Source organism: Leopardus geoffroyi, chromosome C3 (assembly GCF_018350155.1).
Source record: "Leopardus geoffroyi isolate Oge1 chromosome C3, O.geoffroyi_Oge1_pat1.0, whole genome shotgun sequence".
In the NCBI taxonomy this organism is placed as follows: Eukaryota; Metazoa; Chordata; class Mammalia; order Carnivora; family Felidae; genus Leopardus; species Leopardus geoffroyi.
In genome coordinates this window covers 41,134,238-41,196,997 of record NC_059338.1, presented here as the reverse complement: position 1 = coordinate 41,196,997, position 62,760 = coordinate 41,134,238, and the positions used below count along the sequence as shown (strand labels likewise).

General features: G+C 39.0%; 1 long non-coding RNA gene across 1 annotated transcript; it reads right to left on the bottom strand.

The window, feature by feature from the left end:
- Positions 1-2,635: 2,635 nt before the first annotated feature.
- Positions 2,636-39,228, bottom strand: LOC123586464. The gene is made up of 2 exons (XR_006706807.1): positions 39,122-39,228; positions 2,636-3,182 (listed from the first exon to the last, which is right to left on the bottom strand). It is a non-coding gene; the product is annotated as an uncharacterized LOC123586464 (long non-coding RNA).
- Between the last annotated feature and the right edge of the window lie 23,532 nt (positions 39,229-62,760).

Sequence of the window (62,760 nt, the reverse complement as noted above, 5' to 3'; positions counted from 1 at the left end):
AAATTTCTTTAAGCTCACAAAAATATCTATCCACCCATGATTGTATATCACTTGTAATCTTTTTTTTATTAAAAAATTTTTTTGTTTACATTTATTTGTTTTTGAGAGACAGAGAGACAGCGTGAGCAGGGGAGGGGCAGATTGAGAGAGGGAGACACAGATTCAGAAGCAGGCTCCAGGCTCTGAACTGTCATCACAGAGCCCGATGTGGGGCTCGAACCCACAAACTGTGAGATCATGACCTGAGCTGAAGTTGGACCTCAACCGACTGAGCCACCCAGGTGCCCCTGCAATCTTTTTTTTTTTAAATTAAAAATGTTTTTCTTTTAATGTTTGAATGTTTAAATGTTTAATGAGCTGTCAGCACAGAGCCTAATGTTAGGCTCGAACCGTGATGTCAGCCATGAGATCATGACCTGAGCTGAAGTTGGAGGCTTAACTGACTGAGCCACCCAGGCGCCCCAATATCACTTGCAATGTTAATCACAATCATATTTTGTATTTTTCCTTGGACACCCATTCTTTTACACCATAGTTTAATGACCAGTTCAAGTAACCATAGTCCAAATATGAGGATGACCAAGAACTCTTTAATATGGTACCATGGCCAGTTGCCAGATGACCAAAAGTTAAGCTTCTTGAACCACCTAGTTTAACTTCTTTGACAATTAGGTTTCCAAAAAGATAGGTTTTATAAAGCTCCCAGGGCTGTGAGCCTGCATAACCTCGTACTGTAACATCAGAATTCGAGGCTGTCAAAATTTTAGGGATGCAAGTTTTTGTTCTCTTTTCAATTCTTGCAAAGTTATTTTCACTTCAGTAGCCTCGTCTTCCAAATGTGCCTTTATGTGTTTTAAGTTTTCTAATGTACGATTTACATTTGTTAGATTAATTTGAATATTTTCAACGTGAACTATGTGTCTGTTTACTTTAATCTTTTTTTCTATTGACCTTGAATAACATCTTTTTCCTCGTATTGTCGGATTAATTCCCTGTTGTGGTTTTACACATTCCATCCTACTGTATTTTTACTGTATTTTTCTCTCGATTCCGGTAGGTTAGGGTGAGGTTTGCCTTAGAGCATGCTATCCTGGTCCAGTTTTCCATATTATACATAACTGGTTGAGGAGGCATCAAGGCTATCATCATAGGTATGTGTACTATAGGTATATCCAGAGGTCTAGCGGTAATAAAGATTGGTTCCATTCCAACAACATATCCTTAGGAACGTGTTTTCCATCTGTCAGAAGGGGGCTTTCTGTGGCCTGTAGGCTCCACCCTCTCTTTTGACATTGGGAACCGCAAAAGTGCGGCACCTAATGTCCTGTTTCCTTCTTTAAGTGCCAGTATTCTAGTTTCACAGTTGCTGCAGGAATCACAGCCATTAGGGTCTGCTAATGTGGCATCTACTCTTACTTCTGCTTGGGTCGTCTGTTATCTCAGATGACCAGTATTGCCCTGAGATGGTAGCTGTCCTGAGATAATTCCATATATCAACCAGTCTTAACTGCAACGATTGACAGTGCACAGTTGGAGAAACATCTCTATTTTTACAAAAAATTTTAATCTTTATTTTTGAGAGAGGGAGACAGAGTATGAGCGAGGGAGGGGCAGAGGGAGACACAGAATCCAAAGCAGGTTCCAGGCTCTGAGCTGTCAGCAAAGAGCCCGGTGCGGAGCTCGAACTCACAAACCGTGAGATCATGACCTGAGCCGAGGTTGGCAGCTTAACCACCTAAGCCACCCAGGTGCCTTCAGGAATGTCTCCAATGGCATTTTTAGATGTCATTATGTTTAGTGTTTTATCCAACTTACTTTTGTCAAATTTCCATTGCTCTATTTACTTCCGTGTGAAATATGTTTAGTAATAAATTGCTAATTTTATCCATCTGTGTATACAATAATGTATCTGGAGCTGCCATTGCTTGTGTGTTAAATTAAGATTGTTTTGTTTCAAAACTTCTAAAATTTAATGTGATTCGATTGATTTAGAATTGAGAAAAAGTGACTGCCATTGTTCTTCCAAGGAAACCTCTTACCAGTCCAACAAGGAACTGTAAGGATTTCCTTACTTTTAGTGAATCTGTTTTTGGCATAGGTTGTAAATTGAGCAGAATTTGGGGATCTGTATCTGGCTTGAAAGTCCTGTATGTCAAATTTCAAGACATAGGCTACTATTGTGGGTTACAATGACTGGGAGAGGTTATTAACATAGTTGCCCATATTCTTGGGGTAGAAATCTGTGGTGTGAGATAGAAGCCTGATGTATATACCATGATAGATAATATGTACTATGCTAAGTTTCCTGTGTGTCTTCTATACACATGACAAGGTGTCCCTGTTTTTAAAGTCTGGACATAGTGTCTGTGGATCTGTTGTTATTTTTCTTATAGGTGAATATGGATTAAACAGTAAGTTGGGAGTATAGTAATGAACAGGTTTTTTTTTTTTTTTTTTTGCTGATTTCTATTTAAAGAAATAATTGCCCATTTTGCATATTCATCGGATGCCCTTTTGTCAGAAAATGCTAGCACACAAAGTGAATCAGGAATTAAACTGAGGTTATTTTCACAGAGACCCTGCCATGTGTCCGATGCTGTGCTCAATTCAGTAAGATAAAGGAAAAGTACAAAAGTCAGTACCTAGTCTTGGTGTATGTGCTGGGTTGTAATACCAAAATCCAGTTAGCAGTTCGGGCCAATCTTCATCCTCCAAGTCAGTCTCTAGAAAGGAGTGTTGTTCATGATCCTTGTTGATTCTTGTGGAGATTGAAATGGAGGTTTCTACCGCTTCATCAGCTTCCCAAAGTATTTGGCTGAAGGTTTCCTGTGAGTAGATGGTGCTGATAATGAAGGGTGGTATGGAGAGGTGGGGCTTGGTGATGCCTGGGATGTGGGTGATGCTGGTGAGTCCTCGTTTTGCGGTAAGGTGACCAGGATGGTGGTGATCTGTGAAGGAAGTAGAGGATGTCACAGACAGTGCACTTATTATCTGGACCAGAAGGTGGTGTTGCACTTTGGAACAGTGGTGCAGTGCTATTGCTGGCGGAAGAGTATCCATAGCAGCGATAAGTATGGTAACTTATAGTGAGCAGTAGGCAGCACTATGGCCAGCAGGCAGTACACGGCACTGACCCGCTTCGTGGGTCTTGATGGGGTTAAAGATACACAGCAGATTTTTGCCTGCAAGATAAAGATAATGTTGTCTGAGATTTTAAAAATAATTATCTACTTAGCTTACATTCTTTACTTAAATGTTTATTTACTTTTGAGAGAGAGAGCGCGGGAAGACAGAGGATCCAAAGCGGTCTCTGCACTGACAGCAGAGAGCTGATGTGGGGCTTGAACTCACGAACCATGAGATCATAACTCCAGGCTGAAGTCAGATGTGTAACCGACTGAGCCACCCGGGCACCCCAATGTCCTATAAATGTTTAATTCTTTCTTGTTGTTCTTGGTACTCAAGAAAATCTGTTGTTACTGTGGCCGTTACTGCCAGTATTCCCCTAAGCATGACCGCTCTGCACCAAGCCAGGCTAGGTTAAAGATGAGGCATGTTGATGGTGTTGTTCTTCATGTCTGAAATTTTTATAGAGGAATCAAATTATTTTATTTAATTTGATATAATATGGTGTTTCCTTCACCCACCCAATAGGTGTATCAGTGGCAGGTGCTGTAATTTCCCCAATATTATATACTATACTGATGAATATATGTATTCATATGTTAGTGAATTTCTCAATTTGACCACTAGATGGAAGCATTCTCTCAAAAATTGTTCAGCACTTCTCAGTGGGTTTTTTTAAATTTAATTAAACAAATTTTTTTTTTTAAATGTTTATTTTTGAGAGACAGAGCGTGAGTGAGGCAGGACAGAAAGAGAGGGAGACACAGAATCTGAAGCAGGCTCCGGGCTGTCAGCACAGAGCCTGACTTGGGGCTTGAACTTGTGAACCGTGATATGACCTGAGCCAAAGTCAGATGCTTAACTAACTGGGCCTCCCAGGTGCCCCCAGTGGGTCTTTTAATGCAAATATAGTTCTATTTTACTTTTCTTCAAAAATTTTTAAAAAAATGTTTCTTTATTTTTGAGAGACAGAGAGAGACAGAGCACAAATGGGGAAGGAGCATAGAGAGAGGGAGACGCAGAATCTGAAGCAGGTTCCAGGCTCTGAGATGTCAGCACGGAGCCAGATATGGGGCTTGAACTCACGGACCGCGAGATCATGACCTGAGCCAAAGTCGGTGCTTAACCGACGGAGCCACCCAGGCGCCCCAAATATAGTTCTATTTTTCTAATGAGATAGCTTCAGGACATGTTTTGCACTTAGGAACACATGTGTAATATGTAATTGTATTATAGTAATGTAACACGTATTTTTGAAAAAGTGATTTAGGCATTCTTTTGTTTTCTGGCACAAAACAATTTAAATATAGACAGGAATAAACTGGAGTTATGAGAAAGATATAAGGAAAACCTAGAACTGAATGGTCTACCTACCACACTAGAGTCACCTTTTAATTTCTAATATTTTCTCAACCATGCCTTTATACATGTTGTCCTGGGCCTGGAATGTCTTCAAAATCTCTCCTTTCACCGTGAGCTTTTTTTAAAAAATGTTTTTAATGTTTATTATTTTGAGAGAGAGAGAGGGAGTGGGGGAGGGTCAGAGAGAGAGGGAGAGAGAGAATCCCAAGCGGACTCCTTGTTGTCAGCATGGAGACCATTGCGGGGTTTGAACTCAAGAACCGGGAGATCATGAACTGAGCCGAAATCAAGAGTTGGTTGCTCAATGAACTGAGCCACCCACGTGCCCCTCACTGTGAACTTCTGAGCACTGGAACTAGGGTGTGAATCTGGCTGAGGTACCTGTTATGTGCTGGAATCCAATGATTGTTTGCTGAACGAATGCCGACCTTACCTAGCCGTGTGTAAACTTTGCTATCCATCGTACGAGACATTATTTGGCCAAAAATCCAGCAAATCAAATGGTCTTCTTACCTTCTCCTCCATACATTTCCAATACTAGCCATGCCTTTACATACAAGAATTTAGTGACAGAGTTTGAAACTCCCAGAGTTTCTTACATTTTTTTTGTGAACGTGGAAAACCTCTTTAGTTTAAAGTCACTGTATTAATTTTATGGCCATGATGTAATACAAAAATATGTATCTTATTGTGGACTTTGTTGAACCTATTTTATAATAAATAACTAATGTTATGAATAAAACCAAATACTGGTTGTTAAAGAATTTGAAGGGGGTCTGTACAATGTATAGAAAATATACCCCTTGCAATACTACTAGGAACCTTTTAGGAAATTAATGTTGTTACCCCTTCCCGAGGATACAGGCTTCTTTTAGCCACTCAAAAAAGGAAACTAATCCAAACTATTATGTTAGGTCCTGTGAGAAGAGAGCTATGTTGATCACATTTGTGTATTGCACTTGGATTTTTTGGAGGTTTATCTAATATCAGAATGACTATAAAATTATATTTAAAGCTCTTATAACTACAGATTCTGTTTTACTGTTTATAATACAGAGAATGTAGTGGAGAGTCTTCCCTAGGGCCCTAAGTGAGAGGATATCAGTAAGGATTTGATGATTAAGTATTTTCAGACCTAAAAATCCTAATTTTTTTTTTTTTTTTTTAGTGTTTGTTTTTGAGAGTGAGATACTGAGTGCGAGCGGGAGAGGGGCAGAAGGAGAAGGAGACACAGAATCTGAAGCAGGCTCCAGGTTCTGAGCTGTCAGCACAGAGCCCGACGCCGGGCTCAAACCCACAAACCATGAGACCATGACCTGAGCTGAAGTTGGACGCTTAACTGACTGAGCTAGCCAGTGCCCCCAAACCCTAAGTTTGAATGAATAATTTAAGTAGACATTTTAGCTTAAGTTAAATTATAAAGTTAGACTTTTTGTTGCAACGGTAACAAGAAAACTCAGAAACAAACCAACTAACGTTTATAGTATTTCACCGTCTGTAGAAAGCGCTTTTATGTACTGTATTTCGTTTGACTGACAACAGTCTGCAAAGACAGGCAAGGTGAATATAATTTATTTAGAAAAAAAGGAACTAGAAACTCATGGATTTAAGTAATTTGATTGATGTTATACAGTTAATAGCGTGACAGCCTTTCGCCTGCAGCCCTGGTCTCCTGACCTCTAACCCCACATGTTTTCATAATCATCCAGAAGCTGAGGGGTTTAGTCCCGTTTCTGTCCCTGAAGTGCTGTATAAATGTTAGCACCTAAATATTTTGAGTTTCATTTTCCTTGTTTGGAGCATGAATGTTAATATCTGTCTCTTCTATGTGAGAAGGTCACTGTGAAGTACATCAAAGCTGTTAAGTCTTGTGTGAGGTATTACTGTGATCTCTTGGAAATGTATGTGTGTAATAGAATTGATCCTATAGACCTGTGAAGCCAGGAGCATTAATTGTTGGGAGAGGGGATGTCTTTTAGGTTATACAGGGCTCAGCTCAGATTACAGATTGTTAAAACATGGGACCTGAAGTCAGATAAAAATAAATTTTAATACTGCTCAGCCATTTACCAGTAGTGTGACATTTGGCCAGATATTAATGATAACGTTAGTTGTTATATATGTCTATTTTAGGGGAATCTTTAGACAATGAACAGATTTTAACAATTTACTTAAATTTGCAGTGTAGAGGAGAAACATTAAGAGCTATAACTGAATTTTAACTTAAAAAAAAATCTCTGGACAAAAGTTTGTATGAAATTTGCTACGGTAGCCACACTGTGGCACTCCTTACTTACGTAAGACTTTTCATTTCAAATTTTCTCAGTAAATTGTGCTTTATAAAATGCAATACCGTACTATTTGTAGGGAACTCATTGTGTTTTCTTACATGTTCTTCAGCATATTAGTAACTTACTACAGAGTTTCATAAATAGCAATGTAGTAATCCCAAATAATTAAAAGTAAAAAAAAAACCATTGAAATCTCAAATTCAGAAAACACTGTAGCTTCTTGCTTTTGATGGTGTGATAGTGTGTGTGTGTGTTTGCGTGCGTGGGTATGTGCACAAGGCGACCTAGGGATGAAAGTGCAAAATAGCAGAGTTCAGCAAACCACTTAAATAATACTCGTTACGAGGCATAGCACATCAACCAGCTACCTTTGTTTCCAGAGGTGCATTGCCCTCATAGCTATAACTTGAGCCGTTGACTGTATGATTTACCAGGAACAGAAACAAAATGCTAGCCTTCACTGAGAAGAGATGAACCCACGCAACCAATAATACTAACCGAGGGCCTCATTATAGTCAAGTGAATGGAATCTGTGAAATCTGGACGGGACCCACAAGTTGCCATCAATGAGATCTTGCTTAGAAGTAGTTCAAAAATTTTTTTTTCCCATGAGAGACTCTGAATGAATTTCTTGAAACAGGAATAGGCACTGCACAGGATGACACATGGGCTTGCTAGAGGGTAAAGCATCTAGAAGACTGACTTTCTTAGGAAGTCCAGCCTGGAGACACCCGAGGGGGGTAGAGGAGGTGAAACAGCTCACTGTGTCCCACTTTGTGCGTAAGGAAAGGATGGGGGAAGACCACCTGCATTTTTCTGCTGAAATCTGGAAGACTCACACTCTCAACACACATTTTTATTGAGCATCTAGCTTTTCAAACACAGACGGTCGAGCATGGGGCATCAAAACCACTTGCTTGCAGTTTAATTTCCAGGAACACACACACTAGTGTGAGAATAGACATGGGCACAGATGAACAGAATGTAAACCCGTCTGAGGAAAGTTTCTTGATAGACCGTAATAAATACCTGATAATTGTGAAGCTATTTTATCAGATGTTCTAGCATATGTTATGAATTTAAAAAATCATATTATTATCCTTAGCCACATGCTAGGGGTCATGATAAATTCTTTATACAGATAATCCTAATTCTGACAGAACTTCTGAAGGGTAGATGTTTTTATCCCTATTTTACAAGTTAAAAAGTAAGATTGATTGATTTGTCACCAATGGAGGTCTGATTCTAGAATTCCTGCTTTGGAACTACAGTTCCAGCATTGTGACTCCAACTTCAGGGATATTTTCAGTACCCAAAGGGAGAAAGGATCACTGAATAAAATAGATTACTTTGCTTCCAGTGGTAGGAGAAAGGGACACAGCTAGTGCAGGCACATTAGGATGAAAGGAGTGGTCTGGGCAATGGCACGATGAACAATACAGTTCGTGAGACTTTCTTCTAACCATTACATTTATCTATCTATCTATCTATCTATCTATCTATCTATCTATCTATCTATAATATTAGAGAGACAGTGTGAGTCAGGGAGAAGGGCAGAGGCAGAGAGAGAGAGAAATCCCAAGTAGGCTCCACGCTCATTGTGGAGCCCAATGCTGGGCTTGATCCCACAACCCTGAGATCATGACCTGAGCCAAAATCAAGTTGGATGCTCAACCGACTGAGCCATCCAGGCGCTCCTCTAATCATTAGTATTAATTAATTAAAAAAACACTAACACTGACCCAGGTCTCCTATGTTGGGCTACCCCCAACAATTCATTCATTCCCTAAGGATTTTATTTGTTGTAATATGTTGTTAATGACTCTGTACTTGGTGAGAGCAGTGGAGTCTACACAACATGACAACAAAGCCAGTAGAGCTTTAGTGAGGCAAGAAGCCAATATATGACGGGTGACACAACGTCAACAGAAATGACTCACCCCAAAAGATGCTTCTCCAATAGTTTCTGTCATATTCTAAATAACACTTAATGGCTTAAAGCCTTCACATGACCAGGCTACTTTTTAAACCTCATTTCTTAGCATTTTGCCCCTTGAATGTTCTGCTCCAGCCACATAATCTGGAAGTCTATTAAGTTTTCTCCTCCACGTCATGCCTTTCTGTCTGTCTAGTGTATTTCTTATTCAGACACCTGTTTGGCCAGGGTCTCCACTCTCTTCAGGTGACATTCATCAGTGAGGGTGACCACCCCGTGTAAAGTAACAACCATACACTACCTGCCCCTTTAGGCTACTATATTTTTCTCCAGAAAACTTACCACCATCTAACATAATGCACTACATATCTGTGTATTTGTGTGATTGTTGCGATGTCCAGAGATGCCAGAGAATTTCCTTGCCTTGTTCACTTTTGTAACTTCAGTGCTCAGAATAATAAATACTTGTTGATGGAATGATACTGTGATTATTTTGCTAATAGTGTGGACAGGTTTTTTTTTCTTTTCTTTTTTTTTAACATTTCCGTTAGAGGACCATGGTGTATTAGGCTAAACATGCAAGTTTTGAGCACTTAATATATATATTTTATTCATAATACATAATATATGTTATATATTACGAATATATATATTCATACATACTAGACACAGTAGTAGGTGATGGCACAACAGCAGTGATCAAGATTATGTCCCTTCAAGGACTTGAGGCAAATAAACAGGTACCACAGTACAGAGTAATAAGAGGATTCGTTTCCAAGGTGCTCTAGGTGAGCATAAGATGGGCACCTAGCCCAGGTCCAAGAAATCAGAATATGTAGCCAAGAAGAATGGCGTCAAAGCTGAGCTATGAAGGACAAGTAGAAGTTAGCCAAGCAAAGAGGAGAGGGAAAGATACTGCAAACCTGTATAAAGGCAAGTCGTTCCAAACTGAAATCACATTCTTCTAAATATCATATTCTTCTAAAAATTATTTTTTGTTTTTACTACTAACCAAGGATCTTGAATTGAAAAATATCTTAACAGATACATTTGATGTATTTGAGTGGTATGTCTTCTCAATTTTCCATTGCTTAAGGAGTCATTTCCTGACCTAGGAAGAGAGTAAAATTTTACGGACAACAGACCGGGATTTGGAATCCTGTTTACTTAACAGTTGAGTGTTTGAGCCAAGGGTTCGAAGTCTGAATTTCCAATTGTAAAGCAAGTATGCCATCACCCACCTCATTAAGTGGCTGTGAGCATTCATTTATTCAAATTAAAGGTCCCATTGGATGCCAGGAACAATTTTAGAACTAAGTTCCAGCTGCAGAGATGGGTAAGAACCCTGCCCACTCGGAATTCTACTCAATTTGAGTACATATGTGGGGTGGGGGAAGAAGCAGACTTATTACAAATAAATTCAAACAAAAGCAAGTGACACAGTAGCACGAAGACAAGCATGAGATAGAGAAGTGGGATGAGGATTATTTTGGATAATGTGTATTTTCTCAGAGGAAATAGAATTTCAACCAGGCACCTGAGGAGTAGAAGGAGCCAGTTATGGGGTGCCTGGGTGGCTCAGTTGGTTTGATTTCAGCTCAGGTCATGATCTCGCAGTCCGTGAGTTCGAGCCCCATGTCGGGTCTGTGCTGCTCGGAGCCTGGAGCCTGCTTCTGCTTCTTGTCTCCCTCTCTGTCTGCCTCTCCCCTGCTTGCATGCTGTCTCTTTCTCATTCTCAAACATAAGTAAACATTAAAAAAAATTAAAAAACAAAAGAAGCCAGTTGTGGGAATTTGTGGGGGATAAAATTCTATGCAGGGCGAATAACTGCTATCAAGGCCTGGAGCTGACATGAGTTCAACATGTTTGAGGCCCAGAATATAAGGTGTATATTAGCTGGAGCAGATGGATGCAGGATGCAACTCAGATTCTAGGATCAGATATCAGACCATGAAGACAGATGCAGGTTAAATGAAGACCCCCTCACCCGATTTATTGAGGTGTAATTGACAAATAAAATGTAAATATATTTAAAATGTGCAATACTATGATTTAATAAATGTAAACATTGAAATGTTACCTATCACCTCACAATTACCTTTTTTCCCCCTTTTTTTGGTGAGTGTACTTAGGATCTATTCTTTTATTTCTTTTATAAATTTTTTTTTAATGTTTATTCATTTTTGAGAGACAGAGACAGAGCATGAGCGGGGGAGGGGCAGAGAGAGAGGGAGACGCAGAAGCCGAAGCAGGCTCCAGGCTCTGAGCTGTCAGCACAGAGCCCGATGCGGGGCTCGAACTCACGAACTGTGAGATCATGACCTGAGCCGAAGTCGGGCACTCAACCGACTGAGCCACCCAGGTGCCCCAGGATCTATTCTTTTAGAAAATTTTAAATACTTAATGCAGTATTTTTTTAGTGTTAAGATTATGTTCATATTATTTATTAAAAATTTTTTTTAATGTTTATTTATTATTGAGAGACAGAGAGAGACAGAGCATGAGCAGGTGAGGGGCAGAGAGAGAAGGAGACACAGAATCCGAAGCAGACTCTAGGCTCCGAGCCGTCAGCACAGAGGCCGACACGGGGCTCAAAGTTACAAACTTCAAGATCATGACGTGAGCCGAAGTCAGACGCTTAACCAGCTGAGCCACCCAGGCACCCCTATTATTTATTTTTTTAAAAAGATTATTTATTTTGAGAGAGAGCGGGGAAGGAGCAGAGAGAGAGAGAGGGGAGAGAAAGAATCCCAAGCAGGCTTTCTTCGTGCTGTCAGCACAGAGCCCCACGTAGCGTTTGATCTCATGAACTGTGAGATCATGACTGGAGTTGAAGTCAAGATTCAGATACTTAACTGACTGAGCCACCCAAGTGCCCCTTAATGCAGTATTTTTAACTATAGTGACCGCACTGCACATTAGATCCTCATAATATTCTTAAGAATTAATATTCTTAATTATAGTGTCAATTCTACTAAATATGTAATTGATATTTCTGGCAACTCACTTTTCATAGGTGTTAGGAACACATTTTCTCTTTGATTATCTGACACTGACCATTGAGAAGGCCGCTGGATTTGTTAGGCATAATTATTCCAGGTGCTGAGAAAGATTGTCACGCTAATTACAGTAACTCAACTCTAATATGCCATCATCTGTAAGATGTGCTAGTATTTCTGTTGCATTAGAAAAGAAGAGCAGTGCAAGTAAATGCTTTTAAAAAACAGAATTTTATGGGGTGCCTGAGTGGCTCCGTAAGGTAAGCTTCCGACTCTCGATCTTGACTTGGGTCTTGATCTGAGGGTCGTGAGTTTGAGCCCCACAGTTGGGCTTTGCGCTGGGTGTGGAGCCTACTTAAAATTATTTCACATTGATGAAAGAAGTCTTCTAATTTAATTAATGTAGATTTTTATTATGTATCATTGTTGTACTTGCTTAAGGAGAAAGGTGTAAGTGAATTAGGGCATTCCTGAAACATCTTCACATTGGAGTCCATTTTTACCAATGTTTTTGGTCTCAGTCACTGAGATCTGTATTTCTCATGCAGTATATAATTCCATGAAGACTTTGGTGACACACACACTTTTTTAAAAAAAATATTTGTTTATTTTGGTGGGGGGCAGAGGGTCTGAAGCAAGCTCTGTGCTGACAGCAGAGATCCCAATGTAGGGCTCAAACTCCCCAACTGTGAGATTATGACCTGAGACAAAGTTAGATGCTTAACCGACTGAGCCACCCAAGCACCCCGGAACACACACTTCTTTTTTTTATTTTATTTTATTTTATTTTTTTTTAATTTTTTTTTCAACGTTTATTTATTTTTTTGGGGACAGAGAGAGACAGAGCATGAATGTGGGAGGGGCAGAGAGAGAGGGAGACACAGAATCGGAAACAGGCTCCAGGCTCTGAGCCATCAGCCCAGAGCCTGATGCGGGGCTCGAACTCACGGACCGCGAGATCGTGACCTGGCTGAAGTCGGACGCTCAACTGACTGCGCCACCCAGGCGCCCCAACACACTTCTTAAAAGAGTATTTCACTGTTGTCACTAGGATTTTCTTCCAAGCTACTGCCACAAATATTGGTACTGAAGCTTTTTGATCTTACCAGGTGTCAAAGGACAGTTTTTAGATGCCAGTTGGAGTTTATAGTGTCCTCAGAAGGCTCTTAATTGGTTTAATGACTGAAACATTAAGGGAGTAGCAGTTCCTCAGTCCTCTCGCCAGGAGTGACAACCACATGTGTGGATGCACGATCAGCAATCACTCCAGCATGATTGTAACACAGCCGACAGGGATGGTGGGACCCCAGTGATGATAAAAGCCAGTTTTAGAGATGGTAACATCTGAAAAAAGCGTACCTTCCCAATGATGAAATGCAGAAAGTGAAAAGATAGTGTATCAGGCTATTGCAGACTGAGCATTTCTTGCATGTGTATAATTTACTTTGCTTACCGAAGAATCTAGTCATTTTCTTGTGGACTTTGATACCAGGAAGGTGTCCTGCATTGTAGACTTTCATATTCCAGGTTCCAGAAAGATGAGTTGTATAAGTGATATCTGTTCACATGTCCTAGCACTTGGTATATACTTGATGCTGTTTTTAATTACTTTGCAAATATGAACGGATATCCTCCTCATGGCCACCGGGAGAGGTAGATATATTATTATTATTTTTATTTTACAGGTGTAGGAACAGATGAATAGAAAACAAGTTGCTCAGTATTACAAATCTAGTAAGTGGCAGAATTTGAATTCAAACCAAGGGAGTCTGGTTCTTGAGTCTGCATTTTCTTGTATAAATGTGCTGCAAAAACAATAGCATTCACAAATCTGTTTTTGAGTAGGATATGACTATTCCACAACATCTGATGTGGCTTTCAGTTCTAAGTCTCGTTTTTAGAGTGCTGCTTTTTTTTTTGTTTATTTATTTATTTCGAGAAAGTGAGAGAGAGAGAGAGGGAGCGCGCACGCAGGGGAGGAGCGGAGAGAGAGAGAGAGAGAGAGAGAGAGAGAGAGAGAGAGAGAGAAGGAATCTCAAGCAGGCTCCATGTCATGAGCACAGAGCCCGATGTAGGGTTTGATCTCACAACCATGAGATCATGACGTGAGCCGAAACCAAGAGTGTGTTGCTTAACTGACTGAGCCACCCAGGTGCCCCTGGAGTACTACCTTTGCTCCTGACTCCTACTCTGTCTCTAGATTTGTGTTAATTCTTTCCTGGGTGAAGCAACCTTCTGTGAGTGGTGTGGGCACTAGATGGAGGCTTTCTCAACTTTGGTGCTGCTGACCTTCCAGGTTGAATTATTCTTGCTGTGAGGGGCTCTTCATTCGGTGTCTTGCAGGAGCTTTAGCAGCATGCTTGGCCTCTACCCACTAGATGCCAGAAGCGCCCCCTAGTTGTGGCAACTGAAACGTTTCAAGACATTGCCAAGTGCCCATTAGGGGTCAGAATCGCACTTGGTTGAGGACCCTTGGGTTAGAGGTATAGTCAGTACAGACTAGTTTTTGTGGATAAGCTAATAGAGGATTTCTTTTACTAGTGTATGTGGTTCTAACTCTGTAATGACTGAGTAGAAGTGTTTACATAATCCACACAAGTATGTCTTTGTATAGATTTTAGCAGGGTGAGGAACAGAGAAGAGGTGAACTATGAATCATGCTGGCAGATGGAGGGGTAAACAGAGGCATGGGTAACATTTTCCTGCTGGACTTACACAGTATTTTACACAGCACTTTCTCATTAACATTGGATTTTAAAAAGGGTGTCTAAATGCACATTAGAATAAAAAGATTTATTGAATCTTTTTTTAAATTTTTAATGTTTATTTATTTATTTTTAAAAATTTTTCTTAATATTTTATTATTTATTTTTGAGACAGAGAGAGACAGGGCATGAACGGGGGAGGGTCAGAGAGAGGGAGACACAGAATCTGAAGCAGGCTCCAGGCTCTGAGCTGTCAGCACAGAGCCCGATGCGGGGCTTGAACTCACGCACTGTGGTGTCATGACCTGAGCCGAAGTCAGATGTTTAACCGACTGAGCCACCCAGGCGCCCCAATGTTTATTTATTTTTGAGAGAGACAGAGACAGAATGCGAGTGGGTTGGGGCAGAGAGAGAGGGAGGCACAGAATCTGAGGCAGGCTCCAGGCTCTGAGCTGTCAGCACAGAGCCTGACCTGGGGCTCAGACTCACAAACCATGAGATCGTGACCTGAGCTGAAGTCGGATGCTTAACCAACTGAGCCACCCAGGCGCCCCCTCCCTATGCCCTTCTTTATTCTCATTCTAGCTCCTGACATTTGGTCTGTTCTCCTATCTTGCTCTTGACCTCAACTTCATACTTTCCTCTCTTTTCATCAAGAGATGGTGAAATTCTCTCTCTTGTTTCCCATCACAGAGTCTACTAAAAATACCAAATCCTGTTTGGTGTTGCTATAGGACCTGTGATACCAATTAATTGATCAAATGAAGTCTCCTTTATATTCTGCTAATGGTGTTTAAACTTTTTTTTTTTAACGTTCTTATTCATATTTGAGAGACAGAGAGAGACAGAGCACGAGCAGGGGGAGGGGCAGAGAGAGAGGCAGACACAGAATTCAAAGCAGGCTCCAGGCTTGAACCCATGAACCGTGCTTGAACCCATGAACTGTGAGATCATGACCTGAGCCAAAGTTGGCAGCTTAACCAACTGAGCCACCCAGGCGCCCCTGCTAATGGTGTTTTAGCTAAGTGATGACTCCATAGGCACCTTTGCTGCCTAGTCCATTAAGAAATCACTCTTTAAGACCATAACAAGCTTGGTGAGTGATGCTTTATGGTACAAACTCATCTACTTCACTTTCAAATAAGACCCTCCAAGTTCACTAGCTTGATAATGTAGTGCTGGAGGTCTGAGTGCTAATATTAAGAATGTTTTGCTGGTTCTAACATGTCCTACTCATGGAATGGTTTATTACACACAAAAGTCTCCTTTGAAGCCCTTTTCCAGCCCCGGGAGAAGAGAATCAATATGGTAATTACCCTGCTGTTTTTGCCTCTGAATACAACCTGGGATTGTGCATGAGGATTGATTTTTGTTTTTTAAACATGTATATAGTACTTTCTATGCGCCGGTCCCTGTTATAAATATTAGCTCATTTGAAATTCAAAATAATTCTATGAGATAAACCTTATTATTCTCATTTTACAGATATGGAAATAGAAACTTTTCTGGTCTGCAGAAAAATTAAATAACTTGCTCAAGGTCACTTAGGTAGTGAGTGGTGGAGTTGGGCTCTGGACCCAGGGGCCATGACTCCAGAGTCCATGGGTCTCCGCTGCTCTTAAGAGGAAGTGAACATTTTATTGTTCTTGAGAGGATGCCTGTAAATTTATTGTTTGAAAGCTTCCATTCTTTTTTCTCCCCCTCCAAATCATTCTCTCCTGATATTATACAGGCACACCTCATTTTATTGCACTTTGCTTTAATTGCTCTTTGCAGATACCGCATTTTCTACAAATTGAAGGGTTTGTGGCAACCTTGCATTGAGCAAGTCTGTGGGCACCATTTTCCAACAGTGTTTGCTCAGTTCGTGTCTCCGTGTCACATTTTGGCAGTGCTCACATTTCAAACGTTGTCACTATCATTTGTCATGGTGATCTGTGATCAGTGATCTTTGAGGTTACTATTATAATTGTTTCAGCGTGCTGTGTGCCCATGTAAGACTGTGAACTTAATTGATAAATGTGTGTGTTCTGACTGTCCCACTGAGAGGCCATTCTCCCATCTTTCTCCCTCTTCATTTCTGTGAAGGCTGAGAGAGGTGAAGAAGCTGCAGAAAAAAACGTTTAATGCTAACAAAGGTTAGCTCATGAGGTTGAAGGAAAGAAGCTGTTTTCATAACCTTAGAGTACATAGGGAGACGGCAAGTTATCCAAAAAATTAAACAGTAGATTTTCAATGTAGACCAAATAGCCTTTTTTTTTTTTTTTTTTTGACGTGGGGGAGGCACAGAGGGAGAGGGAGAGAGAATCTTAAGGAGACTCCATGCCTAGTGTGGAGCCTCATGTGGGGCTCCATCTCATGACTGTCAGATCATGACCTGAGCTGAAATCAAGAGTCGGATGCTTAACTCACTGTGCCACCCAGGCACCCCAACCAAATAGACTTCTATTGGAAGAAGATGCCATCTAGGACTTTCACAGCTAGAGAGGAGAGGTCCATGCCTGGCTTCAAAGCTTCAAAGGACAGGCTGACTGTCTTGTTAGGGGCTAATGCAGCTGGTGACTTTAGGTTGAAGCCAATGCTCATTTACTATTGTGAAAATTCCAGGGCCTTAAAAATTATGCTAAATGTACTCTGCTTGTGCTCTGGAAATGGAACAACAAAGCCTGGATGGCAGCACATCTGTTTCAGTAAACATGATTTATTGAATATTTTAAACCCAATGTTGAGACCTACTGCTCAGATAAAAAGATTCCTTTCAAAATATTACTGCTCATTGACAATGCACGGGGTCACTCAGAGCTCTGATGGGGATGTACAATGAGATTAATGTTGTTTTCATGCCTGCTAACACAACATCCATTCTGCAGCCCGTGGATTAAGGAGTAATTTCAGCTTTCAAGGCTTATTATTATTTTTTTAAATGTTTAAATGTTTTATTTATTTTTGAGAGAGAGAGGGAGAGAGAGATATAGGGGGAGGGGCAGAGAGAGAGAGAGAGAGAGAGAGTGGGGGAGGGATAGAGAGAGAGGGAGACACAGAATCCAAAGCAGGCTCCAGGCTCTGAGCTGTCAGCACAGCCCTGACACAGGGCTCAAACTCATGAACCTCAAGATCTTGACCTGAGCTGAAGTGGGATGCTTAACCAACTGAGCCATCCAGGCGTTCACAAGTCTTATTATTTAAGAAATAACGTTTCATAAGGCTGTCGCTGCCATAGATAGTGCTGCCTCTGATGGATCTGGGCAGAGTACATTTAAAACCTTTTGGAAAGTTTTCAACATTCTAGATGCCACGGAGAACATTTGTGATTCATGCGCTGAGGGTGAGTGGAACACGTTGATTTCGACTCTCATGGATGACTTTGAAGAGTTCAAGACTCCAGGGGAGGAAGTCACTGCAGATATGGTGGAAACAGCAAGAGTACTAGAATTGGAAGCAGAGCCTGAAGATGTGAGCGAATTGCTACAATCTTTTGATAAAACCTGAATGGGTGAGGAGTTGCTTCTTGTGGATGAGCAAAGAGAGTGGCTTCTTGAGATGGAATCTCCTCCTGGTGAGTTTGCTGTGAAGATTGTTGACATGACAACCAAGGATCTAGAATACTACATAAACGTAACTGAGTAAGCAGTGGCAGGGTTTGAGAGGATTGACTCCAGTTTTGAAAGAAGTTCTGCTGTGGGTAAAATGCTGCCAAACAGCATCACATGCTACAGAGAAATCATTCATGAAAGGAGGAGTCAGTGGGTGCAGCCAACTTCACTGTTGTCTTATTTTAAGAAATGGCTGCAGCCATCCCACCTTCAGCAACCACCACCCTGACCGGTCAGCAGCTGTCAGCATTGAGGCAAGACCCTCCACCAGCAAAAAGATTATGACTCTCTTCAAGCTGAGGTGATAGCATCTTTGGCAATAAAGTTTTTAAATTAAGGTATATGCTTTTTTTTTTTTTTAAAGACATAATGTTTTTGTGCCCTTGATAGACTACAATACTGTGTAAATGTAAGTTTTTAATGCATTTGAATTTATTGTGATATTCACCTTCTTGTAGTCTGGGACAGAACCCTCAGCATATCTGAGGAATGCTTGAATAAGAATAAAACGTGATTCTGGGCCATTTCAACAGAAAAAAGGAAATTGCTGAGAGGTTGTTGGGTAGCTCAAATAATCATCAAAAATTCTAAAGAACTGAACTTGGAAATGAAGCAGGAAGAAGAGACACAGCAGCAAAATCACACCCCAGAATCAGTCTGTGGAGATGCTGCTATTGGATACAGGAAACCAAAGCTGCACCACTGGGCACCACTAAGACGGGAGCATCACTGTTGCCATGGAAACGAGATGCTGTTGTGCCGCTATGGCTGCCACTAACTAAATGGATTCTCTCCTGTTCCTGCTTTCTCTTTCTTCTTTTTTTAATGGTTTTCTTTTTTCTTTTTCTTTTTTTCTTTTTTCTTTCTTTCTTTCTTTTTTTTTTTTTTTTTTTGGAGAGATAGAGAGGGAGAGCTAGCGGGGGAGAGTCAGAGAGAGAGGGAGACACAGAATCTGGAGCAGGCTCCAGGCTCTGAACTGTCAGCACAGAGCCCCACGCGGGGCTTGAACTCACAAACTGTGAGATCATGATCTGAGCCAAAGTCGGCCACTTAACTGACTGAGCCACCCAGGCGCCCCTGTTTCTGCTTTTTCTGATTCAAGGTCTGGGTCAGTAGAAGAAGGAATTGGTCAGCCTTAGGTCACAACTGTATCCTGTGTTACATCCTAGCTGGGAAATCAAGTATCAAGTGTTCTGCCTTCCAGGGTTGCTGAACAGAATACAAGAGTCTCGACATTCGCAAAACTTGAGGGATGTACTTCTACTAAAATTTTATTCTCTATGTGAAATTTAAATTTAGCTCGTACTTTGTATTTTTATTTGCTGGCAACCCTATCACCTTCTTAGTTTCTATATTCAGGAGCAAACAAAGATTCATATGATGGACAATTTTCAAAACATAGGATAAGGTTCTCTGTTGAGAAGAAACAAGAATAATATCCACTACAGTCCCTTCTAACATTTTTCCATGTAGTCACAGCACAATAATTTTGCATTGGGGGAGAAAGTACTTTTTGGCATTAAACCAAAACTCCACCTATAACCAGATTTCTTTTTTCCCAGTCCCCCTGGCCTGTGTTTTATAGCAACTAATTTAATTTTCCAACTAATTTGAGTGAGGTTTTGGATAGCATGCTTTTATTTCTTTTCTTTTTTTAATATTTTATTTTTAAGCAATCTCCACACCCAATGTGGGGCTTGAACTTGCAACCCCAAGGTCAAGAGTTGCATGCTCTACTGACTTAGCCAGCCAGGTGCCCCTGGATTGCATGCTTTTTTTTCTACCTTGGATTCAGCTTTTATTTAAACATAAATCTTCTTTTTCAATAATAAATGGAACTCTCATTCCCAATTCTGAGGAGGAAATTTCATTGTGGTAGACCACTCCACCTATATACAAATATGTAACGTTTTGCAAGCTGAGATGTAGGTCAAGAAATCTGTGTCATAAAAAGTTTACTGTAGGGGCGCCTGGGTGTCTCAGTCAGTTAAGTGACTGACTCTTGGGTTAGGCTCATGTCATGATCTCAAGGTTCATGAATTTGAGCCCCGCGTGGGACTCTGCACTGACAATGCAGAGCCTGCTTGGGATTCTATCTCTCTCTCTCTCTGTCCCTTCCCCGCTCATGCTCTCTCTCAAAATTAATAAATAAACTTAAAAAAAAAGTTCACTATATATCATCCACTGCTCTGTATTTTAGTGTCTCTGATTAAGAATATTTATAAAGCTCTTCTGATATGTCTATAGAAAGAGGTAATTTTGGATGTGCAAACTATTAGTAGCTTAGAACAAAATAAGTTTCCTTATAATTCTCCTTAAAATGTTTCCAACAAATTCCCACTAGAGTCAAAGAGAATAAAGTATGTAGTTGGCAAAATTATTTTATTTTGTTTATAAAATTCTTATATTTTTAATTTATATATCTTATGTATTCAGGGTTAAGCCCTGTAGAAAGAGAGTTGGAAAAAAGGCAGTATTCTAATAATGAAACAGATATCCAGCTAAATCTGCAATCAGAAAGAGAAATTTATTTTTTAATTATAATATGATCATAGTCATTTAGACTTTCTATACTGATTTGATAAGAAGATAGAGATTTTATCGGTACTGATGCATTTCTTAATCATTGCTGGAAGAATACTTACCACTGCTACCATATTTGATAGATAGTACAAAGGCAAGTCATTTATACATTTAGAAGAAAAGTCTTTTAAAAGTTATTGATGAAAAGTACAGCATTGGGAATGTAGTCACTATATGGTAATGAATTAGGGTGACTGATGGTAACTATACTTATGGTGAGCATTGTGTAATATATAGAAGTGTCAAATCACTATGTTGTATGCTTGAAAGTAACATTGTCAACTTAAATTTTTATTATTGAAGTATAAAGAAGGAGAGAGGCAAACAAAGAAAGAGACTCCTCACTATAGAGAACAAACTGAAGGTTACCTGGGCCGGGGAGGGGGAGATTGGGTGGGGAGTTGGGGGGGACATGAGGGGGAAATGGGTTAAACAGGTGATGGGATTTAAGGAGTACACTTGCTGTGATAAGCGCCCCGGTGTTGAATCACTGTATTGTACATATGAAGTTAATATTACACTGATGTTAACTGGAATTTAAAAAAAAGCTTAAATAGGGGTGCCTGGATGGCTTAGTCAGTTGAGCATCTGACTCTTGATTTTGGCTCAGGTCATGATCTCAGAGGCATGAGATCCTTTCCTCTACCACTCGTGTTCTCTCTCTTTCTCAAAAAAAAAAAAAAAAAAAAAAAAAAACTTAAATAAATAAAAATGTTTGTTTTTGTAAACCTAAAAATAATAACTTATTAGAGAATTCGTGTCTGTAAACTTTATTATTGTGATTTTTTGGTTATGGACACCATTTTTAATTTTTGGCCTTATGATTTCCCAAAGCAAAACAGATTAGTTTTTGTAAACAGCAGTTGCACGGGAAGAGGAAAGTGGTGGGCACCTAAAAAGAAGAGTGGTATATAATCATCCTAGTTCATTCTTAAGGGTCTCTAAATTGTATCAAAGATCAAAAAATGCTCTTGACAGTAAATATGCATGAATTCTGATTCTTAGTTACATGGTTTATACTATTATATTCCTCTGAATCTTAACATATAACCTTATGACATACACATGAACTATTTCATTTTATTTTATTCATGGAAAAAGCATCAAGCTAATGACATTTCAAGTCACATTAGCTTGAAAACTGGCTCTTCACATGATTTAAAATACAGTAATTTATTTTATTATTTTTTAATATTTCTTCATTTTGAGAGAGAGAGAAAGAGTGAGAGCACATGTGTGTACAGGGGAGGAGCAGAGAGAGAAGGAAAGAGAGAATCCCAAGGAGGCCCCATGCCTAGTGTAGAGCCCGATGTGGGGTTTGATCCACCATTGTGAGATCGTGACCTGAGCCGAAGTCAAGAGTTGAGACACTGAACCACCTGAACCAACCAGGTACCTCTAAAATACAGTATTTTAAAAAAGAAATGATAGAAATATCCTTTTAAGTTTTTGATTACTACCAGTTTATTGTTTTGTTTTACATTAAATGAAATAAATACATAATAAAACCCATACAATGTAAAACTTGTGTATTAAAAAAGTAACAGTCCTCTGCTGACACCCATTACCAATCGTGAGAGAGAACTCCTGATAACAGTTTGGTATGTAACTTTGTAAAATTCTCTTTAAGGATACAGAAATAACACATATAATAGAATTTTAAACATTTATTTAAAAAATTAGATTTTTGGGGCAGCTGGGTGGCTCAGTCGGTTGAGTGTCCGACTTTGGCTCAGGTCATGATCTCACAGTTCGTGGGTTTGAGCCCAGTGTCGGGCTCTGTGCTGATGGCTCAGAGCCTGGAGCCTGCTTTGGGCTCTGCGTCTCCCTCTCTCTCTGCTCCTCCCCCACTCACGCTCTGTCTCTCTTGAAAATAAATAAACATTAAAAAAATAAAGAAAAAAATTAAATTCTATATGACTTTTAGCTTTTTACAATTTTAAAATGTTACATCAGAAATGTCTTTTCATGTAAGTGCGTACATATCCGCTTCACTCTTTCCAGTGGCTACACAGTACGTTAGAGTGTTTACTCTAAATTTTACATTAAATTTAAATTTTACATTAAAAATTTTAAATTCTGAAATTAATTCGAACTTGTAACACACTTAAACAACACTAAAAATGTACTTGTTATGCCATAATCAATTTAACCATTCCTCTATTGGTGGGCAGTTAAGGTGCTCCCAGTCTTTACTGTCACAAAATGTATCCATGGAGAACATCTTTGTCGACATACGTTGTTATACTCGTGTAAGTAGTTCATTAGTTTAAAAATCATGAGTAATTCATGTTAATATTCAAATATAGTCAGATCATACCTTGACTATCTTATGCATAATCTTCCCTCAAATGTTTTTTTTATTTTTTTATTTTTATTAAAAAAATTTTTTTTAACGTTTATTCATTTTTGAGACAGAGAGAGACAGAACATGAACGGGGGAGGGTCAGAGAGAGGGAGACACAGAATCTGAAACAGGCTCCAGGCTTCTGAACTGTCAGCACAGAGCCCGACGCGGGGCTCGAACTCACGGACCGCGAAATCATGACCTGAGCCGAAGTCGGCCGCTTAACTGACTGAGCCACCCAGGTGCCCCTTCCCTCAAATGTTTAATCACATTATAAATCCTGATGTTGTCAATGCATTGGTATCAGGTAAAGTGACTATATCTTTTTCTCCCTTTTTTTTGTACCTGGTCATGACAAGGAGATGAGGTTTGAAATCAGTAATGAGCTGGTACAAATATTATTCAGAGAAGAGTGTTTCAGCAGCTGATACACACACACACACAAACACACACAGACGCACACATGCAGATGTGCATAAGTATCTCCTCTTCCCCACTGTCAACTAAGTGGAAGACTTCACTGCAGCTAACAAGGGAATAGCAGTTCAGTCTTCCTTTTAAAGAAATAGAATTCTCTCATCATGAAAATTGGTCACCTGCTCCCACACTAGAGATGAGAAAGCCCTTGAACACGCTACCTGCTTCTCTTTTCTTGACTTTGCATTCATCCCTGTGTCCTTGCGTTACCTTGCCTGCACACTAGTGGTGTCCAAGAACACATAACCTAGCTATAAGCAGGAGTTTTGCATGGCCCACTTTTAGAGCAGGATCACAGGAATAGACCAACTTTTTTGGCTTTAACTCTTTGACCAATTTGTGAAACACAACAACACTTCTTCAAGCCTTTGCCCATCCCTCTCACTCAACTCTCATACCTTGAAGCTTCATTCCACATTCCTCCTCCTTGACACCTGCCAGCCTGGGATCTTATTTTTTCTCTTGCTTTGCTTTCCATATGCCACTGCTGCTTTTTTCTAAGAATATGTCTTCACTTTTTCTGGTGCAAATCCCTACCTCCATTTCTCCTGCCCCCTACACCCTCAGTGCTTCTTAGATTATCCTGATCTGGCAAATAAGACCCAGATTGTTGTAAGAGCTTAACTTGCTTAATCCTCATAGCAAATGTATGAGGTGGAAATGATTATGATTCATGTTTTGCCAGTAAAGTTAGAAGTAACTCGGCCTAAGCCGTACTTGTAACAAGTGAAATATCTGGAATTTGAATCCAGGCAGTCTGCTTGTAAGAGTATAAGCTATTAACCTCTTTTCTGAGTTTTTGTATATTCAAGAAAATCACACCATTCATTTAGATCCGGCTTCATCTACCCTTCTTATTAGACTTGGTCACATTAGTTCTCTTTCAGTTGTAGGTAATAGAAAAGTATAACTCCACTATATGAAGATGAAGACAAATTTAATGGCTTGTGAACCTGAAAAGTGGTCCAGGTTTCAGGTACAGTTTAATTTCTAGGCTCAGTTTCATCAGAGCTCTGACTCCCTGTCTCTGCGACCTTATGCTTGTCTTTGGCGTGCTGGCTTTATCCTCAGCCTTCACATGCTGGTCAGACGACTGCAGTAGCTCAGGGTCAAATTCAGTTTGAAAGAGAGGCAGCTCTTATGTTTATAGCAGCACTGTCAACAATAGCCAAAGTATGGAAAGAGCCTAAATGTCCATCGATGGATGAATGGATAAAGAAGATGTGGTGTGTGTGTATATATGTTAAAGATGTGTGTGTGTGTGTGTGTGTGTGTATGTATATATATATAAATAATAAAGTATATATATAAATATATAATAAAGTGTGTGTATATATATATATATATATATATATATATATATATATACACATACACACATACAATGGAGTATTACTTGGAAATCAAAAAGAATGAAAGGACTTTAAAAGACAAAACAGATGAACATAAGGGAAGGGAAACAAAAATAATATAAAAACAGGGAGGGGGACAAAACAGAAGAGACTCATAAATATGGAGAACAAACTGAGGGTTACTGGAGGGGTGGTGGGAGGGGGGATGGGCTAAATGGGTAAGGGGCACTAAGGCATCTACTCCTGAAATCATTGTTGCACTATGTGCTAATTTGGATGTAAATCAAAAAAAAAAAATTAAAAAAAATCAAAAGAGGAGGCTTGAACACAGGGGTGACATACTGGCACAATAAAGAAAACACATTTTCCCTAAAAAAAAAAAAAAAAAAAAAAAGGCAGCTCTTGTCAAAGTTCTTTCATTCACTGCATTTGGACCACCTTTGGACAGAAGAGTGGTGGAAGGGTGAATTCCCCAAGGAAAATCAAGATTGTTGCCAGAAAAAGAAAATTGATGGTTTTTATAATTTTCACCAATATTTCCACTGTAACTCTTAGGTTTGTTCATCCTAAACTTGCACCTCCTAACTGCCCCATTTTCTTTCACCAACATGACAATGTAGGACTTAGACAAAGGATTTATTGTTTTTATTACTTCTGTGCAAACTTCTGCCGGTCTTCCAGGACATTTCATATATAGGACCACTTGATAGTATGGTTTTTTATTTGCTGGACTTAAGTGAACCTTTATCTGCCTCCACTGAATGTGAAGTGTTTACATAACACTTACTGTACTTAACTACCTGTGAGCCTTTTTCTGCCAGACCACGTGTTCTCCCTTGAGGTTGGGATTGTGTGTCTTCATCCCAACATATTAACTGCTATATAGCAGCTACTAATTAAATGCCTGTTAAATATGTGCTAAATTAGCAGATACCCCTTTCAATAATACTTGTCACCCGGGGCCTGGTGTGGAGAAAAAGAACAATCGAGTTGAGATTGGCAAACTGGTTGTGGCGAGGTAAGGGGGGGAGAACAACTGAACATAGAGTTGGATTGTTTTATTGGTGACGTTCAGGAGGAGAAAGACAGGAATGAAAAGAAAATTGAGGAAACAGGTGGTTGTCAAGAAACTAAAAGTTGTGAGCTTGAAAGCGAGGTTTAGTCAGGATGAGTGACAGATGGAAGGGAAGAAGTTGGTAGATTACAGATTTCACAGTTCAGTATTTCCACAGTGAACTGGATTGAACAGTGACAGAATTGATGCTACAGGGACCTAGGAACAGGGACACAAATTTCAACTGAGGCAAAGATAATTAGGCAGCATAGCTTAGTTGTTAGAAACTCTGTTTTCAAGACCAGAGTTGGGTGTGTATTTCAGCTCCCTAGCACCTGTGCAAACTCAAAAATTAAAAAAAAACCAAACTCCTCTTCATCTCAGTTTCCTCATCTATACATGGAGGATAATATCTACCTACAAGGTTCTTGTGAAGATTTGTATTGGACTATAATTAGGTAAAAACTGACTTATTATTACCGTCATTATGGTAGAGCAGATTGAAGAGCTATGAGACCAGAGACCTAGAGCGAGTCAGAATGCCCTGGATGACAGAAGAAGCTGGCCTAGGAAGACAATAAGCTAGGTGCTAAAATCCTCCAAAAATTAGAGGAATAACCCATAATAATAATGGACAGTGAAGCTAAATTGGTATCAGCTGGAGGCATGAGGTTCAAAGAAGTAGCTCTTGGGTGTCTGGCTGGCTCAGTCAGTGGAGCCTGTGACTCTTAATTGTGGGGTTGTGAGTTCGAGCCCCACGTTGGGTGTATACGATTATTTAAAAAAGAAGAAAATAGGAGAACATAAGAAACAAAAAGAAGTAGCTCTTGTTGAAGGAAGATAAATTGCCAGAGGCCTGGGAACTACAGTGCGGAGCCAGGAGAATGTGGGCCTTTCTTCACGGCCCAAGGTCAGGTAGAGCATAATTAGCACAAATCCAACTAGTCTCTGGTGTAGTGAGGTGTTGTGACCATCAAAGCAAGGGGGAGGGTGTTGAATGAGGTCGTGGGGCAGCTGGCAGAGTGCTTTCCATGCATTCGGACACCGTTCCTAGGACCTAAGATTGAAGAACTTCACATGAAGGTTGTGGGAAAAGCAAAACCCTTAAAGGATTCAATCCAGTTTCAGTTAAGGAAAGGAAATGGAGGGATGTCCTTTAAAGTAGTGATAATCAGGTACATTTCATGACAAATGCATAATTTCCAGCCTTTTAAAATAATTGTCTAGTGATTATTTTCTGTCTCCATTTCCTTTTTTCCTCACTCATCCTGACTCCTCCCTTACCTTTATATTATTCCAGATGGATTTTTCTGGAAGAAGAACGAGAATCGTTCTGTTATCTCGTGTATCCTTTTTCAGACCTTGAGCCTGCCTTGTCCCAACAAATTCTGATCTGATCATTCTTTGCCACAGGCTAAATATGTTTCAGAAATCTAGTCTTGAAGAACTTGGAAAAGTTGATCCACTAAATTCCTGATGAGCATTTCCTCAGGTAATTCTGCATTGATTCATGACTCCCAGCTATTATGTTGAAGGAAAAGTCATTGTACCAGAGCAGAAATCAGTTAGCTTCAACAGCCTCAGAAAAACTGAAAGCCACTCTGGAAAGTAGAATCAGGCAACTTGCTCATCCTCCCCTGCTGGTCTTGAATATTATCCTAGCAAAGAATTATTGAAAGCGTCTACTCTTTTCCTTTATGGAAGGCCTACAAATCATTGTTGTCACGTAGTAAACAGACTTCTGCAAACGAAAGCCTTTCTTCTCACATTTAGATCTTCCTCTTTCATTCAAAAGAAGGATTATCTTTAGAACAAAGAACTAGTCATTTTCTTTATATTTTTTTATTATTGAAGTGTAGTTGACGTACAGTGTTACATTGGTTTCAGATGTAGGCGTAGTGAATTGACAATTTTGTACGTTACTCAGTGCTCACCACGGTGAGCATAGTCACCATACGTTATTACAATGCTATTGACTATATTCCCTATGCGGTACTTTTCAGTGACTTATTTATTTTATAACCAAAAGTTTGTACCTCTTAATCCTCTTCACCTATTTTGCCCGTCTCCCCTTACCCTTCTCCTCTGGCAACTGCCAACTTGAAGAACTAATCATTTTCCACTTTTAGTTATTGGAGTTCAGAAGTTATACATGTGGTATTAAAAATATCTAAATGTGGATGTATTCACTGATTAGACGATAGTGTTTTTTAAGTTTATTTTTATTTGTTTTTGAGAAAGATACAGAAAGGAAGCGGGGGAGGGGTAGAGAGAGGAGAGTGAATACCAAGCAGGTTCCATGCTGTCAGTGCAGAGCCGGATGCAGGGCTCGAACTCATGAGCAGTGAGATGATGACCTGAGCTGAAATCAAGAGTCTGGCTTAACTTACTGAGCCACCAGGTGCCCTAGTTAACACGAGCTTTAGGTTTATGTATTTGTAGGCTAACAACAACAACAACAACAACAACAACAACAACAGACTTTAAGTGGCTGATCACAGTGAGAACAAACCTCTTGAGCGCTTATGGGTAGAAAATGGTTCTATGCTTTTGAATCTTTGATTTTCTAAGCTTTTGATTCTTTTTTTTTTTTTTTTAATTTTTTTTTTCAACGTTTATTTATTTTTGGGACAGAGAGAGACAGAGCATGAACGGGGGAGGGGCAGAGAGAGAGGGAGACACAGAATCAGAAACAGGCTCCAGGCTCTGAGCCATCAGCCCAGAGCCCGACGCGGGGCTCGAACTCCCGGACCGCGAGATCGTGACCTGGCTGAAGTCGGACGCTTAACCGACTGCGCCACCCAGGTGCCCCTAAGCTTTTGATTCTTACATGATCGAGGGTAGGATACCACACTAATAGCTAGTTTTAATAGTTATAGTTTTGAGTACGATTACATACTATTACTATCCTGATTTTATAGATGAGAACATTGAAACTCTGAAGGTTTAAGTAACTTATCTAAGGTAACACATATAGTGAGTTGTCAATTCAGAATTCTAACAAAATTGCAAATAGTATATTACATTAAAAATAGTAATGGAAAAACTAAACAAGTTTTAACAGATATTTATCCGTATTAATGTTGGTAGACTGGAAAGATTTTTGACAAGGTGGTTGGTTACATTTAAATGATGATCTTCCCATTATTATGAAATAATTAGGAAAAAGTGCACTATGACTTAATTTCCAAATAGTTTCTTTCCAAGCTGACATCAAATGAGAAGGATGCATTGGGAAATTCATAACATCAGTGAACAATTTAAATCAAAATAGAATTTAGGAAGCACACAATTGGTTTAAAGACAACATTTTTCAAACTGTTTTCATATATCCTCAAGGATTAGACACAATTAGCATGGGTTTACAGACCAGGCTTTCCAGGGGCATGCTTTCTCACTCAGCCTGTTGGGCTTAGGAGTCCATGATTTCCAGTCTACCCTTGCTGCCCCAGAGCCTTCTCTGACTTCGGGCACCTCCTTCAGTGTAATGTGCAAGCCATTCCCCCAGAGTTTTGTCACCATTATCACCACCCCCATCAACTGTGCCCTTCCCCTAGCCACCTGTCACTCTGAGCTTTAAACCTAACTTGTAGTGTGATCTGTATTGGGAAGCTTGCACAAATGCTTTTAGAGTACCACAATTTTGGGTAATTATTGATCAAAAATTAAACTCTGATGATTTCGGGTATAGTTTAACAGCAATTACTGAAAAATGAATTCTAAGAAATTTAAAGATGTTATTTTGCACTCCTAACTCAATGGTTACACACATAACTTGTGTAGATTATAGAGCTTTTCAAGATCTATAACTAGTTGCCAGAATCAAAGTTTTCCCTAAAGCAATTAACATGAATTCTGACTCCAATACATTATTGTATTGTTTCTGTGATCTTTCTTGAGCAAGATGAAATATACCACCTGCAGCAATCTCTCTCTTATAACTGCATCTTCTTCAAAGCACAGTGATGTTACAATTCATATAATCTCTCTAGGTATTCTCCTTAGCTCTTCTTTTCAAATGCATCATTAAATCTGATGGGTTGGGTGCATGAGAAAACTTAAGAATGGATCCTTTGTTAGGGCACCTGGGTGGCTCAGTCGGTTAAGCATCTGACTTTGGCTCAGGTCATGACCTCACAGTTTGTGGGTTCAGCCCTGCATCGGGCTCTTGTGCTGACAGCTCAGAACCTGGAGCCTGCTTCGGATTGTGTCTCCCTCTCTCTCTCTGCCCTTCCCCTGCTAGTACTGTGTCTCTTTCTCAAAGATAAATAAAACATTAAAAAAAAAAGGCTGGATCTTATGTTGGTAACTCCTTAGGTGTGAAGATAACGTTATTACAGGTTATGGCAAAAGCCTGTGGAATCAAGTTTAACTTCTGTTTGGGTTTTATGTCTCTTAAAGGGAAGTGAAACATTCTCTAATTTATTGTTTTGGTTATACAAAAAGCTAAATAGTAACTTTCATTAGGTGGAATATTTATTATATTTCCTGACCTGAATTTTCTGTGTTTTGAAAAAAACTCATTCAATGTCAAAGATGGGTTATAGAGAGAGACTGAAGTGAGGGTAACATGTAAGAGATGACGGCAGGAATTCGATCAAGGACACAGGGTGTGGAGTAGCCAGTATTGTGGTTTTTGGATAGCAGTTTGAGCTAGTGTGATGTTGTACACCTTTTCTGAGAACTACATTGCTTAAACTAAAAAAAAAAAAAATCTGGGAGGCTGAGTGGCTCAGCCAATTAAGTGTTTGACTCTTGACTTTGCCTCACATCATGATCTCACGGTCGTGAGATTGAGCCCTGTATCAAACTTGGCAGTGGGTGTGGAGCCTGCTTAAAGTTCTGTCTCTCTCTCTCTCCCCCTTCCCCACTTATGCATGCTTTCCCTCTCTCTCTCTCTTTTTCAGAAAAAAATCCATTAACAGTGCCACCTCAAATAACTCTTAGAAAGAATGAGAAAGTTACAAGATACGAATTTGAGTAAAAAAAAATATGCACTTCATTGTTTAGTCTATTCAGAAATGTTTGCCTTTTCAAGTTTTCTTCCTGCATCTCTTGGATATCCTCTGGGTATAGCGTATTTTCCACTATGGTGGCTGTGAAAATATCTCCCAGTTCACATGCTATTGCTACAGTATGTCCTCGTTACTCCCCGTCAGGAGGTGGTGTCACTGTCCCTTCCCCTTGAGACTGGGTGGATCTTTGTTGCTATAATCTGGGGTCAATGTGATGCTGTGGGACTTCCAAGACTAGGCCATAAAAGGAGAGATAGCTTCCTCCTGGCTCTTTCTCTTGGGACACTTGCTCTTGGAATCCAGAGCTATGCTATGAGACTGCATGTCATGAGGACACCTGGGTCACATGCACAAGTCTTGCGTAGGTGGTTCTGGCTCACAAGCTTAGCTGCGGTCTTGGCTGACAGTTGGCAAAGACTACCACTCGTGAAGTGGGACTCCTTTGAAATGGCATTGGTACCAGACACTGTCTGACCGCAACTTGAGGGAAGTCCATGGAGCAAGACTTTGATAGCTTAGTCAACTTAGTTGTCCAGTCACCTCCCAGGACTGGAAGACATAAGAAGTAATGGCTACTCTTTGATACTACTGTGTTTGGGGTAGTTTGTTGTGCAAGATGATAGACTTGGATCCACTCAAATCAAAAGCATTAAAATAAATGGAGGTGCCTTAATTGTAGAAAATGAATGCATTATTGAAATTAACATTTAAGAATGCTATATATTATATCTAATGAAAATAGAGAAGGGGTTGCAGAGCATAAGAAAAACGATGGATGTACTTGAACTTTGTCTTCCTACTTAGTAGTTTTCCTTTTCAGTAAATAACTAGGAGTGATAAAACATCTCTAACATTGTACTTCCATCAGCAATCCTTCTTGTCTGCTACTGCACCTGGGCTTGGGTTCAAAGTAGGGCAACCATGCATTCCCATTTTCCTGGGACAGCCCCTGTCTGTATCCCTGTCTATATTTGTCTATATCTGTGGTCCCAGGGTTATTACTACCAACACTTCCATCCTCCATTTTAGTCTCAAAAGGGTCCTAAATTGGACAGTAAATTATATGGTCATTGTGGTCTATGGGAACTGACCGAACAGACAGCCACGTAAGGTCATTATTCTCTAAGTATTTCTCACCCGAATTAAAATGATGGTTGATGTGTGAAAATTGCCTTGTGTTGATTAGCCTAGTGAGACCACATCTGCAGATTATGTCTCTGTGGAGGGCACAATGGCTAGACTTTGCTACATCATGGTCAGGGAACCCATGAACATTTGGGTTACATGGTTGTCTATCACAGTCATACTGAATTTAGAAGGGTCAGGCATGCACTGTGATGTTGTGCTTTAATGAAGCATAATTGGAGAAGTGGGCAATAATCAAGGGAATACTAAAGACAGCATGCAAGATCCATTTGTTCCAGGGAAGCTCAGAGCTTCCTACTATAAGGCATTGCTACACATCTTACAATAGACAGTAAAGAAATAGGAAAAAATCTTTAAGTATTAAAGCCCTGAAGTCATCACTTACTACCTAGATTGAATCCTGTCTGGCTAAAGAAAATGGAAATAAATGTCCAAAGTCACGAGAGAATGTCAGTATTAATCCTGTAGCCTCAGAAAATTCTATACAATGGTGAAATGAAAAGGAACCTCAAAAGTTGTGCAGAACAGTACCCTCTGTTCAGGAAGGGGTCCAGACAGCTCTTTATTCTGCTTTAAACAGTATCCAGGGAGGGAAATTCCACTGTTTTTGCCTTGGCAACCTGTCCCAAGGTCTAAAAATTTTTACAATCAGAAAAGTTCTGTATAGACACACAAATACGTTTTTCAAAATGCTTTCATATATATCATCTCTGGAGTTGGGTAGACAAAACAAACAACGGTTTGAATTTTTAAAATTGAAACTGTGTAGTTAAAACCTATAATAGCTCTAGTTAATTTTAAATCTCTTTCATGACATTCAAGTCTCTCACATTCCTCCTTTTTAACATTTAGACTATTTTGGGTGAATTTTCAAATCAGATACTTTCCTCAACTCTCTGCTTCTTCCTGGCAAAATGCGCAGAAACCACAGACTATGCTTTCATTAAATGTTTTAATTATTATTTTAATTTAATAGAATTGCCCATTATAATAGGTATATAAAGGCAGGTTAGTGGATTTTATCTTCCATACAAATACATTTATCAATAAGGATATCCTGACCATAGGAAAGGACTCAAATTCATGAGTATTTCCACAAAATCATGTGCAGTTGAAATACCCCCAGCTTTTTTCTGTTCTCAAAGACCACTTCCTTCAAATATTTAAGTAGCATCTGGTAGTTTTCAATATAGTTTTAAGCTTTTTAAGCACCCACATTTCTGTAAATGTTCTAACAACAAATATGCTAAAATCACGTGTAAAATTTGTATATACACTAGATATACACATGCAGTTAAGAATGATGCATATACATATATGTATATTTAGTATATACATGCAGAAGATGTAAGATTGGGAGAACCTGGATATTAAAAAAAGAAAAGTGAAGTTTACCCTGTTGTCTGTATATGTGCTTTCTTAAAAAAATGACAAAATCTATTGCCCTAGAAAAACCTCTATTGGTAAGGTTGATCCATATATGCCTGGATCTGTAAACACAAAATATAGAATCAGAAGCATCTGATTTAAACTTTATTATTTTAAGAAAAGCAGTTTCTTATCTTTAGTGTTTTGCCCTATTTTTTTTTTTTCAGTCATGTTGAGTAAGTTATACTTTTTCTAATACAGTTCGTGGGCCAACATTATATTAATCCACTTTCAGTTTATTTATATTGGGAGACTGAGAAAAATAATGGAGCTAAGAAAGTGAGGAGTGGGAACCATCAACAGCACAGTGTTGGTAGGGAGAGTGATTTATTTCTCATTGTTAAACGTTGCTGTTGAAATCTGTCAACCAGCTTGAAGGTCAACTATAAAAGTGTCAATAAATATGAAACCCAGACTTCATGCTGGAGAACAGTAGAGAATAATCAGAAAACATTCATTTCCTTGGCTGAGATAATGAGGCACTCAGAGAGACATAATAGTTTCACCTGATTTTCTTTTATGCAGCTCCAAGTTCAAGGATAACAGTCCTCTCACACTGTGGGAATGATACATGCTTTGTAACAACCTGAGCCTAGGACTGCATAATAGGATTAAAATGGTGTCCACTTTGTTTAGTTGAACAGCATGTACTGAGCTTGCACTGTGAATACAGACCTTTATGCTAGGCTAGGAGAATTTCCTTAAGAACTAAGGGGGAAGGATGAAGTAGGAGGAAAGGGAATCACCCAGGAGACAGTGGAAACCCCACCAGTCCCGAGGGAGGGATGGAACTTGGACCTGGAGGATTCAGAGAGATTCTTGCTCATCTAGTGGAACCATCCCCCACATCCCATACCTCCCTCCTGTCCTGATCATTGTTCTGGCTTTTTTTCAAATGAGACTTCAGAGAAATATCAATTTCCTGACTTCCTGCTATTTTCTCTTCCCTTCGCTTTCATAGAAGATTGGAATCAGAGTTAGGCACATGCAGATAATTTGAAGGTGTGTGTGTGTTTGTGTGTATTTGCAGATACATGTATATATATATATATATATATATATATATATATATAAATCTGTAATTTCTCCTTTTTACGTGTCAACCATGGTGCACACAATTCAATATGGTTTCATTTTTAGAATTTTATATGACATTTTTTAAGAAAGGAATTTCTTTTTTTTTAAATACTTTTAAAAAATATTCATTTATTTTTGAGAGTGGGGGAGAGAGAGTGCATGAGTGGGAGAGGCGCGAGAGAGGAGAGAGAGAATCCCAAGCAGGCTTTGCACTGTCAGCACGGAGCCTGAGGCAGGGCTCGAACTCACAAACTGTGAGATCATGACCTGAGTTGAAACCAAGAGCCAGATGCTTAATTGACTGAGCCATCTATGTGCCCCTTTAGTATGACTTCTAGTATAGTAAATCCACAAAACAAAATTTGTTTTTAGGTTTTGCATCCCAAATTTTGGATTTAGAATTTACAGTCACCACAAATCTATCCTCCTTTTACAATAAGGAGGTTTTGTTAAATATATGACTTTTGATATAAATATAAGTCAGAAAAGTATAGACTCTAGGCATTAATTAGTTTTTTAGAAAGCATACATAATAATGTAACTGGTCTCAGGAAACAATAGTCTGGAAAATGTGGTTGCCACACATTAAATCCGCTTGCCTTCCTGGAAATTCACACCAGGTGGATTGCTGCTGAGGCTGTTTTGGTGGCCTGACCTTGACAGAAAACAGACGGGGGTGGTGGGTGGGGTGGGGTTCCTCTATTAGCAGAGCTGGAGTTACCCTCTGTGAGAGGTTTTGGGGATTGCATCTGACTCCCTTCTGGTTCAATACAATTTAGAATTCCTTTATAAGGAAGAGAACCTTCAGTCTCATGGTTAGAGGTCGGGCTTTTAGGCCTGATGCGCTTTGAAGTGTAAACGTAGTGGCATTATAAAAATAGAAGTTTTCTGAGATCAAATGTTAAAGTTTGACAGTCCGAAGAGGTTTCACTTGCCACTTAACGTGGGAATCCCTCATTTCTTCCAGTAGCAGAGCATAACTCAAAGACCCTTTCAAGAATCTGATGAAAAGTACGGACCCTTGTCCCAAACATGTGCACTGTAACACTTTCCATTCAAACATTACGTTTAAATGTATATTGTCATTTATTCATCCACGGGACAAATATTTGTAGTGTACGTACTCCATTGTACCAGGTACTGTCCTAGATATTTGGAAGACAGGAGTGAATCCCTGTCTTCATCGGACTTACAGTCTATTGTTCACGTTGCTGGATCTTCCCTGGTCTAAATCTAATGTTTTGAATATTAGAGCTTAAATTACACATGTCCAGAGGAAACCTAGAAAGTAATTGACAGCTGGAACACACCATCCTCACCAAGTTGTGAACTGTAAAAATACGATCTGTGTTACGATCTAGCAGGGGCTCCTTGCTGGATACAAGAGGCCATCTGCTAGTTGGACACACGTTGCCACACTTATTAGTACTCCTGCTGTTCAAGTCAAGCATGTTTTCACTGAATGACCCATCTGACAGGACTGGTATGGTAATGTCTTACAGTTTATTGTGAGGATTAATGAGATGCCTTGGATTAAGTCCCCAACACTACTAATCTGGTATGATCCTAATCTTTCCGGGTTGTGAAGTCTCTTTAAATATGGGCTAGCATATTTTTGAAATTAAAAAATATAATTCAAGCTAATGGGTTGAGTAAATAAAGAAAAATAAAGACTGGTGTTGGTGTATGTATGTGTTTGCAGTTTTAAAATTCACTTTCCTTTTTTTTGCCAGACAGAAAAAAGGCTAGTTTGGAAGTATGTTTTCTCAAGTTCCACATTTAATTATCATCCCATCCTGTAGGACTTACAGACACTGGATTTTACTTGAAGACTTTTACAATACCAAGGTCCTCAGTGAATTAAAAAAAAATCCATTTTGAAATTGGTTGGCCAGACATGTCTTAATGGTCAATTAATTCCTCAGGTGCAATGATATCTTGACTCTGACAGTCTGAGGTGTTCCATAATTGATCACTCAGACATGCCTCATCCTGTTTGGTCCACAGGTTCAGGTTCTTTAAGTTTGAAGAGAAATCTTAGTATTTTAAGAACACTAATTTGTTTGTCTCTTTTAAAAGTTGATGACATGTCCTATGCCCCATCTTTCTATCATTTCACCATCCATTTCAGGGCTTCGATGCTAGAACAACTTGTAGGAACTCAGTCATTTCAAACACAATGCTTAGATCTGTAGTACATTGCTTTTGATTGAAGATGACCTCAGTGAAAACCTTTCTTCATTGTTTAATATGGCTGTGAAGCTTGATCGAGGAATATAATCTGAAGTTGGTGATTGTCTTATATTCTCACAGTATGTTAGCTAAGATCCTTATTCTGTTGATTTTCCCCTTCATCTTCAATTTGGTATCCTTAGTAGATTCTAACCTGTAATACGGCCTAGCTTTTTAAAATATGATTTTCTAAACTTACATCTAGGATGTTACCGACAAGCTAGAATCTATTAAACTGTTTAAGTCAACACAGTCAACCTAAGATTAGGAATTTTTTTCCTCTCTCTCTGTTCTTTACCTAGCACCAGGGCTGACTCTTTGTTGGTGCGACTTTTACAAGTTAACGTATGACTGGGCTTGTATAGATTGCCTCGTAACTCCTACCTTAAGAAATATGGCACCACTTTCTACAACTGGCACTCTACAGCCAACACAACACAATTGGCATTGCTCCTGTGGTTAAAATGAGCCCAGAGAACCTTCCCAGGAAGCCCACAATTCTGTGGAAACGAATAGGAAGAAACTCAGGATAAAGAGGCAACATGTTTTATTAGTGCTGGAAAGAAAATACAGAGCCAGAAAACTAAAACTTCTGTAATATGAACATGTGAGAGTTTCACAGTCATATCATTAAATTTTGCACTGGCAGATTGCTTAAGGTGTTGTTACCTGATCAGCATGTGTTTGATAGGTTGGCAACCATGTGCATTCCTTTGAAAATACAGCCCATAAAAATACAAATCTAAGCCCAAGGTGGACCTGACACGGAGGTCTTCTCAAGCCACATGATGGCGGAGAATATTAAGATAGGATGTTTCTGATTTAAGATGAGCTTGACCGTCACAAAACTGCATGGCAATTAAGACCACATTTTTCTAACTTAAACATAATGTTTTGTATTATGCAGCGTCTTACGTCATCACGAATTGAATGCCTGTCATGTGCATGACCAGGACCTATGTGATGGAATAAATTTGTGTGTTTGGGCATTTTGAAAGGGCATTTGTATATTATTGTGCAGCTGTGGCTTTTCTCATTGAATCCGTGTTAGGTCCATTTTTGATGACCAATTGTGGCTCCTGTCTAAAGCTGCTGTGACTAAGATTTTTGCCCTGGGGCACCTGGGTGGCTCAGTTGGTTAAGCATCCAGCTCTTGATTTCAGCTCAGGTCATGATCTCATGGTTTGTGAGTTTGAGCCTTGCATCGGGCTCTGTGCTGACAGAGCGGAGCCTGCTTGGGATTCTCTTTCTCCCTTTCTCTCTGCCCTTATTCCACTTGTGCACGTGCACTCTTTCTCTTTCTCTCAAAAGAAATAAATAAACTTAAAAAAAAAAAAAAGATTTTTTGCCTTTTGGTTGGCCCTGAAGATTTTTCTCCAGCGGGACGATATGGTTCCTCAAGGCTGCCACCAAGTGTCCTGTCCCCATTGTAGTTTGTCATCTCTTCACACGCCATGGTAAAGCATTCCCTGTTCTCCAGCTTGGAATCACTTCTCTTCGGTCCACAATAAAACAGCTCATTGGGCCTTGCTCTGCAGCTGATTTTTTGCCCTCTTCAGTGCAGATTGGTTTCACAGCAATGTACTGAGAATTATATACGTTCTGAGATTCCATTCTTGGTGATTTGGTTTTGTCATTGAATTGTGAAGTTGGAAGTGTGTTTTTAAAACCGTGAATTGTATACATTCGGAGTGTTGTTTTACTTTCTCTGGAAATTTTTAGTTGAGGCTGGGTCATTATCACTGAGCTACTAGCTGTGATGTTGTGGTTCATCCAAGGATTTCAGCCAGGAGCTGTCTGTCTCTAGGTGCCTGCATGACCCACTGTAGATCTCTGCTCAGTAATCGTTTCAGAAAGGCCTCTGGCTTCCCACCCCCACTCTGAAGCTGGCATTCCTAATCAACCCCATCTTGGGTTATTTTGGACAGTAGTACATATTAGAGACCCATGACCTATATGACCTATACATATATTTGCTTATTTGTTTATGGCCCATCTCTAGTGTGTTTAAGGGAAGGGGCTTTGTTTCAGTCTCTGCTCTGTTTCTAGCTCCTAAAACTATGCCTGACAGGTAGTAGGTGCTCAAAAAATACTTACTGATTAAATGAATGAATGATAAAAGTAGCTAATTATTCATACACCCATACTTTAGCCTGGAGTGTGCTACTCTACTGTCTCTTTTGATTCATGCCTTCCTTTGAGGATAAGTGCCTCAGTGAACAGAGGATAGCTTAAGTAACAGAATTTAATGTTAGCTTCTCACTCTATAGTCTTGATAGAAATTCAGTTTGGGTGTTTCATTATTGGAGAAATGTGATATATAAAGGGTACCTTTTTCAGATTCATCATCTAATCCAAAATAACTGTTTCAGTAAATTCTATCAATAAATGGACTGACCTGGCCTTCTGGGTTAAATTACTTTTTGCCTAATTGGGGTAATTTGTAGGTGTCATGGTGTGTATTCCATCCAGGACTACAGAGATTGAAGCAAGAAGAAATTGGCCTAAACTGAATGAGTGGATTTTATTAGTCACAGTACATTTTCCGAATCTTCAATGTAATTTAAAAAATACAAAGTGCATAGCAACAGTTGTCATCTGTTGAGTCCTTATTAGTATGTGCCTGACAGTGCAAAGAAGACATTATCTCACGTAAGACTCATGACAGCCAATGAAGGAGGTATTTGCAATCCCATTTAACAGATGTGGAAATGCAGTCACAAAGAATGGTATGAAACCTGTACAAGGTTATCAGCTAGGACCTGGAAGAGATGGAATTCAAAATCTGATGCTCTTGACTCCAAATTATGTCTTCCTGGCCTATGTGTGCTCTCCGTTTCTGCTTATGCTGAGGCTGAGTGAATAAAAACCTTGTCTATTTAGGGTGCTCAACAAAATGATTAAATTTAATTATCTTGAGAATAGAAAATAATATGGACCATTTAAATTTTTTAAAAAATAATATTCTTTCCTCAAGGCTTGGTTTCTCCAGACCGCTGTTCTGTTCTAGTATCCTCATAACCTCCCTGCTCTCTCCATGCTCGGGGCAACTTCTGCCTGAGAGACAATGAGCAGAGCAGTTTTCTCAAGGAACCATTAGACGCTATAAATTGAAAAAATGACATTCATAGCATAAGTGGAAAGGAGGACCATTCATTTTCTGTTTCAATTTCATGATAATAGACTAAAACCCTTGATGGAAAAGTTTTATCTTAAACTTCTACCGTCCTTATCTTCAGTCTTCTCTCAAAAATAGCTTCCCTCACCTACAGACTTCCCAAACTATTCTGTAAAAAGTAGTCTTTTTGAAACTCTTGGACTTGAAAATGGTGCTTAAAAAAAAAAAAAAAAAAAAAAGGTTATAAACCTGATGCATTAGTAGCCAGTCAGGGGCTTTCATCCATGAACTTGTTCTGGAGGGGGTCATTGGTATTTTAAGTACTTTTTGATGACGGAAAATAAATGAGACAACGATATGGAAAAATATTGTCAGTGGAAAAAAATACAACTGGTGAATTTGGTTGATCAGTCTGACTTTAACAGAGGCTAAAATCAGTCATGATTTTCAAGGCATTCTTCATTAAATTTTTTTTCTCCTGATATACTTGGCAAAACTGTGGAGGCAGCAGAAAGAGCAGTGGTTGCCAGGGGCTTGAGGGGAGGGAGGAATCGTTGGGCAGAGCAGAGATTTTTAGGGCAGAATACTGGATGTGTGATGCTGTAATGATGGGTACGTGTCATTATACATTTGCCCAAACCCACAGAATGTATAACGTTAAGAGTGGACTTAGGAGGATAATGATGTGTCTGTGTAGATTCACAGGTTATAACAAATACACTGGTGGGGGATGCTGATAACGAGGGAGGCTATGTGTGTGTGTGTGTGGGGGGGATATTATGGGAACTCTCTGTACCTTCCTCTTTTTTTTTTACATTTATTTATATTTGTTTGAGAGTGAGAGAGAGCACAAGCAAGGAGGGTCTCAGAGAGAGGGAGAGAGAATCCCAAGCAGGCTACACACAGACCGCGCAGAGCCAGATGCGGGGCTCGAACTCACGAACTGTGAGATCATGACCTAAGCTGAAATCAAAAGTTGGATGCTTAACCGACTGAGCCACCCAGGTGCCCCTTTGTACCTTCCTCTTTATGTTGCTGTGAATGTAAAATTGCTCTAAAAAAGTCTTTAAAAATTATACTTTTCTTTTTCTTGTTATTGAAGAAGATGGAATAACTGAGAACAATTTCAGTTGGCTGAAAGTTTGCTGAGGACCATTTCCCTCTTGCCATGTGGAAGCACTGTAACCTTGTATGTCAGTAGCCTGTCTAGAAGGTTGAAATACTGTCCTGTGGAGGGGTTGTACAATGTTTGCTCTAAATCTCAGTGAGACCAATATCTGATAAAGAGATGAACAAATTGGCAAGTAAGATATATGTCTGCTGGAACTGAGGAGAGCTTATTCTAGACAGTACTAAAAAAAAAATTTCCACAATATGACCAGAAACAAGATAATATCACTGCAAATTTCCCCGGCAGGAATACAAATATGATACGTGAGAAGTATTTAAAAAAATTTTTATGTTTATTTATTTTTGAGAGAGAGAGAGAGAGAGCGCAAGTGGGGAAGGGACAGAGAGAGAGGGAGACATAGGATCTGAAGCAGGCTCCAGGCTCTGAGCTGTCAGCACAGAGCCTGATGTGGGGCTCAGCCCCATGAACTGTGAGATCATGACCTAAGCTGAAGTCGGATACTTAACCGACTGAGCCACCTGGGTGCCCCATTATTTTAATAGTCAGGTTTAATTTTCCTTACGTTGTTAGTATGTTTTGATAATCCTCTTTGTTCTTCTTTTTCAAAAATATTTTTGATATCCTTATGATTAATTTTTGAATCAGCCTGTCAAATTCCTTCAAAGATCCCACTGGAGGAGCTCAGTGAGTTAAGTGTCTGATTCTTGATCTTGACTCAGATCATGATCTCATGTTTTGTGGGTTCGGGCCCCACATTGGCCTCTGCGCTGATGGTGGGGAGCCTGCGTGGGATTCTCTGTCTCCCTTGCTCTCTGCCCCTCCCCTGCTGTCTCTCTGTCTCTCTTGAAATGAATAAAAAAACTTAAAAAAATCCTACTGGAATTTGGATTTGGATTATATTAAATTTAAGACTGACTTCTAGAGAATTATAATGAATTTCTTTATTCAGATTATTATTTCTGTCATTTGGGATAATTTTATGGCTTCCTTAAAGTTTTCCATATTTTCAGTTCATTTCTATTTTAGAGAGTTTTAAAGCTACTTTTCATTTATTGTCTCATTGCTCTGGCAAAACACTTCATTGCACTGTTTTAATTAAGAAGTGATAGCAAAGAAACCATTGTTGCCTTATTTCTTATTTTTATCAAATATTATGTCCTGTTTACTTTTGGCATTTTGTGGGTACCTTTAATTAGTTAATGAAGTTCATGTTTAGCTTTTCCTAAAATAAAACTTGGAAATTGTTGTTGACTTGGTTCATAATAATCTGTTCAGGTTGGTGTTTTAAATTTTTTTTTTTTTTTTTACATTTTTTAATGTTTTTGGGAGAGAGAGAAAGAGAGCGTGAGTGGGGAAAGAGCAGAGAGAGAGACAGACACAGAATCCAAAGCAGCTCGAACTCAGGAACCGTGAGATCATGACCTGAGTAAAGTCGGAGGCTTAACTGACTGAGCCACCCAGGGGCCCCCAGATTGGTGTTTTATAGCTGTATCATTGGCTTTTGATTGCTGTGGCCTCAGGGAGAAACTTTAAGCATTGGGCTCTGTGATCTTTTGAACGTGGTGGATACGCCAGACACTTAGGAGACTGTCCTGCCTCTCTGAGCCTTCCGTGCATATTCTTGGTTCCTCCTTGGGGAAGACACTGTGCGGCTCTCTTTTGCCCACGAGTCGACATGATGATGGCAAGTTCAACTCCTTGGCTATTTCTACTGAAGTACCCACCTTAATCACCAGAAAGCCCTTGCACCTGGCTCTTTCTTAGTAGTCATCATCTTCTATGAGGGCTTGAAATTCTGGTTTTCTTTAATTCTGTTCCATATGTCAGACAAGGAGTGCCTTCAGTGAGTTAAAAATGGGCAAACCCCCCTCCTATTGTCTCCTGTTATGGATTTGTACATTAAAAAGAGAATCTCTCTTTCCTGGTAGTTAATGGTGGGAGGAGAGATTAGCAGCATGTGCTCAGTTTGTTCTCGGCTGAGAACCTAGAATTCAGGAGAGCTGTGAGGGTTGCTCCTTTTTTATTTTTTGACTAGGGGCACAGCACATGCCCGATAATACAATGAGGGTGGCAAATGCCTAGTTGTCCTCTGAGACAACTCTTAAGCATCTTTGTTTGGTCAAAAATCACATCAGCATTGCTTTTTTTTTTTTTTTTTTTTTTTTGAAAAAGAGAGAGAGTGAGCGTGCATGCGTAGGAGAAGGGCAGAGGGAAAAGGAGAGAGAGAATCTCAGGCAGGCTCCATGCCCAGCCTGGAGCCTGATATGGGGCTTGACCCAATGGCTGTGCGATCATGACCTGAGCTAAAATCGAGAGCCAGATGCACAACCGAATGAGCCACCCAGGCACCCCTTACATTGCTTCCGTTGTTGTTCTGTTAGCTAGAACTCAGTTGTATGTAGTATGACTATAAGAGAAGCTGGGAAATGCAGCCTAGCTGGGTGTCCAGGTAAGAGGATTTTGGTGAATTGCCAGCATTTTTTGTCATAGTGAGTAAGTAGAAGACTCAGAATTTGAACCCAAGTTTTCTGCCTACAAAGTCTGTGCTCCTTTCATTATACCATCGTGCCCTTTATTACCGACCAAAAAAATCAGAAATGAGTTTTGGTACAGAATAAATGCTGTTTACTGAATCTTACCAGTGAGGTAATTGTCACGGAGAGACTGACCCAGAGCTCATCATTGCCATCCTTTGTCATTCCCCACCCTGCACATAACTGCCCCTTCCAACTGCCCAAATCCTCAGACCTATGCAATATTTCTATTTTATTTTCAATGCTCCTACATCTAAGACCGAAGTTGGAGCCTTGTCCTAAACCAAGTTCACAAGGATAAGTTTCTGTGTTGGCCTACATTTTAGGTTCTTCATTGTTGTCCCCCGTCAGAAGCCAGATGGACTCCTAGGAGGTCACTCTTTGCCCAAATTGTGATAGGAGGTTGCCAAGACCATATGGAAATAAACCTCACCCACCATGGTGTGGGCATGGCTCCTATTTCAATCTTTCCCTAGTGGACAGGTTTCTAGTCCTTCTTCACTCCTTCTGTGTTATGTTTTGAATAAACTGCTAGACCTTGCTAGACCTTTTACTACACTATTCTTAAAAATAGTCACTCAGTAAAAAAATTCTATAGGTGATTCAGGATGCATGTTATAATGTCAAAAAATAAAAATGGCAAAATAACTAGAAATAACCATTGTATTAACTGAAAAGGCAGCCAAAATTAAAAAAAAATATATATATATTTTAGTAACATAGTAGGAAGTCCTAGAATACAAGAGGATTCTAACTCTGAAAACCTGACCTTAGATGGAGTTTGGAAAGCTGTTTGATTTTAACTTTGCCAGAATGTAAATTATGCCAGCTCTTAAACAGATCACCAAGTGAATGCTTTATTGTCCTCCAAGGTAGCCCCACCATGATCTTTGCTGGCTTTCTTTTTGTTAGTAGAAGATGTACATCATTGGCTATGTTTATGGAGTAGCTGAAGGAAAAATAAGTCTCCATCAGTATATTCTTCTTTGTAAAATTTTTAATGTTTATTTAACTTTAAAAGAGAGAGAGAAAGAGCACAAATGGGGAGGGGCAGAAAGAGAGGAAGACAGAATTTGAAGTAGGCTCCAGGCTCTGAGCTGTCAGCATGGAGCCTGACACAGGGCTCAAACTCATGAGCCATGAGATCATGACCTGAGCCGAAGTCAGAAGCTTAACCAACTGAGCCACGCAGGTGCCCCTCCATCAGAATATTCTTAAATATTGATAGTTATAAACTGATATGTTACTAACATATTTTTTAAAATCTTGACTGCCCTTTCAGCCAATCTGATGGTTATTTCTAGTTATTTTTGTAACTAGAAAAAAGTTACAAAAGTAACTTAACAAAAATTTTGGCATTATAACATGCATCCTGAATCTAGAATTTTTTTTGTTGACTATAACACCTGGGGTATGTGAAATGTCTGTAAGATGTGAAAGTTTCCTATTTGTTCTCATTTATTCATTGTCATCATAAAGAAACTCTCATTGAGCAAATAGAAACAGGGAGCAAAAATTGGCCTCAGTTATTATCTCACACAGCATGAGACTGGGAGCATAACAGGGCTAAGTTTATAAATATATGAGTTTCTTTGCAAGTTGGTTTCAACATCTCATCATTTTGTGAGAGCAGTTTAGGACGGCGAATCTCTGGGTTTCTAGGAGCTGCTGCATATCACCTTGCCAAGCCATGAACAATATGGCCACAAAACCGAGAGCAAAAGAATCTCAAGTTAACTACTTATAAGTAAGTCTCTTGTTGAACGTGACTTGGGGTCCATGTTTTATATTTTTAGACATCCATTTAGGCACTGGTGTGCCACAGCATTGTGCGTATTTTTAGTCTAAGCCATGCCTGTGCTACTATTAATTATCATTGGCTGGAGCCCTAGTTCTTGCCTGGTAGATTAATAATACCCATTTGTCCTCTGGGTGCTTCCTTTGAACCAGGTGGCATTTTCCTGCTGTACATGCACCATCAACCTGTAAGCATGGCTCCATATCCGAGTGATAATTAGTTCAGTTCATTTATGAAGCTGGCTTTGGTGTCATGTGTTAAAGACTTAAAGACGTAGTTGGCTTTGGTGTTCCTTAAAAACAACCCCCCCCCAAAAACAGATGGTTTGTCATACATTATAATCTAAATGTGCTAATAAAGGCAAACATATCTACAGAATTAAGAACATTATCTAGAAATCACAGCTTTATGTATTTTGGTGAGGACATATTATTCAGAAATTCTTTAGTCCTGTTTGAAGAAACTTATAATGCATTTGATATATGTTTAATTCAAACATTCCAAATAGAATGTCAGGGCACTTCATTTTTTCTCAGTGAAACAGGAACAGGGCTAATACAGTAGTAGTAAAAAGAAGACTGGAAAGAAATATCATGGGGGCACCACGGCTCCACAATATTTAGGCACCAGAGTTATTTGATAGTGTGAAATTGTCAGTCTTAAATTGGTCTTATGTTGTCTCTATGACTTAAAAGATGAATCCTATAATATTAGCAAATTTAACCATTGAAATCAATCTTTTTTAGCAACTGAGATTGGATGATGAAAGTGTAAAAGTTGATTATATCAGTGGCTGTGATAATAATAATACTTTTTTTTTTTGGCCAGAATATACAGTTGTAGTTAGAATTATTGGTGCAAAAAAAACGCACAGCATTGGAAAAGTGCCAGTAACTTGCACTGCTGGAAATAGTTTGCTTTCCTTTCCACTAAACTCTGTCTTTGGGGATTTTTTTTTTTTTTTTTTAATTTTATCGTAGACAGAGAGAGAGTGTGAGCAGGGGAGAGGGGCAGAAGGAGAGAGAGAGAGAGAGAGAGAGAAAGAGAGAGAGAGAAAGAGAATCTTAAGCAGACTGCACGCTCGGCGCAGAGCTCAGTGCTGGGCTTGGTTCCACAAGCCTGGGATCATGACCTGAGCCGAAATTGAGAGTCATATGCTCAACTGACTGAGCCACCCAGGCGCCTCAGGGAATTTTTAATAGTGGAGAATTGCTGTCAGTTGTTTGTGGGTCCAGAAGCACTGAGGAACTCATACACAGCTGAGTGTGGGGGTATGTCAGTCCACAAAGGGAAGAATCGCCATTCATCTTTGGTTGAAGACTCAAACCAATAACACCTATGTATTATAATTGACAGTGGAAATAATCTCTCATTTCACTACTTACTACTCAGATAAATAGACTTATTCTGGGTTTTATGCTTGTTTAATATTTGTAGAGAAGAGATATTTTGTATTGCTTTCTAAACAGTCTAGAAATTACAGAAATATATTCGTGAAAACCAGAAATTAAGCAAATGAATATGTTTTATAATCAAAACATAACTCTCAAAGTTATAAACAACTAATATGTGAAACAAAACTAAGCCTTATTTTATTTCTATTTTTCCTATTATTTAATTAATCATTTCTGATGACTTTTTTAGTTAGCTTTATGTATAATTTACATGCAGTATAATTTGCTCTTTTAGTGATGGTTCTGAGTCTGACAAAAGCATACAGACATTTACCACCATAATCAAGGTATCAAACAATCCCATCACACCCCCAAATTCCGTTCTGCTTCTTTGTAATTATCATCTCCCCACTCCTAACCCATGGCAACCACTGATTTGTTTTCTGTCCATGTATATGTATATGTATATGTATATGTACATGTATATGTACATGTATATGTATACATATGTATATATGTATGTATTAAATTAAGACATTAATTTCTTAGAGCAGTTTTAGCTTCACAGCAAAATTGAAGGAAGGTACAGATTTACCATCTACCTTCTGCTGCTACACAGGCATGGCCTTCCATTGTCCACATCCCTCACCAGAGCACTACATGACAAACCTACATTGACCCGCCATAGCCACCCAAGTCCATAGTTTACATTATGGTTCACTGCTGGTGTGGTGTATCTGTGGTTTTAGACAAATGTATAATGATTTGCATCCATCATTATGATATTGTACAGAATATTTTCACTGCCCTAAATAACCCTCTATGCTCTGCCTATTCACCCCTCTCCCTTCCCCCTCAACACCTGATCTGTTGACTGTCTCCATAGTTTGGCCTTTTCTAGAATGTCATATAATGGGAATTAGAGACTTTGTAGCCTTTCCAGATTAGTTTCTTTAACTATGCATTTAAGGTTCTTCCACGTCTTTTCATGGCTTGAAAGCTCATTTCTCTTTAGTGCTGAATAATATTCTGTTGTCTGAATGTGCCATTTATTGATGTATTCATCTGCTGAAAGACATCTTGGCTGCTTCCAAGTTGGGGTGAGTATGAATAAAGCTGCTATAAATATCCATGTGCAGGTTTTTGCACAGACATAAGTTTTCAGGTCCTTTGTGTAAATACCAAAGGGTGCGATTGCTGGATCAAATGGTTTCGTTTTGTGAGAAACTGCCCAACTGTCTTGCAAAGTGGCTGTTCCATTTTGCATTCCCACCAGCAGTGAATGAGAGTAACTGTTGCTCCGCGTCTTTGCCAGCATATGGTGTTGTCAGTGTTTTGGATTTTGGCCATTCTAATAGTGGTATTTTGTTGCTGTTTCAATTTGCATTTGATTGGTGACATATGATGTGAAGCATCTTTTCATATGCTTATTTGCCATCTGTGTATCTTCTTTGGTGAAGTGTCCATTAAGATCTGTAGCCCATTTTTCAATCTCGTTGTTTGTTTTCTGATTGTTGAGTTTTAAGAGTTCTTCATATATTTTTGGTAATAGTCTTCTATCAGATGTGTCTTTTGCAGATATTTTCTCCTGGTTGTGGCTTGTCTTCTCATTCTCTTGTCATTGTCTTTTGCAGAACGGAGGTTTTGAATTTTAATGAAGTCTTGTTTACCAATTATTTCTTTCATAGATTGAGTCTTTGGTGTCTTATCTAAAAGTCATCACCATCCAAGGTCATTTAGGCTTTCTCATATGTTATCATGTAGGAGTTTTACAGTTTTATGTTTGCATTTAGGTCTGTAATTCACTTTGAGTAAGGTCTGTGCTTAGATTGGTTGATCGATTTTGCATGCATGTGTGTGTGCTGTGGCTGTCCACATGTTCCAGAATCATACATTGAAAAGACTGTCTTTGCTTCATTATATTGCTTTTGCTCCTTTGTCAAAGGTCAATTGACTCTATTTCTGAGCTGTCTATTGTGTTCCATTGATTTAGTTGTCTCTTTGTCACCAGTACCATATTGTCTTGACTACTGTAGCATTATAATAAATCTCGAACTTGGATAGTGTCTGTTCTTCAACTTTGTTTTTCTTTTTCAGTATTGTGTTGGCTATTCTGAGTCTTTTGCCTCCCCATAGAAACTTTAGAATCAATTTGTTGATATCCACGGAAAAACATGCTAGGATTTTGGTTAGGATGACATTGAATCTATGTCCAAATATTTTTGTCATGTAAGTGGAACCATGCAATACTTAGCTTTTTGAATCTGGCTTTTTTTTACTTAGCAAAACACATTAATGATTCATCTATGTTGTTAAGTATATTAGCAATTTGTTTATTTTAATTGCTAAGCAATATTATGTGCATGTAACTCAGTTGTTTATTTGCCATTCATTCACCCATTGAAAGACATTTTCATTGTTTTTAGTTTTTGGTGATTATGAATAAAGCCTCTATAAACATTCATACACAGGTTTTTGAATGGAAGCAAGTTTTTATTTTTCCTATGTAAATATTTAGGAGTAGGATTGCTGTTCATATACAAGTATATAAAAATTATTTTAGGGAGAAAATTTTGCAAAATATACATACAATATAAAAGAGGCTATATTATATACTCTTAAGTTAGTTACTTTAAATATATAATTAAAAATATTTCATTAGTAAAAAAATAAAATAAAAATAAAAGTATTTCATTAGTGGGGCGCCTGGGTGGCTTAGTTGGTTAAGCTTCCAACTTCGGCTCAGGTCATGATCTCGCAGTCCGTGAATTCGAGCCCCGTGTCGGGCTCTATGCTGGTGGCTCAGAGCCTGGAGCCTGCGTCGGATTCTGTGTCTCCCTCTCTCTCTGCCCCTCCCCCGCTTGTGCTCTGTCTCACTCAAAGATGAATAAATGCTAAAAAAAAATTTAAAAAAATTTTTATTAGTAACAAATGTAGCTAATCTGACTCATGCCTGTTGTTCCTTTGTCACATTATGAAGGTTACTCAGGTTAGTTTTACTTTCTAACAGTATTTTTTTCTCTTGATAAATTTCAAGATTAAATTGTGAAAAAAAATATGCTTAATTTTAAAAATTTATTTTGATATATATGGTATTACATAGTTTTCTTGCCTTGTGGCCTCACATATCAACTCATAATGGAGAGTCAGATGAGATAATGGAAATGCACATTAGATAGTGGGAATACATACAAATAAAATTTCATTTAAGGCCTTATTGAGGCCTCTTCCTACCTACTGTCTTGTCAGGACTACCTGCATATTGACAAGTATCTCGTATTCTCTTCACATGTTTTACATCTTCTGATCAATTCCAGCAGCGAAATAAAAGGGAAGGGTTGGCGCAAGGCGAGAGAGAGAGAAAGAAAGAGAGAAGGAAGAGGGAAGGAAGGTAGAAAGAAGAAAGGAAGGGAGGGAGGGGATAATGGACCTGGATAATCCACAAACTGCACACTCAGTGTTTGTCTTAAGTAGAATGGCCACTTAACTTATTTTAGTATTTAATTTTTATGAAATGGTAACAATAGGATAGCTAAATTTATATTGCTTTATATTTTATTTTTTCTATCCTCCAAGAATTATTAGAGTAGAGGTAATTTCAAGTACATTTGTAACAGGTATACTTGAAAGAAGATAGCCTAACAGATAAAATCCACACTGGGATATATTCATCAAATTTGATTTTTTATTTCTTAAGAGCTTTTAACAAATTATAGTAAAACGATAGACTTGTAATTGGTTAGTACGGGCTATAACACAATGAGCAAAATAAACTATTTTGAGCTGTAATTATTATAATTAATATTAATAACAGTTATTATTGTCTTCAAACATATTCCATCAGTGATTTTGCACAATTCTGTACAAAATAAGCTGTAAGCAGCTAAATCTGTAAACAACTAAACACTGCTTAAATGCTTTTGCTTTTATCAAATTTTCTTAGCACAGTGGCATTGTTTTTTAAAAACTTTTATTAAAGAAGATGTGATACACACACACACACACACACACACACACACAATGGAATACTAGTCAGTGATGAAAAAGAATGAAATTTTGCCTTTTGCAACAATGTAGATGGAACTAGAGGGTATTATGCTAAGCGAAGTGAGGCAGTCAGAGAAAGATGATATCATATGATTTAACTTGTGTGGAGTTGGAGAAACTCAGCAGATGAACATAGGGGAAGAGAAGGAAAAATAAGATTAAAACAGGGAGGCAAACCATAAGAGACTCTTAAAATTTTTTTTAATGTTTATCACTTATTTTTGAGAGAGAGAGAGAGAGAGAGAGAGAGCCAGCAGGGGAGGGGCAGAGAGAGAGGGAGACACGGAATCTGAAGCAGTCTCCAGGCTCTGAGCAGTCAGCAAGAGCCCAACGCGGAGCTTGAACTCATTAACTGTGAGATCATGACCTGACATGAAGTTGGACGCTTAACCGACTGAGTCACCCAGGAGCCCCAAACCATAAGATACTCTTAAATACAGAGAACAAACTGAGGGTGGCTGGAAGGGAGATGGGTGGAGGGATGGGTTAAATGGGTAATGGGCATTAAGGAGGGCACTTTTTGGGATGAGCCCTGGGTGTCATATGTAAGAGATGAGTCACTAGGTTCTACCCCTGAAGTCAAGACTATACCATATGTTAACTGACTTGAATTTAAATTAAAAACTAAATAAATAAATAAAAATGTTTATTGAAATTAAATGTAAAATACATTTTTTTCACAATAATAGAATTTTCAAGTAAAAAATGTTAAAATTATACTTTAAAAAATAAAATTAATTAGGGGAACCTGGGTGGCTCAGTCGGTTGAGCTTCTGACTCTTGATTTTGACTTAGGGTTGTGGAATTGAACCTTGTGTCAGGCTCTGTGCTGAGTATAGAGCTTGCTTGAGACTCTGTCTCTCTCTCTCTGTCTCTCCCTCTTTGCCTCTCCCCCACTCGTGCTTTTTCTCTCCAAAATAAAAAAAATTAATTAAAAATAAAAATGGTAAACATACCAGATTTTGCAAGATGAAGTAACTGTATAAAATTAGAAATTTATGGGAAGCATTCATGCTTCTCATGGTTACCTGCTATTGATTACCTGCTGTAAGCCAGGTACTTTTCTAGGCTTTGGGAATGAAGCAGAGAACAAGACTGACAGGACAGGAGTTGGCAAACTGTGTGTGGTGCATGGGATATATCTGTTCTACCGTCTGTTTTTTTGAATAAAGTTTTATTGGAACACTACCATGACTGTTCATTTATGTATTGTTTGTTGGTTTCTTTCATTCTACAAGGGCAGGGTTAACTAGTTGCAACAGAGACCACATGGCCCACACTACTACAAAATCTATTTGGCCTTTTCTAAAAAATATTTGCCAAACCCTGGACCAGACCACGGAACTTATATTTTAGTTGGGATGAGTTGGGAAGTTGTTGGGGCAGAAAAAATGTGGATAAATAAGATAATATCAGATTGTGTCAGGTGACTTAAATAAAACTAGATAATGTGTTAAAAAGACCAGGGTTTGTTGCTGTATTTGGTTGTTTCCAAGGAGAGGGTGTTAGAGGCAAGATCTAAATAAAGAGGGAGATTCAGGGATGAAATAATCTGGAGGTAATTTGCTTTAGGCAGAGAGAGTAGTAGGTGTAAAGGCCTTGAGGTAAGAACAAATTTGGCATGTTCTATGAACAGAAATAAGTCAATAAGATAGAGGTAATGCGTCAGAGTCAGAGGGATTGGTAAATTGGGAGGGCTTATCAGGGACTAGAATGCTTCAGGTTGGATAGACCATGGTAAATAATCTGGGATTTTCTTCTCAGTATCCTGGGAAGGTACTAGAGCTGTTTTGGCACGCAGGTGAAACTGTTATCTCCTTCAGTGCTGACAGTATTTCTAAAACATTAATTATGATAAAATGACTTTGTAAGGCATTAAGTTATTTTGGTAAGGAAAGTAACTCCAAATCAATGGCTAACATTTATTTAATGGTAAACACTCTAGGTATTGATTACCATTATAGTCAGAGGCAAGGCAATGACATCACCACTTTTATTTAATACTGTTTTGGAAATTCTAGCTAATGTTATAAGCAGATTAAATAAGAGGCAAAAATGCTGGAGGGGTAAATGGAAATTTTATTATTTTATTATTATTATTATATTATTTGCAGATAATATGAAAACTAATCCTAACAAAAACATCAATAATTACAAGAAATATATTGTCATAAAACAATAGTTTCTTCTATATTAGCAAAATTCAATTCAAAAGTATAATAGAAAAAATCCTCAAGTACAATAGCAGTAAGAAATATACAGTACTTAAAAATATTTCTGAAAGTACTTAAGAAAGCTAATGAAAAATTTCCAAGTCACATAAAAGAAAGCTTGAGGAGAAAGACAAACCAGATTCCCAGATGGGAAGCCTAAATATGTTAAAACTGAAAAGCTGGCAATTCTTCCTGAATAAAATGATAAATTTAAGGCAATCTCAATTAAAGTCACATGGGGACTAATATACAAAGAGCAGTTTCCAAATATTCAGAAAGCCTAGGGGAAAGCACATTCAGCTTCTCTGTCAAACAAAGAAATGTCCACTTCTTGTAAACAGGATATGTTGCCTAATTGCCAAGGACAAGTATGTTAATGCTCATGACTGATGTGGGGAGAGATCAATCCTAAGACCACATTCTAAGGTAGAGAACTACTGGTCATTAGGTGATTGATTACAGAGAGAAATGCTGTGTGTGAATTTGTTTGTAGAGAAGTATATGGAAATGGTGAGTAGGCCCACAGAGGAGAAAAGTCATTATTGACAAACATTTGAAGTTATAAAAATATCTTTTTAAAAAGGTTTATAAAGCAGCCCCTGACTTACATAGTTATAGACAACAAAGACAAGATGAGCCCAGGATGGATGAGAAAATTACAGAGAACACATCACTCAAAAAAAATTTTTTTATCAAAGTATTATTTACATGCAATTAAATAGATCCATTTTAAGTATACTAGTAGATAAATTTTGACAAATGTATAACTGCTCCTATAACCACTCTACCAGCCAAGGTATACAGCACTTTCCTCACTCCAAAAAGTTCCCTCACTCCCCTTTGAAGTCATTCTCTTGCACCCTGACCCGAGGTAACCATTGATATGCTTTGTATAATTATAGACTAGTTTTTACTTTTCCAGAATTTCATGTAAATGGATTAATGAAAATATATATTCCTTTTATCTCATATCTTTCCATAGCATAATGATTTTGAGAGTTATCCATATTTTTTGCAATGTTTGTTCTTTCCTACTTATTGCTGAATATTCTATATCAATATGCCACTGTTAGTTTATATCCACCCACTTGTTGATTTAGTTTGTTAAAAAAATTTTGGATATTATTTAAAAGGCTGCTATGAACATTTGCATAGAAGTATTTGGGTGGACATATGCTTTCATTTCTCTTGGTTAAATACATAGGAGTAGGATTCTTGGATCTTAGTAAGTACTTGTTTGAGTTTAAAGGAAACTGCCATCTGTTTTTCAAAGTGGTTCTACTAGTTTACATTCTACATCTTTGACAGTACATCGTATTTCAGTCTTTCTATTTTTAGCCATTCTAATGGGAGTATAGTGGTATCTTACTGTGGTTTTAGTGTGAATGTCTCTAATGGCTGATGGTATTAATCAGCTATTTATGTGCTTTATTGGCCATTTTTCTCTTTACTGAAGTGTTCAAATCATTTGCCCATTTTAAAATTGATTTGTTTTCTTATTACTGAGTGGTATAGTTTTTCATGTAATCTGCATCAAGTCTTTTGCCACATATGCAATATTTTCATTGTCTTAACAGTGTCACTCAGAGGGTAAAAAGTTTAACTTTGAAGAAGTCAGTTCTACTTGTCCTTTATGGTTTGTAGTTTCTGTGGTCTAAGAAACCTTTCTCCAAGGTTTTGATTTTCTTTTATGTTTTCTTCTAGAGACTTTATAGTTACAGTTTATATATTAAGAATTGTGAGTCATTTGTTTTAATGTTTGTGTATGGTGTGAGGTAAGGATTGAAGTTCATTTTTTTTCCTCCAAGAATATCTTATTCTCCAACTATTTATTGGCCAATAATTGAGTTAGGCAGTGAGAGTCAGGGCCATGCTCTTAAGACGATCTCTTGGCCAATGACTCACCAAAGTGACATAGGTATTTCCACTCAACATAAGACTCCACCAATGAAAACGTTTGCTCAGATTCCTGTGTTGGGTTGACAGAGACTGCCAGGTGTATGTTGCGGTTTGATAGCCTCCCCCATTTTGTTCAGTTTTGCATTCTCCTCTTTACTCCTCATTCCTCATTGAATTACTTTGGCACCTTTGTGAAAAATGAATTGAAAACATAAGTGTCGGTCAATTCCTGGACTCAATGATCTTTATGTGTCCCCTTATACTACTATCATACTGTCCTGATTAACATAGCTTTAGAATAAGTGTTGGAATAAGGTAGGTTAAGTCTTTTTTCTCTCTTTCAAAGTTGTTTTGTCTATTCTAGGTCTTTTGAATATTCATATAAATTTTAGAATCCATTTTGAAAGTGATTTTTATCCCCTCCCTTTTCTAGGACTTCAGATACCTATCTCTGTGACCGCTTGATAGTGTGTCATATGAGTCTCTGTTCTTTTTATTCAGTCATTTTTCCTTTGTGCTTTATTTTGGGTATTTTCTATTGCTGTATCTTCAGGTTCTCCAATTTTTTTTTTCATAGTGTCTAATCTGTTTTCCCCATCCAACTTGTTTATTGTATTTTTTCATCCCTGGAATTTTCATCTGCTTTATTTTTTTATCTTTCACACCTCTCTGTATTATGTTCATTTCTTTTACTAGTTAAGTATATTTATAATAGCTAATTTAATATTTTTGTCTGCGATTTCTATCATTGCCATCATTCCTGGATCTGTCTTGATTGATGTTTCTCCTGAGTGTGGATGACACATTTTCTATATCTTATTTCTTAGCTTATCTAGTCATTTTTTTAAATTGCATATTGGACACTGCGAATGTTACATTATTGAGAGCTGAAATTTGTTGTCTTTTTTTATTTATAAGTTTTTATTTAAATTCCAGTTGACATATAGTGTAACATTGGTTTTAGGTGTACAATTTAGTGACTCAACACTTTGATACAACAACCGGTTCTCATCACAAGTGCACTCACCCAGCCCCCCACCCACCTACACTCTGGTAACCATCAGTTTTCTATAATTAAGAGTCTGTTTCTTGGTTTGCCTCTTTCTCTCTTTTTTCCCCTTTGCTTGTTTGTTTTGTTTCTTAAATTCCACATAGGAGTGAAATCATATGGTATTTGTCTTTCCCTGACTGACTTATTTCCCTCCGCATAATACATTGTCTTTCTTAAAAGTATATTGGACTTTACTATTCAGACAGTTTAGTTAATTGTGGGTCAGCTTGATACGTTCATGTTTTGTTTGGATAGGTTTTTCCTCTAGGGCTAGTTTAGTCTTCCTACTAAGACATAACTCTTCTGGAGTTTGTACTGAATGTTTCAGGGTTCACTGAAAACCCCTCTGCTCAAATTCCTCCCAGCCCTGAGCTGGGATGAGCTTTGCCCATCCTTCTTGAATTTTATTCTACTCATCCATGACTTGGGCTCTAGCAGCAGGCCCAAGGGGAATGCTGTGCAGATTTAGGGAGCATTTTGTTGAGGATGCCTTCCTCCCTGCAAATTCAGTCACTTCAATCTCTTCTTTTCAACTCATTAAGACAATTATTATTATTAAAAAATTTTTAATGTTTATTTTTTTTGAGAGAGAGAGAGACAGAATGTGAGCAGAGAAGGGGCAGAGAGGGAGGGAGACACAGAATCTGAAGCAGGCTCCAGGCTCTGACCTGTCAGCACAGAGCCCGATGCAGGGCTCGAACTCACAAACCGCGAGATCATGAACTGAGCTGAAGTTGGAAGCTTAACCGACTGAGGCACCTAGGTGCCCTGAGACAATTATTTTTTGTATGGGGTACCTCTTCTGGTATTGTGATCCAGGAATAGCTTCCGGGAAGAAAGCTGGGATGATCATAGGTCTCGCCTCACTGGTTTCATTGTTCTTGTGCTGTCTGTACTACACTGTTCATTGTATGAAAAAGAAAAAGGTTGTTTAACATATTTTGTCTAGTTTTTCAAGTGTTTACATGGGGAAGATTAAATATAATTATAGTCACTTCACATTGGCAGAATCAGAGAGCAACACAGGTTTGTAATGTAGGGTATTAAAATTATTTTTTTTTGAGCACATACCCTGTAGTGATTCTCCAAGTATGGTCCACAAATTACCTACATCTTTATCTCTTGAGTAATAACCTATTAAATGCAGCTTTTTGGGGTCTATTCCCAAATTGGATCTAGAAATCCAATTTTAAAAGCATCCTACATGGTTCTTAGGTCTGGAAAATCGTGAGCATCCTGGCTTTGGTCTGTCCTTTTATCTTCTGCAATAGAGACATTTCTCCTATTAACCTATCTTGCTGAGACAAGGGGTGTAGAATAATAGACCTGGACTTCTTTTTTTTTTTTATTATTATTTTTTATTATTATTTTTTTATGAAGTTTATTGTCAAATTGGTTTCCATACAACACCTAGTGCTCATCCCGAAAGGTGCCCTCCTCAATACCCATCACCCACCCTCCCCTTCCTCCCACCCCCCATCAACCCTCAGTTTGTTCTCTGGACGTCTTTTAGAGAGCTCAGGCCAAGCATAGATATTTGCATAGACAGTAGTGCTCCAGAGATCAAGGCAATGCCTTTATGCCCTAGTACCTTTTAGAGCTTCTTTCTGAACGATGGATACTCAGGCTGTGTTTTAGGTATATAAGTAGCATCCATTCATTTACAAAAGGCAGTACATATTCACCAGGATTGCGAGGTCCCTGTGACACCCAAGGAAACTTTCCTCAAGACAGCATGTAAGTGAGTGGCAGCAACTGCTGAGTGACGCACTAAGATGGTTGTAGAAGGTGCCATGTGATGTGTTTTAGGGCTGATGACACAAAAGAGATAGTATAATACCAGTGACGGCAACCACTCAGAAAACAAACTGTAGGGGCGCCTGGGTGGCGCAGTCGGTTAAGCGTCCGACTTCAGCCAGGTCACGATCTCGCGGTCCGTGAGTTCGAGCCCCGCGTCGGGCTCTGGGCTGATGGCTCAGAGCCTGGAGCCTGTTTCCGATTCTGTGTCTCCCTCTCTCTCTGCCCCTCTCCCGTTCATGCTCTGTCTCTCTCTGTCCCAAAAATAAATAAACGTTGAAAAAAAAAATTTTTAAAAAAATAAAAATAAAAAATAAAAAAAAAAGAAAACAAACTGTAATGGCAAAGCTTTCTCTTTTGCACATTCCACTTCCATTTTCTGCTTCTTTTTTCTCAGTTTACCCAGGCATCAAGCTCTAAGGGTGTCATTTAAGGAGTTATTGATTCAGAGCACCTAAGTAGGGTACCAGCATTTGAATAGAATACATCCAGAAATAAGGCATTTTCATAACGAAGAAATGACAGTAGAGTTCTCCAGCAGCAGTCACAGGTTTCTGGGGTGACAGGTTTCATCTGTGAGTGAGTGTGTGTGTGTGTCTGTGTGTGTGCGCACACGTGCGCGCCCATGTACACATGAGTTCCAGAGATACTTGGCCTCCTTAGAGGCAACTCATGATAATTACATGTATTATTAGGTGTAGTCACACCATAGAACACTAAACAGTTGTTAAAAAGAACGAAGTACATTTACACTTGTGTGTTTGTGTATAAATAAATAATAGCAATAATAGATTAGTATATATAGAGAGAAAAGATGAAGGGATATAATATGTTACATTATATTAACAGTGATTGTCTCCATAATCGCTTAAGTGTTTCCATACCTATCATATATTCAATTAAGAGAGAAGATGCCTTTTATTTGAAGAATGTGAAGCTGAAGAATATATGTTATATTTTTGTTTCATAGACATCGATTGTCTTGCCCCCAAGCAACTCAGGGAAGTTTCGCAGAGAAAGAGAGATGAAAAACTCAGTGAGCTGAGCTGTGAGGGAGTAAGGAGAAGAGTGTGTGTGAAGCACGTCACATGGCTCACTTCATCTAATCCTCGCGTCCACTATGGGAGGACACTTAATGTTTCTGAGCCTCTGTGTCCTCCTTTGTAAAATGGGTGTGATAACTGTCCAACTAATGGGCTTACTAGGGGGATTAAACGGCATGACGGGTCTAAGACACTTACCATTGTATTTGGGATGCAGTAGGACTTTGTGCTTATTAGTTGTGGTTATTTTCCTCATGCCCATTTTAGAGATGTCGAATTGAATCTGAAACTCGCCCAAGGTCCAGGAACGAAGTGGCAGAGCTGATATCCAAATCTGGGCTTGTCTGTTTCAAAATCTGTTCTAGTATTCACGTGAAAGAGCTACATTTTGGGGTCTGTTTAAACTGCCAGAGCATTCTACCAGTCTTGATGATTGTATTTAAGGTGGAGTTGCACAAACATGCCTCATTCAGACCAATTATTACAGTAGACAGACGTGTTGGTGATGCATGCATTGTTAGAGGCATTGTTAGAGACATCAACAAAAACAGGTAACGTTTTCTAAAGACAAGACCACGTTCCATAGGTAGAATTTTTAAGTTGGAATGCATTTTTCTTCGAATAATACCCGACCGGGCCTAGAGTGTGAGCACCTTGTGTTGAATACTAGCAGGAGAGAACCGCATGTTGCCCCCGCAGTGACTTTGGCCTCAAAGTGGCAGATGGCTCAGTCCAGGACTCTGACTCCCTGACATCGTCTCCTGCCTTCCTGGCACAGTACTTTGCCACTGTAACGGGAGCTGCTCCAAACAAAGCTTGTGATGAGGTGGAGCAGGGCGATGTGTTACCTTTGCTGCTGCTAATTTGTAAGGAAAAATCAACACACGTCATCACCAGGGAAGATATTCTGGGACCTGAAGACGGAACCAAAGAGACAGAAGCAAAGATGGAGAGGGTGCATGTCTTTGGTCAGAGGTCAGTGATGTTGAAAGCTGGGCAGCCTGGCCAGGAAGCATTGTTTAAACAGGCAAGGCCGTCGTCATTTATGCTTTGATGGAAAATGCAGAGCCACAGAGTGGCAGAGGGTGGTGCTAAGTCCAGCTCAGCTTGTCCTAAACCAAATGGATTTTCTGGCTCTGTGTGCTGGAGAGAAACTCCTGGTTTAGTTCTATGAGCTGAAACAATGTCCCCGGAAGGAGGAGGGGGTGAGAAATGAGGGTGTATCGAAAGGGTAGCAAGAAGGGGCTCATAAAAGAGGTATTTTAGAATCAGGCACATATACCTGGCATAGAATGAGAGTCATGATGGGAAGAGAAGTTTCACTGGACTCTAACCCAGAAGCCAGAGGGGATTAGTTCAACCTATTCATCTCCCCTGTCTGGCACCACCATCTGCTCTGAGCCAAACATGCTGTAGGGCACAGTGGTTGGTATATCATTTGGTATTCACCTGTCCATAGCTAACAGGAGGGAATTTGAGGCAGGAAGCAAATTCTTGAATTTCAGTCACCCATTTAAGTCTGGCTTCTGTTCTATCAAATCTCTGAACAGAGGGAAATCTTGAACTTATAAAAATGGCAGGGGAGTGTCCATTCACTTAACCACAGAGGAGGAGCCTGGTTCTCTCATCTCCAGGTGGGATCCATATTAAAGGACAGACTTTTGCTCCATGCAGCTCTCCCTAAACATGGTCAGCAGGATGATATTTCCCTGACATTTTCCCCCTTTGTTCCTGGGGGGGTTGTGGAAATAAAAAGGAAAATCGGAAGAATGTATAAGTAGAGAAGTATGTTTTCAGTGGGGCCTGGAATTTTCTGGAGTATGCGGCTGTCGCCACTCTGTAACCACATAAGATTTGATTACTCGTTGCTAGGGACCGAATGGGTTCCTCCAGAATTCATAACTGAAGCCTACTCTGCAGTGTGCGAGTATTAAGAAGCAAGGCCTTTGGGAGGTGATTAGGTTGAGGGTGGAGCCCTCAGGAATGGGATTAGTGCCCTTATAAAACACATTCCAGAGAGCTCCCTTGCTCCTTCTGTCATGTGAGGATACAGTGAGGAATTGGCTTTTTGCAACCTTAGTAGAGGACCCTTACCAGAACCCAACTATGCTGGCATCCCAATCTCAGACTTTTAGCCTCCAGAATGGTGAGAAATCAGTTTCTATTGTTTATAAGCCAGCCAGTCTATGGTATTCTGGCAGCCCAAACTAACTACAGAGCTCTTACTTACTTAGTAATTTTTTTATTATTTATTTATTTTTGAGAGACAGAGAGACAGAGCATGAGCGGGAGAGGGGCAGAGAGAAAAAGACGCAGAATCCGAAGCAGGCTGACAGCTCAGAGCCTGATGTGGGACTCGAACTCACGAACCGTGAGTTCATGACCCGGGCTGAATTGGGACGCTTAACTGACTGAGTCACCCAGGCGCCCCATAACTACTCTTATTATGCCAACACAATAATCAAATGATCTGAGGAGGGTGCCAGATAGTTTTACTTCTATATATTTTTACGTCCTATAATAAGTATGTATTTGTTATATAAGTAAATAAATGGAGACCCCCAAAATAATTTGCACTGAGTGGTAGCTATAAAGAGCACAAAGAACCAGTGAGTGGTTTTCTGTATCTTCTGGGCCTTAGGAGAATATGTGTGAAGACCTATTTCCTGCCCTCCATCCCCCGCCACATATCAACACGCTGTTCCCAGTCAGGTCTCAGAGAGTGCACTTGTGCAAACAGGAGAGTGGGAAGGAATGTTTGAGAATGTCTTTCTGCCTCCCCTTTGTTCCAGTGAACAAAATCTTTGCTAGAATGCACATGTTTCCTCAGATGGTCATCCTGGAAGAGAAGAAGCTCTATGCAGGAAGCAGCAAGCGTTTTGCTTAGACATCTTAACACAATTTTATAATTATTTACTAAGTAGCATCCTTGAGTAATATAACAATGTGATTGTCTTTCAGTAGTTAAGCGAGGAACCAGGCAGGCGTGCTGGCAGCCTGGTCCAAACCACAGAGCAAGAACATGACGGAGATAGTATTCAGCTTGTAAAAGATTCTTGCTGTGAAAGATCAGTATGCTTATGCGTATGCATATGGATTAATCTTGATTAGTTTTCAAAGAGTAAACTCAGAGATCAAGCACTATAGCTTGTCTGTATTATTTGTGTATTATAAACTTTTTGGTGCCTTGAACCATCAAAAGTAGTTGATAAAAACGTGAGTTCTTACACCATCTTAAGAAACTTAACCTGTGAAAAATTAAGCTAGTTGTTTGTTTCTGAGACTCTTTTAGGACATTACAGATGTATGTTCCTATTTTAAATTAATAGAAAAAAAGCTTTTTATAACCTCCAAATCCTAGGTTTTATGGCTACTTTGATCCAATTTCCTTTAGGAAAACAACATTGCTATTGCTGGAAATTAACAAGTAGATGAATCCATTAAAAATCTTCCATTAAGCAGAAGGAAATTGTTTTTCTATTACACACAAATAACTATAACATAAATCACTGTTTAGTCTTCCTCACTAGTGGCTCAGAGGGAACAACATCATCCCTCTTCTGCTTTCTCAGGTAACAGCTTGAAACTTTCCATTTTTACCAGGACTGCAGAGAAAGACTTTACTCTATAAGGTTCTGGAAGAATCAATGTGGAAGAATTCGTTTTGAAGAACTCCTTAGAGACTGACTATTCATCATTGTCAGCCAATGGAAACTCATTTGATTCTTTAGAAATATGTATTTATTGTCTTGACTCTAGTGCTCCAGCGGGCAGTTTGTGGTAAAAGACAAACTAGTGGGCGTCTAAGAGAACAAGAAATGGTACAAGTCCACGCATTAATGCATTACTTTTATCTGGCTTTAGAAACGATTTACCATTCCATTTGATTTTTCCTTTGGGAAATTGGAAAAATGCTTCCACTGGCTTCTGGCACAGTTCTTGTTCACTTCAAGGACGACCATCTCAGGAACACACCTGCACTCTAGCAAAGATTTTGTTCACCGGAACAAA